This window comes from Triticum dicoccoides, chromosome 6A (assembly GCF_002162155.2).
Source record: "Triticum dicoccoides isolate Atlit2015 ecotype Zavitan chromosome 6A, WEW_v2.0, whole genome shotgun sequence".
Taxonomy (NCBI): Eukaryota; Viridiplantae; Streptophyta; class Magnoliopsida; order Poales; family Poaceae; genus Triticum; species Triticum dicoccoides.
In genome coordinates, this window is record NC_041390.1 from 212,216,700 (window position 1) to 212,288,788 (window position 72,089).

Sequence of the window (72,089 nt, forward strand, 5' to 3'; positions counted from 1 at the left end):
AAAAACAAATTTTTTGATGTGGAATGCTACTTGGCATATTTTCAATGTAATTCTTCTTAATTGTGGTATGAATATTCAGATCTGAAAGATTCAAGGCAAAAGTTTAATATTGACATAAAATAATAATACTTCAAGCATACTAACTAAGCAATTATGTCTTCTCAAAATAACATGGCCAAAGAAAGTTATCCCTAAAAATTCATATAGTCTGGCTATGCTCTATCTTCACCACACAAAGTATTTAAATCATGCACAACCCCGATGACAAGCCAAGCAATTGTTTCATACTTTTGACATTCTCAAAACTTTTTCAATCTTCACGCATTACATGAGCGTGAGCCATGGACATAGCACTTAGGTGGAATAGAGTGGTGGTTGTGGAGAAGACAAAAAGGGAGAAGATAGTCTTAGTCTCACATCAACTAGGTGTATCAACGGGCTATGGAGATGCTCATCAATAGATATCAATGTGAGTGAGTAGGGATTGCCATGCAACGGATGCACTAGAGCTATAAGTATATTAAAGCTCAGAAAGAAACTAAGTGGGTGTGCATCCAACTTGCTTGCTCACGAAGACCTAGGGCATTTTGAGGAAGCCCATCATTAGAATATGCAAGCCAAGTTCTATAATGAAAATTTCCCACTAGTATATGAAAGTGATAACATAGGAGACTCTCTATCATGAAGATCATGGCGCTACTTTGAAGCACAAGTGTGGTAAAAGGATAGTAGCATTGTCCCTTCTCTCTTTTTCTCTCATCATTTTTTTATTTGGGCCTTCTCTTTTTTATGGCCTCTTTTTTCGTCCGGAGTCTCACCCCGACTTGTGGGGGAATCATAGTCTCCATCATCCTTTCCTCACTTGGGATAATGCTATAATAATGATGATCATCACACTTTTATTTACTTACAACTCAAGAATTACAACTCGATACTTAGAACAAGATATGACTCTATATGATTGCCTCCTGCGGTGTAGCGGGATATGCAATGACTCGTGAGTGACACGTATGAAAGAATTGTGAACGGTGGCTTTGCCACAAATACAATGTCAACTACATGATCAGGCAAAGCAATATGACAATGATGGAGCGTGTCATAGTAAATGAAACGGTGGAAAGTTGCATGGCAATATATCTCGGAATGGCTATGGAAATGCCATGATAGGTAGGTATGGTGGCTGTTTTGAGGAAGGTATATGGTGGGTGTATGATACCGGCGAAAGGTGTGCGGTATTAGAGACGCTAGCAATGGTGGAAGGGTGAGAGTGTGTATAATCCATGGACTCAACATTAGTCATAAATAACTATTATACTTATTGCAAAAATCTACAAGTTATCAAAGCAAATTATTACACGCATGCTCCTAGGGGGATAGATTGGTAGGAAAATACCATCGCTCGTCCCCGACCGCCACTCATAAGGAAGACAATCAATAAATAAGTCATGCTCCGACTTCATCACATAACGGTTCACCATACGTGCATGCTACGGGAATCACAAACTTTAACACAAGTATTTCTCAAATTCACAACTACTAAACTAGCAAAACTTTAATATCACCATCTCCATATCTCAAAACAATTATCAAGTATCAAACTTCTCATAGTATTCAACACACTCATAAGGGAATTTTATTATTAATCTTGTATACCTAGCATATAGGATTATTTAAGAAATTTACCATGCTATTTAAGACTCTCAAAATAATCTAAGTGAAGCATGAGAGATCAATAGTTTCTATAAAAAAATCCACCACCGTGCTCTAAAAGATATAAGTGAAGCACTAGAGCAAAACTATATAACTCAAAAGATATAAGTGAAGCACATAGAGTATTCTAATAATTTCCGAATCATGTGTCTCTCTCTCAAAAGGTGTGTACAGCAAGGATGATTGTGGTAAACTAAAAAGTAAATACTCAAATCATACAAGATGCTCCAAGAAAAACACATGTCATGTGGTGAATAAAAATATAGCTCCAAGTAAAGTTACCAATAGAAGTAGACGAAAGAGGGGATGCCTTCCGGGGCATCCCCAAGCTTTGGCTTTTAGGTGTCCTTAGATTATCTTGGGGGTGCCATGGGCATCCCCAATCTTAGGCTCTTGCCACTCCTTGTTCCATAATTCATCAAATCTTTACCCAAAACTTGAAAACTTCACAACAGAAAACTTAAAGTAGAAAATCTCGTGAGCTCCGTTAGCGAAAGAAAACAAAAGACCACTTCAAGGTACTGTAATGAACTCATTCTTTATTTATATTGGTATTAAACCTACTGTATTCCAACTTCTCTATGGTTTATAAACTATTTTACTAGCCATAGATTCATCAAAATAGGCAAACAACACACGAAAACAGAATCTGTCAAAAACAGAACAGTCTGTAGTAATCTGTAGCTAGCGCAAGATCTGGAACCCAAAAATTCTAAAATAAATTCCTGGACGTGAGGAATTTATCTATTAATCATCTTAAAAAATAATTAACTAAATATCTCTTTCCAAATAAAAATTACAGCAGTTCTCGTGAGCGCTAAAGTTTCTGTTTTTTACAGCAGGATTAACAAGACTTTCCCCAAGTCTTCCCAACGGTTCTACTTGGCACATACTGTAATTAAACACAAAAAACACAACAAAAACAGAGGCTAGATAAATTATTTATCACTAAACAGGAGCAAAAATCAAGGAATAAAAATAAAATTGGGTTGCCTCCCAACAAGCGCTATCGTTTAACGCCCCTAGCTAGGTATAAAAATCAAGGATAGATCTAGGTATTGCCATCTTTGGTAGGCAATCCATAAGTGGCGCTCATAATAGATTAATAAGGTACTTTAATTTTATTTCTAGGAAAGTGTTCCATGCCTTTCCTTGACATAAATTGGAATCTAATATTTCCTTTCTTCATATCAATAATTGCACCAATTGTTCTAAGGAAAGGTCTACCAAGAATAATAGGACATGAAGGATTGCAATCTATATCAAGAACGATAAAATCTATGAGCACATAATTCCTATTTTCAACAATAACAACATCATTAATTCTTCCCATAGGTTTCTTAATAGTGGAATCCGCAAGGTGCAAGTTTAGAGAGCAATCATCAAAATCACGGAAACCTAACAAATCACACAAAGTCTTTGGAATAGTGGAAACACTAGCACCCAAATCACATAAAGCATAGAATTCATGATATTTAATTTTAATTTTAATAGTTGGTTCCCACTCATCATAAATTTTTCTAGGGATAGAAACTTCCAACTCAAGTTTTTCTTCATAAGATTGCATCAAAGCATCAACGATATGTTTGGTAAAAGCTTTATTTTGGCTATAAGCATGAGGAGAATTTAGCACGGATTGAAACAAGGAAATACAATCTATCAAAGAGCAATTATCATAATTAAATTCCTTGAAATCCAAAATAGTAGGTTCATTAACATCTAGAGTTTTGATCTCTTCAATCCCACTTTTATCAAATTTAGCATCAAGATCTAAAAACTCCGAATTTTTGGAACGCCTTCTAGGTAAAGGAGGATCATATTCAGTCCCATCATTATCAAGATTCATATTCAAAACAAAGATATAATAGGGGACACATCAATAACTTTTAGATCTTCATCTTTATTATCATGGTAACTAGAAGAACACACTTTTACAAAGGAATCTTTCTTAGCACGCATCCTAGTGGTTCTTTCTTTGCACTCATCAATGGAAATTCTCATGGCTTTGAGAGACTCATTGATACCATGCTTAGGTGGAATTGATCTAAGTTTCAAAGAATCAACATCAAGAGAAATTCTATCAACGTTCCTAGCCAACTCATCAATCTTAAGCACTTTTTCTTCAATCAAAGCATTGAAATTCTTTTGCAAAGTAATAAATTATTTAATACTAGATTCCAAAATCAGAGGGAATCTTATTATAATTTCCATAAGAATTGTTGTAGGAATTACCATAATTATTAGAGGAATTACTAGGATAAGGCCTAGGATTAAAATTTCCTCTATACGCGTTGTTACCAAAATTGTTCCTATCAACAAAATTCACATCCATAGATTCGTTATTATTCTCAATCAAAGTAGACAAAGGCATATCATTAGGATCAGAAGAAACACTTTTATTAGCAAATAATTTCATAAGTTCATCCATCTTTCCACTCAAAACATTAATTTCTTCTATCGCATGCACTTTCTTATTAATAGATCTTTTAGTGTGCCATTGAGAATAATTAACCATAATATTATCTAGGAGTTTAGTAGCTTCTCCTAAAGTGATTTCCATAAAAGTGCCTCCCACGGCCGAATCTAAAAGATTTCTAGAAGCAAAATTCAATCCGGCATAAAAATTTTGTATAATCATCCACAAATTCAAACCATGAGTAGGGCAATTTCCTATCATTAATTTCATCCCAAGCTTGTGCAACATGTTCATGATCAAGTTGCTTAAAATTCATAATATCATTTATAAGAGAGATGATCTTAGAGGGAGGAAAATACTTAGAGATAAAAGCATCTTTGCACTTATTCCACGAATCAATACTATTTTTAGGCAAAGACGAAAACCAAGCTTTAGCACGATCTCTAAGCGAAAAAGGAAATAGCTTCAATTTAACGATGTCATTATCAACATCTTTCTTCTTTTGCATATCACACAAATCAATGGAGCTATTTAGATGGGTAGCGGCATCTTCACTAGGAAGGCCGGAAAACGGGTCTTTCATGACAAGATTCAGCAAGGCAGCATTAATTTCACAAGATTCAGCATCGGTAAGAGGAGCAATCGGATTGCTAATAAAATCATTGTTGTTGGTATTGGTAAAGTCACACAATTTAGTGTTATCTTGAGCCATCGTGACAAGCAAGCAATCCAACACACAAGCAAACAAGAAACAGGCAAAAAGAAGCAAATAGAGAAAGAGAGGGAGGATAGAGAGAGAGAGGGCGAATAAAACGGCAAGGGTGAAGTGGGGGAGATAAGGGTTTGTGATGGGTACTTGGTATGTTGACTTTTGCGTAGACCTCCCCGGCAACGGCGCCAGAAATCCTTCTTGCTACCTCTTGAGCAATTGCGTTGGTTTCCCCTTGAAGAGGAAAGGGTGGTGCAGCAAAGTAGCATAAGTATTTCCCTCAGTTTTTGAGAACCAAGGTATCAATCTAGTAGGAGGCTACGCGTGAGTCCCTCGCACCTACACAAAACAAATAAATCCTCGCAACCAACATGATAAGGGGTTGTAAATCCCTACACAGTCACTTAAGAGAGTGAGATCTCATAGATATAAGATAATATTTTTGGTATTTTTATGATCAAGATGCAAAGTAAAATAAAAGCAATGAAAATAACTAAGTATTGGAATATTAATATGACGAAGATAGACCCGGGGGCCATAGGTTTCACTAGTGGCTTCTCTCAAGAGCATAGGTATTTTACGGTGGGTGAACAAATTACTGTTGAGCAATCGACAAAATTGAGAATAGTTATGAGAATATCTAGGTATGATCATGTATATAGGCATCACGTCCAAGAAAAGTAGACCGACTCCTGCCTGCATCTACTACTATTACTCCACACATCGACCGCTATCCAGCATGCATCTAGAGTATTAAGTCCAAGAGAACAGAGTAACGCTTTAAGCAAGATGACATGATGTAGAGGGATAAATTCATGCAATATGATAAAAAACCCATCTTGTTATCCTCGATGGAAACAATACAATACGTGCCTTGCTGCCCCTACTGTCACTGGGAAAGGACACCGCAAGATTGAACCCAAAGCTAAGCACTTCTCCCATTGCAAGAAATATAAATCTAGTAGGCCAGACCAAACTGATAATTCGAAGAAACTTTCAAAGATAACCAGTCATACATAAAAGAATTCAGAGAAGATTCAAATATTGTTCATAGATAAACTTGATCATAACCCACAATTCATGGGTCTCAACAAACACACCGCAAAAAGAAGATTACATCGAATAGATCTCCACAAGAGATGGGGGGACTTTGTATTGAGATCCAAAAAGAGAGAAGAAGTCATCTAGATAATAACTATGGACCCGTAGGTCTGAGGTAAACTACTCACACTTCATCGGAGAGGCTATGGTGTTGATGTAGAAGCCCTCCATGATCGATGCCCCCTCCGGCGGAGCTCTGGAACAGGCCCCAAGATGGGATCTCGTGGATACAGAAAGTTACGGCGGTGGAATTAGGGTTTTGGCTCCGTATCTGATCGTTTGGGGGTACGTAGGTATATATAGGAGGAAGAAGTACGTCGGTGGAGCAACAGGGGGGCCACGAGGGTGGACGATGCGCCGGGGGGTAGGCACGCCCCCCTACCTCGTGGCCTCCCTGTTGGTTGCTTGATGTAGGGTCCAAGTCTCCTGGGTCTTGTTCGTTCCAAAAATCATGTTCCCGAAGGTTTCATTCCGTTTGGACTCCATTTGATATTCCTTTTCTTTGAAACCCTAAAATAGGCAAAAAAACAGCAATTCTGGGCTGGGCCTCCGGTTAGTAGGTTAGTCCCAAAAATAATATAGAAGTGTATAATAAAGACCAATAATGTCCAAAACAGTAGATAATATAGCATGGAGCAATCAAAAATTATAGATACGTTGGAGACGTATCACCCCTTCACCGTCTCCACGAAGGAGCCTTCGGGCCATGTGACATTGGGCATCTTGCCCACCATGGCGCCTCCGCACTCTACTTGTTGGCCTCTCATCATCTTCGGCTTTACATTGAAGGTCTTCAGCCATAGGCCTAAGTGGGGTGGGATACGGAGAAAGGCCTCGCAAATGACTATAAATGCCGAGATGTTGAGGATAAAGTTGGGGGCTAGATCATGGAAGTCCAGCTCGTAGTAAAACATCAGTCCACGACAAACGGGTGGAGAGGGAATACCAGCCCGAGGACAAAATGTGTGAGAAACACAACCCTCTCATGGGGCTCTAGGGTAGGGACGATCTGTCCCTTGGTCGGGAGACGGTGAACGATCTCCTTGGCCAGGTATCCGGCCTCTCGGAGCTCCTTGATGTCTTTCTTCTTAACAAAGGAGGCCATCCACTTGCCACCAGCTCCGGATCCAGACATGGTTGGCGTGCTTTCTCCGGCGGGGGAAGCTGGAGCTTGGGCGCTGGAGCTCGAGAATGGATGGGCAGAGGAAAGAGAAGTCAAGGGTGAGTGAGTACAAATCCTTATCCCCTTATAAAGGCCACGAATGTCAAACGCCTTCCTACTCACCTTAAAACTTGCATATTCCCAAGGGCTGTGTAAATGGCGCGGTTGGGTTACCCACACCCATATTGATGAGAATCCCGTAATAAGGGGACACGATCTCTGCTTTGACAAGACGTGCCAATGGCAACCGCGTCTCAAAACATGGAGCGGCAGATGAAAAATGGTTCGAAATTATGACCAGACAGATGTGATGTCATGTTACGGAAAGTTGTCAGCGGATTGGACTCGTGTAAAGTTATATTCTCTCTCTGGTTGTATGTGGTCTGTGTTATAGGTCCGGGCACGTTGATACGTAGGAAGACTATTTTGGATTCAGAAGGAGGAACCCATCTTGCAATGCCGAAGACAGGCCTACGCGCTGGATACCTTGGCATTGAAGCCAGGTTTAGGGGCTACTGAGGGAGTCCTGGACTAAGGGGTCCTCGGATGTCCGGCCTGTTAGCCATGGGGCCGGATTGATGGGCTGTGAAGATACGAAGATCGGAGACCGCACCCGTGTCCGGATGGGACTCTCCTTGGCATGGAAGGCAAGCTTGGTGACTAAATATGTAGATTCGTTTCTTTGTAACCGACCTTGTGTAACCCTAGATCCTACCGGTGTCTATATAAACCGGAGGACTTAGTACGGAGAGGGATATTCATTGTCATAACCACACAAGCTAGGCCTCTAGGGTTTAGCCATTACGATCTCGTGGTAGATCAACTCTTGTAATACTCATATTCATCAAGATCAATCAAGCAGGACGTAGGGTATTACCTCCATAGAGAGGGCCCGAACCTGGGTAAAACATTGTGTCCCCTGTCTCCTGTTACCATCAACCTTAGACGCACAGTTTGGGACCCCCTACCCGAGATACGCCGTTTTTGACACTGAAAGGAGGTACGTTTTCAAGCTTGATGTTAGCAACAATTATGACCCGGTACTATCAATATTTACAAACCAGCAATTCTAGCAATGATAAACCGGCAAGTTCTACATCTTTAAGCTGTCTGAAAATCAGATGAGTATTTCAAGACCAATATTTTTGTGAAGCTGTAACGCCCCGAGACCGATGTGCCAGGTGTCGTCCAGTTATTCGTGGTGGTTGCCTTGTCATTTGCTTGCATGTCATGCATTGCATATCATGTCATCATGTGCATTTCATTTGCATACTTGTTCGTCTCATGCATCCGAGCATTTTCCCCGTTGTCCGTTTTGCATTCCGGCGCTCCTATCTCCTCCGGTGGTCATTTCTTCCTTCTTTTCATGTGTGGGGGTTAAACATTTCCGGATTGGACCGAGACTTGCCAAGTGGCCTTGGTTTACTACCGGTAGACCGCCTGTCAAGTTTCGTACCATTTGGACTTCGTTTGATGCTCCAACGGTTAACCGAGGGACCGAGAAGGCCTCGTGTGTGTTGCAGCCCAACACCCTTCCATTTTGGCCCAAAACCCACCTAAACCTCCTCCATCATCTCGGTCGTTTGATCATGATCGCGTGGCCGAAAACCGCACCTCATTTGGACTCTCCTAGCTCCCTCTACCTATATATATGTGCATCTCCCCGAAATTCGCGGATGAACCCTAGCCTTCCCCTTCCTCGCGCCGCCGGACATGTACGTCCGCGCCGGACGCGTCCGCCGGCCACCTCACTCCGCCCAATGGCGTTGCGCCACGTCACCTCCTCCACCGCCCGAACGAACCGGCTCGCGCCACCTGGTCTCCTGCCTCATCCCTGCTGCCGCGGTTCACCCGCCGGCCCGCAAGGGCCCGCACGGGGCCCTCCGGGCCCGGTCGCCGCCGCCAGCCGCTCGGCCTCGCGCCCGCCCGAGCCGCCTCCTGCGCCGCTCTGGCCGCTGCCGTGCGCCGCCGCGGCCATGCGCCACCACGCCTCGCCTCCTTCCCGCCGGCGCCGCCCTTCGCTGGCGTGGCCCCATCGCCACCTTGGGTCGCCGGGTCCGCCCCCGGTGCAACTCCGGCGAGCCCCGCGTCCTCCTTCAACGCGCTCCGGCGAGGTCTCCTCCAAGTCCGGCCATCTCCATCATCTCCGGCGAGGTTCCGTGGATCGGGACCAGATCCACCACTTCCCCGATCCAAACGCCCCGTCCAGATCCAGATCCCTCCGTCCCGCACGTCTCTGTCCCGGGTTGACTTTCTCGGAGAGGTCCAATTTCTACCAAGTCCCCGAGATTATCATGTTTCATATGCCCATGTTCATCATGTCGTAACTTTGCATCTGTAGCTCCATTTTGCGCGTTTAGCATATCAAAATGTTTGCCTCAGAGAGCACATCATTTCATATCATTGCATCATTTTCATTTGAGCTCATCTTGATGCCCGAAATGCTGTTGGAAGAGTGCTATTTGAGTTAATTGTCAGATCTGCTGCTCCAATTAGATATTTGTCATTTTTGCCATGATTATTGTGTGCATGATATGCCCCTGAGCTCTATATGAGTTTTGTTATATGCTTTGTCATCTTTCCATAGGTGCAACCCATGTATTTTTGTGATGTGTGTGGTGACTAGCACAAGCTTGCAAAGTGGTGCATTCGTTAATGCTGATTTTAGGGACCTGTTTATTTCAATATGCTATATGTTCATGTTGGTTCCTAGTGACCCGTGCCTCGTTTGAGGATTATCAGTAAGGATGTTTTGTTAATCTTGTAGTTCTCTATCCATCCATGTCTTTGTTTGCAATTATGGATCACCCTAGCTTGAGTCAATCGAGCTCTACTTTTGCTATTCCGTGAATCTGGGCAGATTGTCTACTTGTTAGCGATTTTGCCGAGGATGTTGTAGTTGTTCCGTGCATGATATGTTGTTGTTCTTGCCATGTCTAGCTTGTATAATGTGTATTCTTGTTGTGTGTATGCTTAGATTGTCATGCCTTGCTCTGTAGTGAGTGCATCGAGCTCGTATACATGCCTACTTGATATCTGATTTGCATGCTCCAGTTTTCACTAAGTCTGTGATCTGATTATGTTTTTGCCATGTTCACATGCTTGCATTTGTATTTTCTGATCCCTTTTGGCTCAAGGTCACTAAGGGACTTTTGTTAAGCTCTTTGAGTAGCTCCATGCCATGCTTTACTTTGCCATGTTCAGGCCCTGTAGCATATAGTTTTCATGCTCGAAAGTGTGCTACCTGATCTGTTTACCAATTGCACTTTTGCCATGCTTGTTTGAACCTGTTAATGGATGAATTAGCCATAGCTCAGTGTTCATCTTTTGTTAAGCTTCATGCGTGGATCCCTGCCATGTATTGTGTTGCCATGTTTGGGTGCTGTAGCATGTTTAACTTGTTACATTTAGATGGCTACTTGCTGTTTATCGCAGATCGATGCCATATTTGATTTGCTTGCCATTTCCAAACCGTAACTCCGATTCCGGTGATCTTTATATCGTTTTCAAGCGATTTCATCTCAACTTTCCAGTGGCCATCACCAACGCAGAGTATGAACTCGAACGCCCCTCCAAGAGCTACCCAAAGCGCAGGTTGCTACCCCAATTAGAGGAGGAAGCACTTAAACCTACATCACCAACGCATGATGCGGCCGACAGGCCACCCCGTGGCCGCGACAGAGAGGCCTCTCGGCCCTCCACTCAAGCCGCACGACGGCGCCGCTCAAAAACCACCAAGGCATGGGAAAATGTGCCAGACCTGCGAGATATATTGGAGGACAAGGCAAGGCAAACAAGATTGATCTATGGATCACGTGGGCGCCCCACGGCACCAGACCGTACTCGTCTCGCCAGATACAGTAAATCCGGCCGGGCCGAACAAAGTAGACAAAGCTCGTTTGAGCTGCGTCTTGATGTAGCCCAATACAGAGGCGCCGCACACCCACTATGCTTCATAGATGAAGTAATGGATCATCAAATCCCCGAGGGTTTCAAACCCGTGAACATCGAATCATACGATGGCACAACAGATCATGCAGTATGGATCGAGGACTATCTCCTTCATATCCACATGGCCCGCGGTGATGACCTACACGCCATCAAATACCTCCCACTCAAGCTTAAAGGACCAGCCCGGCATTGGCTTAATAGCTTGCCAGCAGAATCAATTGGTTGTTGGGAGGACCTGGAAGCCGCATTCCTCGACAATTTCCAGGGCACTTATGTGCGACCACCAGACGCCGATGACCTAAGCCACATAATTCAGCATCCAGAGGAATCAGCCAGACAATTCTGGACACGGTTCATAACCAAGAAAAATCAAATCGTCGACTGTGCGGACACAGAGGCCCTAGCAGCCTTCAAGCATAACATTCGCGATGAGTGGCTTGCACGGCACCTAGGACAGGAAAAGCCGAAATCTATGGCAGCCCTCACGACACTTATGACCCGCTTTTGCACGGGAGAAGACAGCTGGCTAGCTCACAGCAATAACATGACCAAGAGCCCTGGTAATTCGGATACCAAGGACAACAGTGGCAGGTCATGTCGCAACAAGCAAAAGCGCCGCATTAACGGCGATAATGCTGAGGATACGGCAGTTAATGCCGGATTCAGAGGCTCTAAACCCGGTCAGCAGAAAAAGCCATTCAAAAGAAATACTCCGGGCCCGTCCAGTTTGGACCGAATACTCGATCGCTCATGCCAGATACATGGCACCCCCAAAAAACCAGCCAATCACACCAACAGGGATTGTTGGGTGTTCAAGCAGGCAGGCAAGTTAAATGCCGAAAGCAGAGACAAGGGGCTGCATAGCGATGACGAGGAGGAGCCCCGGCCGCCGAACAATAGTGGACAGAAAGGTTTTCCCCAACAAGTGCGGACGGTGAACATGATATACGCAACCCACATCCCCAAGAGGGAGCGGAAGCGTGCGCTAAGGGACGTATATGCGATGGAGCCAGTCGCCCCAAAGTTCAACCCATGGTCTTCCTGCCCGATCACTTTTGATCGAAGGGACCACCCCACTAGCATCCGTCATGGCGGATTCGTCGCATTGGTTCTAGACCCAATTATTGACGGATTTCACCTCACTAGAGTCCTTATGGACGGCGGCAGCAGCCTGAACCTGCTTTATCAGGATACAGTGCAGAAAATGGGCATCGATCCCTCGAGGATTAAACCCACCAGAACGACCTTTAAAGGCGTCATACCAGCTGTAGAAGCCAATTGTACAGGCTCAGTTACACTTGAAGTGGTCTTCGGATCTCCGGATAATTTCCGAAGCGAGGAGTTAATCTTCGACATAGTCCCGTTCCGCAGTGGCTATCACGCACTGCTCGGGCGAACCGCATTTGCCAAGTTCAATGCGATGCCGCACTACGCATACCTCAAGCTCAAGATGCCAGGCCCTCGAGGAGTAATCACGATCAATGGAAACACCGAACGCTCTCTCCGAACAGAGGAGCATACGGCGGCTATCGCAGCGGAAGTACAAAGCAGCCTCTCAAGGCAATTCTCCAGTCCGGCCATTAAATGTCCAGACACCGTCAAGCGCACCCGGAGTAACCTACAACAAGACCGCCTGGCACGTTCCGAGCAAGCGTAGCAATGCGGCCCCAACCCCAGCCCTCGCGAACTTGCGAAACCAGTGTTGCGCGTACATAACTACGCTCTAGAAATACCATGGGCACAGGGGGAGGGGCACCATCACGGCACGCCTGAAACGCGGCTTAAACCGCACTAGGGGCTGCCGATTTCTTAATTTTCTCTTATTTTTTGGACTCCATTCTTAGGAAGGCTTGTCCGGCAATACAATTGCTGCACAAACGATACAACCAGGGAAGCAGAAAGCTACGCTGCACTACGGAACTCTAAGGTTGTCTCTATAATGAGCAGTATACCTGTTTCGCATAACATTCCGCAGCTCGCCCCTGGAAAGGACATATTTGATAGTCCCATCTTTTGCTTATCACACTATTTTTATCGTTCTACTTTGATCGCAGCTTTTTTAAATAAACAATGCATAGCTTCCGTCTATTATTGCATTACCTCTTTTTTGCGAATATATGTTCATTAATGACATGTTGCACCCATACACTTTGGTACGGCCAATACGCCAGGGGCTTAAGTACCCCACAACATGGTGTGAGAAGTCCGAACACTTTCACAAGTGCGTCACCCCAAACTTATAGCATTATATGCATCAGCTCCGAATCATGTCTTGGGTCAATAGTTGGGTTTGCCCGGCTCCTATGTTTTGGTACCTTACGTTCCGCTATATCGGCTAAGGTAGCACTAGGAGAACTACTGCGATTGTGCCCCAGTTGAGCTGGGCTAAGCACCTCAGTAGAGAAAGCTAAAACTGACCGTCATGATAAGGAGAGAGCTGGTCGCTGTTCGAGAGGTTTTCGAGTCCCTAAAGACTTATGCCGCTTAGAGCGAGGAGTCGGCTTTGTCCGGCCTAGGCGTGGATAGCGCCCCGAACTCAGTCTTCCAAACACTAGGGGCTTCGCCGAAATTTAAAATTATAGAATTCTATGGCTAAGTGAGAGTGTTCAAGCATTATAGTCTGATTGCCTTGTTCATTGTGTTGAGCGCCTCCCTCGAAGGACCCAAGAATGGGAAAAAGGGCGCTCATGTTTATCCCGAACACCCCAGCACTCGTGGCATGGGGGCATAAGCCGACGACTCGCCATCTCTCAAATTTGATAAACGGCCACACAGAAGGTAATATTTTAAATTCAAAAGCATTGCTTAGCGCATATGAACAAGTTTTCAACGTACAGGATCACAAATGCGAGTTTACTCAAAAATTACATATTTGGAGCATAAATCCGCTATAAGGTGGGCACCCCTCAGGACGCCCTCATAATACGCTTCCGGGACGTGATGCTCCTTGCCCGGCGGCAGCCCGTCCCTCACCAGCTTCTCCGCATCCATCTTGCCCCAGTGCACTTTAGCACGGGCAAGCTCCCTACGGGCACCTTCGATGCAGACGGAGTGCTTGATCACTTCAAGTCATGGACATGCATCCACCAGCCGTCTCACCAGCCTGAAGTAGCTCCCAGGCAGAGCCTCTCGAGGCCACAGCCGAACTATGAGGCCCTTTATGGCCTGTTCGGCAACCTTGTGGAGCTCGACCAATTGCTTCAGCTGGTCGCTCAAAGGCACCAGGTGTCCGTCTTCAGCATACTGAGACCAGAACACCTTCTCCGTCGAGCTCCCCTCTTTGGCTCGGTAGTAGGCGGCGGATCCGACGCACTGCGGGGCAAATCTGTGAATGCTCCTGGAGAGCTCCAGACTCGGGTAAGTAACAAGTAATTCACTTTCATGTGCTTGCTTTGCATAATCAATGCCTTACCCGCTGCTATCTTCTTCATCGCTTCAATTTATTTGAGGGCTTTCTGGGCTTCGGCCTTGGCAGACTTCGTGCTTTTAAGGGCTGCCGCAAGCTCAGACGCTTGCGTCTTTGAGTTAAGCTCCAAACTCTCGTGTTTTTTCACGAGAGCCTGGAGCTCTTTCTGCACCTCCTCCACCCGCGCCTCCTGCTTCCCTCTCTCCGTGCGCTTTGCGCCCACTTTGTTTTCGGCCTCGGACAGCGCTTGCTTAAGGGTTGCCACCTCGGTCGTGGCCCCTATAATAGCACGTTGATCCTGTCATTTTTTGCAACCACATCTTCTCTATATACTTGCGCAAGGTATTACTTACCTTCCTTCTCCTCGAGTTGCCTCTTGGAATGACCGAGCTCGTTCTCGGACCATGCAAGGTTTTGCTTCAGCGTATCCACCTTCGCAGTCAGTGCGGCGGAGGCCAGCAGCGAAGCCTGCATACGCATATTGACTTGATTATGTTAGACTCCTGCGAATGTTATTAGATCCTCTATTCAACTTTTCTTTCCGAATGCCGAACAGAGCATCAGGGGCTACTGTCTATGCGGTAATATTTTTACATATTCTTTACTTACCTCAAAGCCTGTTAGAAGGCTGGCACGGGCTTCAGTCAGTCCGCTCTTGGCGGACTGAACCTTCTGGATCACCGCACTCATAATAGTGCGGTGCTCCTCGTCGATGGAGGCGCCGTTAAGCGTCTCCAGCAAATTGTTCGGTGCCTCCGGTTGGACGGAGGTCACCGGCTCGGTAGGCTCGCTCCTCTTGGAAGGAGGCTGCCTACTGGAGTCTGGAGCCATTGAAGGTTCCGATGCGGTGTCCGGCTCAAGGCCGGACTCGGAGCCCTTGGGGGTTTAATCCCCTTTGCGCCTGGAGTCCGGGAGGTCGCCTTGCGGCGCCTCCAGGACCACCTCCTCCTGGCTTGGAACCTGTTGGGACAGCACCTCGGCGTCGTTCGTAGGGAGGGGGGAGGTAGCTGTTGGAAGCGAATTCACATCCGATGAATCCAGGGAACCGCTCGACGACACGTCGAGCCGGTCTTTGGGTGGACTGCACAATCATGTTCGACGTAAGGAAAAACTGTGCAATGGGGGAATACTATGAATCACTCTGGTATCCGGATACTTACGATCTCGCCAGGGGCTTGGCCCTGTGTGGCCACTCCTCTTCGCCGTCGTTGGCGTTGGTGGAGTAGTCCGGAGGAGGGGTCTTCCCCCCCTTGGACCCTTCGGCCTCCACGGTTGGGGCGGCCTTCCTTTTCTTCCCTTCCCCCGCTGGAGGGGGAGAGTGTTGGGGAACATAGTAATTTCAAAAAAATTCCTACACACACGCAAGATCATGGTGATGCATAGCAATGAGAGGGGAGAGTCTTGTCTACGTACCCTCGTAGACCGGCAACGGAAGTGTTGACACAACGTAGAAGTAGTCGTACGTCTTCCCGATCCGTCCGATCCAAGTACCGAACGTACGGCACCTCCGAGTTCTGCACACATTCAACTCGGTGACGTCCCTTGAGTTCCGATCCAGCAAAACGTTGAGGGAGAGTTTCGTCAGCACGACGGCGTGATGACGGTGATGATGTTCTACCGACGCAGGGCTTCGCCTAAGCACCGCTACGATATGACCGAGGTGGAATATGGTGGAAGGGGCACCACACATGGCTAAGGAACAATCACGAGGATCAACTTGTGTGTCATGGGGTGCCCCCTTGCCTCAGTATATAAAGGAGGGAGAGGGGGAGGTGCGGCCGGCCCTATGGGTGCGCCTGGAGGAGTCCTACTCCAACCGGGAGTAGGACTGCCCCCTCTTGCCTTGTTGGAAAAGGAAGGAGGACGGGAGAATGAGGAAAGCCCCCCCCCCTTCCTTGTCCTATTCAGACTAGGGGGGAGGGGGCGCGCGGCCTGCCCTGGCCGGCCCTCCTCTTCTCCCTTATGGCCCATGTAAGCCCAATAACCCCCGGGGGGGTTCCGGTAACCCCCCGGTACTCCGATAAAATCCCGATTTCACCCGGAACGTTTCTGATATCCACATATAGGCTTCCAATATATCAATATTTATGTCTCGACCATTTCGAGACTCCTCGTCATGTCCGTGATCACATCCGGGACTCCGAACAACCTTCGGTACATCAAAACACAAAAACCCTAATTACGATTGTCACCGAACTTTAAGCGTGCGGACCCTACGGGTTCGAGAACTATGTAGACATGACCAAGACACGTCTCCGGTCAATAACCAATAGCGGAACCTGGATGCTCATATTGGCTCCTACATATTCTACGAACATCTTTATGGTCAGACCGCATAACAACATACGTTGTTCCCTTTGTCATTGGTATGTTACTTGCCCAAGATTCGATCGTCGGTATCTCAATACCTAGTTCAATCTCGTTACCGGCAAGTCTCTTTACTCGTTCCATAATACATCATCCTGCAACTAACTTATTAGTTGCAATGCTTGCAAGGCTTGAGTGATGTGCATTACCGAGAGGGCCCAGAGATACCTCTCCCACAATCGGAGTGACAAATCCTAATCTCAAAATACGCCAACCCAACAAGTACCTTCGGAGACACCTGTAGAGCACCTTTATAATCACCCAGTTACGCTGTGACGTTTGGTAGCACATAAAGTGTTCCTCCGGTAAACGGGAGTTGCATAATCTCATAGTCATAGGAACATGTATAAGTTACGAAGAAAGCAATAGCAACAAACTAAACGATCAAGTGCTAAGCTAACGGAATGGGTCAAGTCAATCACATCATTCTCCTAATGATGTGATCCCATTAATCAAATGACAACTCATGTCTATGGTTAGGAAACATAACCATCTTTGATTAACGAGCTAGTCAAGTAGCGGCATACTAGTGACTCTCTGTTTTTGTCTATGTATTCACACATGTATTATGTTTCTGGTTAATACAATTCTAGCATGAATAATAAACATTTATCATGATATAAGTAAATAAATAATAACTTTATTATTGCCTCTAGGGCATATTTCCTTCAGTCTCCCACTTGCACTAGAGTCAATAATCTAGATTACACAGTAATGATTCTAACACCCATGGAGCCTTGGTGCTGATCATGTTTTGCTCGTGGAAGAGGCTTAGTCAGCGGGTCAGCAACATTCAGATCCGTATGTATCTTGCAAATTTCTATGTCTCCCACTTGGACTAAATCCTGAATGGAATTGAAGCGTCTCTTGATGTGTTTGGTTCACTTGTGAAATCTGGATTCCTTCGCCAAGGCAATTGCACCAGTATTGTCACAAAAGATTTTCATTGGACCCGATGCACAAGGTATGACACCTAGATCGGATATGAACTCATTCATCCAGACTCCTTCATTTGCTGCTTCCGAAGCAGCTATGTACTCTGCTTCACATGTAGATCCCGCCACGACGCTTTGTTTAGAACTGCACCAATTGACATCTCCACCGTTCAGTAAAAACACGTATCCGGTTTGCGATTTAGAATCGTCCGGATCAGTGTCAAAGCTTGCATCAACGTAACCATTTACGATGAGCTCTTTGTCACATCCATATACGAGAAACATATCCTTAGTCCTTTTCAGGTATTACAGGATGTTCTTGACCGCTGTCCAGTGATCCACTCCTGGACCACTTTGGTACCTCCCTGCTAGACTTATAGCAAGGCACACATCAGGTCTGGTATACAGCATTGCATACATGATAGAGCCTATGGCTGAAGCATAGGGAACATCTTTCATTTTCTCTCTATCTTCTGCGGTGGTCAGACATTGAGTCTTACTCAACTCCACACCTTGTAACACAGGCAAGAACCCTTTCTTTGCTTGATCCATTTTGAACTTCTTCAAAACCTTGTCAAGGTATGTGCTTTGTGAAAGTCCAATTAAGCGTCTTGATCTATCTCTATACATCTTAATTCCCAATATGTAAGCAGCTTCACCGAGGTCTTTCATTGAAAAACTCTTATTCAAGTATCCCTTTATGCTATCCAGAATTTCTATATCATTTCCAATCAATAATATGTCATCCACATATAATATCAGAAATGCTACAGAGCTCCCACTCACTTTCTTGTAAATACAGGCTTCTCCAAAAGTCTGTACAAAACCAAATGCTTTGATCACACTATCAAAGCGTTTATTCCAACTCCGAGAGGCTTGCACCAGTCCATCAATGGATCACTGGAGCTTGCACACTTTGCTAGCTCCCTTTGGCTCGACAAAACCTTCTGGTTGCATCATATACAACTCTTCTTCCAGAAATCCATTCAGGAATGCAGTTTTGACATCCATTTGCCAAATTTCATAATCATAAAATGCGGCAATTGCTAACATGATTCGGACAGACTTAAGCATCGCTACGGGTGAGAAGGTCTCATCGTAGTCAATCCCTTGAACTTGTCGAAAACCTTTTGCAACAAGTCGAGCTTTGTAGACAGTAACATTACCGTCAGCGTCAGTCTTCTTCTTGAAGATCCATTTATTCTCAATTGCTTGCCGATCAACGGGCAAGTCAACCAAAGTCCACACTTTGTTCTCATACATGGATCCCATCTCAGATTTCATGGCTTCTAGCCATTTTGCGGAATCTGGGCTCACCATCGCTTCTTCATAGTTCGTAGGTTCATCATGATCTAGTAGCATGACTTCCAGAATAGGATTACCGTACCACTCTGGTGCGGATCTTACTCTGGTTGATCTACGAGGTTCGGTAGTAACTTGATCTGAAGTTTCATGATCATTATCATTAGCTTCATCACTAATTGGTGTAGGTGTCACAGAAACCGGTTTCTGTGATGTACTACTTTCCAATAAGGGAGCAGGTACAGTTACCTCATCAAGTTCTACTTTTCTCCCACTCACTTCTTTCGAGAGAAACTCCTTCTCTAGAAAAACTCCGAATTTAGCAACAAAAGTTTTGCCTTCGGATCTGTGATAGAAGGTGTACCCAACAGTCTCCTTTGGGTATCCTATGAAGACACATTTCTCCGATTTGGGTTCGAGCTTATCAGGTTGAAGCTTTTTCACATAAGCATCGCAGCCCCAAACTTTCAGAAATGACAACTTTGGTTTCTTGCCAAACCACAGTTCATAAGGCGTCGTCTCAATGGATTTCGATGGTGTCCTATTTAATGTGAATGCAGCCGTCTCTAAAGCATAACCCCAAAACGATAACGGTAAATCAGTAACAGACATCATAGATCGCACCATATCTAATAAAGTACGATTACGACATTCGGACACACCATTATGCTATGGTGTTCCGGGTGGCGTGAGTTGCGAAACTATTCCGCATTGTTTCAAATGTAGACCAAACTCGTAACTCAAATATTCTCCTCCACGATCAGATCGTAGAAACTTTATTTTCTTGTTACGGTGATTTTCAACTTCACTCTGAAATTCTTTGAACTTTTCAAATGTTTCAGACTTATGTTTCATTAAGTAGATATACCCATATTTGCTTAAATCATCTGTGAAGGTGAGAAAATAACGATATCCGCCACGAGCCTCAACATTCATTGGACCACATACATCTGTATGTATGATTTCCAACAAATCCGTTGCTCTCTCCATAGTACCGGAGAACGGCGTTTTAGTCATCTTACCCATGAGGCACGGTTCGCAAGTACCAAGTGATTCATAATCAAGTAGTTCCAAAAGTCCATCAGTATGGAGTTTCTTCATGCGCTTTACACCGATATGACCTAAACGGCAGTGCCACAAATAAGTTGCACTATCATTATCAACTCTGCATCTTTTGATTTCAACATTATGAATATGTGTATCACTACTATCGAGATTCATCAAAAATAGAACACTCTTCAAGGGTGCATGACCATAAAAGATATTACTCATATAAATAGAACAACCATTATTCTCTGATTTAAATGAATAACCGTCTCGCATCAAACAAGATCCAGATATAATATTCATGCTCAATGCTGGCACCAAATAACAATTATTTAGGTCTAATACTAATCCCGAAGGTAGATGTAGAGGTAGCGTGCCGACCGCGATCACATCGACTTTGGAACCATTTCCCACGCGCATCGTCACCTCGTCCTTAGCCAATCTTCGCTTAATCCGTAGCCCCTGTTTCGAGTTGCAAATGTTAGGAACAGAACCAGTATCAAATACCCAGGTGCTACTGCGAGCATTAGTAAGGTACACATCAATAACATGTATATCACATATACCTTTGTTCACTTTGCCATCCTTCTTATCCGCCAAATACTTGGGGCAGTTCCGCTTCCAGTGACCAGTCTGCTTGCAGTAGAAGCACTCAGTCTCAGGCTTAGGTCCAGACTTGGGTTTCTTCTCCTGAGCAGCAACTTGTTTGATGTTCTTCTTGAAGTTCCCTTTCTTCTTCCCTTTGCCCTTTTTCTTGAAACTGGTGGTCTTATTGACCATCAACAATTGATGCTCCTTCTTGATTTCTACCTCCGCGGCTTTTAGCATCGCGAAGAGCTCGGGAATAGTTTTATTTATCCCTTGCATATTATAGTTCATCACGAAGCTTTTGTAGCTTGGTGGCAGTGATTGAAGAACTCTGTCAATGACACTATCAATAGGAAGATTAAACCCCAGTTGAGTCAAGTGATTATGATACCCAGACATTTTGAGTATATGTTCACTGGCAAAACTATTCTCCTCCATCTTGCAGCTATAGAACTTATTGGAGACTTCATATCTCTCAATCCGGGCATTTGCTTGAAATATTAACTTCAACTCCTGGAACATCTCATATGCTCCATGACGTTCAAAACGTCGTTGAAGACCCGGTTCTAAGCCGTAAAGCATGGCACACTGATCTATCGAGTAGTCATCAGCTTTGCTCTGCCAGACGTTCATAACATCTGGTGTCGCTCCTGCAGCAGGCTTGGCACTTAGCGGTGCTTCCAGGACGTAATTCTTCTGTGCAGCAATGAGGATAATCCTCAAGTTACGGACCCAGTCCGTGTAATTTCTACCATCATCTTTCAACTTTGCTTTCTCAAGGAACGCATTAAAATTCAACGGAACAACATCACAAGCCATCTATCTACAATCAAACATAGACAAGCAAGATACTATCAGGTACTAAGTTCATGATAAATTTAAGTTCAATTAATCATATTACTTAAGAACTCCCACTTAGAAAGATATCCCTCTAATCCTCTAAGTGATCACGTGATCCAAATCAACTAAACCAAGTCCGATCATCACGTGAGATGGAGTAGTATCAATGGTGAAGATCAATATGTTGATCATGTCTACTATATGATTCACGCTCGACCTTTCGGTCTCCGTGTTCCGAGGCCATATCTGTTATATGCTAGGCTCGTCAAGTTAAACCTGAGTATTCCGCGTGTGCAACTGTTTTGCACCCATTGTATTTGAACGTAGAGCCTATCACACCCGATCATCACGTGGTGTCTCAGCACGAAGAACTTTCGCAACGGTGCATACTCAGGGAGAACACTTATACTTTGATAATTTAGTGGGGGATCATCTTATAATGCTACCGTCAATCAAAGCAAGATAAGATGCATAAAAGATAAACATCACATGCAATCTTGTGCTTGTGATCTCCATCTCCGAAGCACCTTCATGATCACCATCGTCACCAGCGCGACACCTTGATCACCATCGTAGCATCGTTGTCGTCTCGCCAATATTATGCTTCCACGACTATCGCTACCGCTTAGTGATAAAGTAAAGCATTACTGCGCAATTGCATTGCATACAATAAAGCGACAACCATATGGCTCCTGCCAGTTGCCGATAATTCGATTACAAAACATGATCATCTCATACAATAAAATTTAGCATCATGTCTTGACCATATCACATCACAACATGCCCTGCAAAAACAAGTTAGGCGTCCTCTACTTTGTTGTTGCAAGTTTTACATGGCTGCTATGGGCTTAGCAAGAACCGTTCTTACCTACGCATCAAAACCACAACGATAGTTTGTCAAGTTGGTGTTGTTTTAACCTTCGCAAGGACCGGGCATAGCCACACTTGGTTCAACTAAAGTTGGAGAAACTGACACCTGCCAGACACCTGTGTGCAAAGCATGTCGGTAGAACCAGTCTCGCGTAAGCGTACGCGTAATGTCGGTCTGGGCCGCTTCATCCAACAATACCGCTGAACCAAACTATGACATGCTGGTAAGCAAAGTATGACTTATATCGCCCACAACTCACTTGTGTTCTACTCGTGCACAACCTCAACGCATAAAACCTAGGCTCGGATGCCACTGTTGGGGAACGTAGTAATTTCAAAAAAATTCCTACGCACACACCAGATCATGGTGATGCATAGCAACGAGAGGGGAGAGTGTTGTCTACGTACCCTCGTAGACCAGCAACGGAAGTGTTGACACAACGTAGAAGAAGTAGTCGTACGTCTTCCCGATCCGTCCGATCCAAGTACCGAACGTACGGCACCTCCGAGTTCTGCACCCGTTCAACTCGGTGACGTCCCTCGAGTTCTGATCCAGAAAAACGTTGAGGGAGAGTTTCGTCAGCACGACGGCGTGATGACGGTGATGATGTTCTACCGACGTAGGGCTTCGCCTAAGCACCGCTACGATATGACCGAGGTGGAATATGGGGGAAGGGGGCACCGCACACGGCTAAGGAACGATCACGAGGATCAACTTGTGTGTCATGGGGTGCCCCCTTGCCTTAGTATATAAAGGAGGGAGAGGGGGAGGTGCGGCCGGCCCTATGGGTGCGCTTGGAGGAGTCCTACTCCAACAGGGAGTAGGACTCCCCCCTCTTGCCATGTTGGAAAAGGAAGGAGGAAGGGAGAAAGAGGAAAGGGGGGCGCCGCCCCCCCCCCTTCCTTGTCCTATTCGGACTAGGGGGGGAGGGGGCACGCGGCCTGTCCTGGCCGGCCCTCCTCTTCTCCCTTATGGCCCATGTAGGCCCAATAACCCCCGGGGGGGTTCCGATAACCCCCCGGTACTCCGGTAAAATCCCGATTTCACCCGGAACGTTTCCGATATCCAAATATAGGCTTCCAATATATCAATCTTTATGTCTCGACCATTTCGAGACTCCTCGTCATGTCCGTGATCACATCCGGGACTCCGAACAACCTTCGGTTCATCAAAACACAAAAACCCTAATTACGATCGTCACCGAACTTTAAGCGTGCGGACCTTACGGGTTCGAGAACTATGTAGACATGACCGAGACACGTCTCCGGTCAATAACCAATAGCGGAACCTGGATGCTCATATTGGCTCCTACATATTCTACGAACATCTTTATCAGTCAGACCGCATAACAACATACGTTGTTCCCTTTGTCATCAGTATGTTACTTGCCCGAGATTCGATCGTCGGTATCTCAATACCTAGTTCAATCTTGTTACCGGCAAGTCGCTTTACTCGTTCCGTAATACATCATCCTGCAACTAACTTATTAGTTGCAATGCTTGCAAGGCTTGAGTGATGTGCATTACCGAGAGGGCCGAGAGATACCTCTCCGACAATCGGAGTGACAAATCCTAATCTCGAAATACGCCAACCCAACAAGTACCTTCGGAGACACCTGTAGAGCACCTTTATAATCACCCAGTTACGTTGTGACGTTTGGTAGCACACAAAGTGTTCCTCCGGTAAAGGGGAGTTGCATAATCTCATAGTCATAGGAACATGTATAAGTTATGAAGAAAGAAATAGCAACAAACTAAACGATCAAGTGCTAAGCTAACAGAATGGGTCAAGTCAATCACATCATTCTCCTAATGATGTGATCCCATTAATCAAATGACAACTCATGTCTATGGTTAGGAAACATAACCATCTTTGATTAACGAGCTAGTCAAGTAGAGGCCACTAGTGACTCTCTGTTTTTGTCTATGTATTCACACATGTATTATGTTTCCGGTTAATACAATTCTAGCATGAATAATAAACATTTATCATGATATAAGGAAATAAATAATAACTTTATTATTGCCTCTAGGGCATATTTCCTTTAGAGAGGTCTCTTCTTCCTCCTCCTCGTCTTCATGGGAGGAGTGCGCCTTGGAGTCGTCGGATGATGAATCCGACACCTCCTGGCGCCGGGCACTCTTTCGAGTCCCCGTGGCCTTCTTCTTGGCCTTCTTCTCCAGCACCACATAGGGTGCCGGAACCAGCAGCTTCGCCAAGCGAGCGTCCGCTGGGCCTTCGGGCAAAGGAGCCGGACAGTTGATCTGTCCGGACGTCTCCTGCCAATCCTGTCAAAGGTAAGGGAGCTTAGATCCCGCATGGAGTCAAACTATTAAAAACTAATACCCTATAAAAGGTAAAAGCAGCTTACCGCACGAGCGTGAAGCTGCGTGCTGAATCCACGATCCTCGGTAGCGGATGCGGGGGCGTCGGCCCCCTTGAAAAGCACCTTCCAGGCATCTTCGTACGTCGTGTCGAAGAGCCTGCTCAGAGTTTGGTGCCGCGCCGGGTCGAACTCCCACAGGTTGAAAGCCCGTTGTTGACACGGGAGGATCCGACGGATGAGCATAACCTGGACTACGTTGACAAGTTTGAGCTTCCTATCCACCAGGGTTTGGACGCATGTTTGGAGTCCGGTCAGCTCTCCTTTTTTTCCCACGACAGGCACGTCTCTTTCCAGGAGGCGAGCCGCGTAGGGGGTCCGGATCGGAACTCGGGGGCTGCGACCCATTCAGGGTCGCACGGCTCGGTGATGTAAAACCACCCCGATTGCCACCCCTTTAGGGACTCCATGAAGGAGCCTCGAACCATAGGACGTTGGGCATCTTGCCCACCATGGCACCTCCGCACTCCACTTGGGTGTCGCGCACCACCTTCGGCTTGAAAGTCTTGAGCCATAGGCCAAAATGGGGGCAGATGCGGAAGAAAGACTTGCACACGACGATAAACGCCGAGATGTTGAGGACAAAGTTCGGGGCCAGATCGTGGAAATCCAGGCCATAGTAGAACATGAGCCCCCGGACAAATGGGTGGAGAGGGAAGCCCAGTCCGCGGAGGAAATGGGGGAGGAACACCACCCTCTCATGGGGCCTTGGGGTGGGGATGAGCTGCCCCTCTTCGTGAAGCCGCTGCGCAATGTCGTTAGACAAGTATCATGCCTTCCTCAGTCTTTTGATATGTCCTTCTATGACGGAGGAGACCATCCACTTGCCTCCCACTCCGTACATGGCTAGAAAAGGTTGAGGTGGGGTGTGCGGACTTGGGCACTGGAGCTCGAGTGCGCAGAAATGGATAGGCAAAGGAGGAAGAAGGCGTGGATCAAAAGGTGGATCCTTATCCCCTTATATGGGCGGACGCGACTATGCGCCCCCACCAGCTTGGTAAAATCGCTTATCTCCCAAGCGCCATAGTCAATGGCGCGGTTGGGTTACCCACACCCGTATTGATGAGAATCCCGGAATAAGGGGACACGGTCTCTGCTTTAATAAGACGTGCCAAGGAAACCGCCTCGCTAAACGCGCTGAGGTGGGACAGTAAAACGATTCAAATAAAGACTTGGCTGTGGTGTGATGTCACGCTACAGAATATGTCAGCATATTAGATTTGTGTAAATATTATTCTCTCTATGGCAATATGTGGAAATTTATTTTGCAGAGCCGAACACTACATTTGTGTTCAAAATCTTATATGAAGTACTTGGAGGAGGAACCCGCCTTGCAATGCCGAAGACATTCTGCGCGCCGGACTCGTCGTCATTGAAGCCTGGTTCAGGGGGCTACTGAGGGAGTCCTGGATTAGGGGGTGTCCGGATAGCCGGACTATACCTTCGGCCGGATTCCTGGACTATGAAGATACAAGATTGAAGACTTCGTCCCGTGTCCGGAAGGGACTTTCCTTGGCGTGGAAGGCAAGCTTGGCGATACGGATATGTAGATATCCTACCATTGTAACCGACTCTGTGTAACCCTAGACCTCTCCGGTGTCTATATAAACCGGAGAGTTTTAGTCCGTAGGACGAACAACAATCATACCGTAGGCTAGCTTCTAGGGTTTAGCCTCTCTGATCTCGTGGTAGATCTACTCTTGTACTACCCATATCATCAGTATTAATCATCAAGCAGGACGTAGGGTTTTACCTCCATCAAGAGGGCCCGAACCTGGGTAAAACATCGTGTCCCCTGCCTCCTGTTACCATCCGGCCTAGACGCACAGTTCGGGACCCCCTACCCGAGATGCGTCGGTTTTGACACCGACAGCCGCCCACTTGGCATGGCGGGGTTCGGTGATGTAGAACCACTCTTGCTGCCACACCTTGACAGTCTCAACAAAGGCCCCTTTTGACCAGACGGCATTGGGAGCTTACTTACCATGGCCCCGCCGCAGTCCGCATGTTGACTGTCGACCAGCTTCGGCTTCAGATTGAAGAGCTTGAGCCATAGGCCGAAGTGTGGGGGATGCGGAGAAGAGCCTCACACACGATGATAAATGCCAATATGTGGAGGAAGGAATTTGGGGCTAGGTCCTGGAAATCTAACCCATAGTAGAACATGAGACCTTGGACAAAGGGGTGGAGGGGAAACCCTAGCCCTCGAAGGAAGTGGGGGATGAATACGACCCTCTCACCGGGCTCTGGAGTGGGGATGACTTGATCTTTGGCAGGAAGCCTATGCGCGATATCCACGGACAGGTAGCCCGCAATTCGGAGCTCCTTGATGTCCTTCTGCATGACATAGGAGGCCTCCCACTTGCCCTTGGAGATGGATCTAGACATGGCTAGGGTGGTTGGTGGCGGTGGGAAAGATTGAAGTTTTCGGTGCTGGAGCTCAAAGGTGGGAAGGCGGGAGCTAGAAGAAGGCGTTGGGTAAAAGAAGGAATTTTTTATCCTCTTATAGGCGGTGAAATACCAAACGCCCCCCTCTCAAGCCTTAAAACTCGCCTATTCCCAAAGAGATCATGCGAATGGCACGGTTGGATTACCCAAAATCGTATTGATGGGAATCCTGCAATGAGCGAGCACGGTCCCTATTTTGACAAGACGTGTCAATGGAGGATATGCCTCAAAACGCGAAATAGGAGGCATGAAAACGGTTCGAAATGTTAAAGACCCAGACGTGACGCTTCACCAAAAAAGTTGTCAGTAAAAGACACTGTTTTATTTTGATATCTTGCCTTCGTGGCTAAGGGTTGTATTAGTTATACAGAGCCGGATACAGATCATTTGTGCAGGGAGTTATCTTGAAGTGTTTAAGAGAAGGAACCCGCCTTGCAATGCGAAGACAATCCACGTGTCAAACACATCGTCATCGAAGACTGGTTCAGGGGCTACTTGTAACACCCACAATGCGGCTATATCTCCCACGTGCCGGGGCACGACTTAGAGGCATAGCTGCATGGTAGGTTTGTCGCAAGATGGGTAATCTTCACACAATCCCATGTACTGAATAAGAAAGGGATAAAGAGTTGGATTACAATCGCCACTTCACACAAATACAAGTTAACCATACATCATACAGAATACAATCAAAGGTCCGACTACGGTACCAAAATAAAAGAAGACAAACAGACGTAGTCGAACGGAACCTCGCAACTCTAGAACGAAACTGAAGCTAGCGAGAGAAGCAACCCGAAAAGAAGCAAACAACATAGTAAACAACCATCACATAAACATGGCATGATGCACAACCAAGTATGATGCATGTCCGGTTTAAAGACGCATAGCATGGCAAAGTACACAAACAATACTACAAATTAAGTGGAGCTCAATATGCAATGAGTTGCACATTGCATATTGACGGAACACCACATGACTTATTTAGTTCTCTCCTGTTTATGTAATCAACAATATTAAATCTTGGTTAGCATGGCAAGAGGTGAAGCATATGAAAACTACCTATCTAGGCAAGTTTAAATGAGGCTGGAAATAACAGACAACAATTCCGGAAAATCCTCATATGCATATATTAGGTTTGGTACTGTTCTGCCCTAAACCATAATTTTGAGTTGTTAAACATGCAAAGTAAGTACAACATGTTAAACTAGGCATTTTTCACCCCATTTACATATAAAGTTTATTAAATTTGGAGCTACGGTTATTTAGTTATGAAATAAAGCATTCTAGCATGGCAATATAGCAAATTTAAACAAACAGCATTTTAAACATTTTAAACATTCATGAAATTGTCATATTATGAAACTAGATGAAATTCTAGTCATATTTCATATATAAGTTATTTACATATGATGCACGGTTGTGAAGTTATTATATGCATGTTGTCTAGGTGGCTTTCTACAAAACAGGCGCTCTCTGAAAAAAAAATACTAAAACGCAGAACTCGAAAAAAACACATGCAGGCTGAAACTGCTGGGCGCTGGGCTTTGGATGGCTCACCATGGGCTTAGGCCCAAGCGAAGAAGCAGGCTGGTTGGGAAGCTGGGCTTCGCGCGGTGCTGGGCCTTGTAAGCAGAGCAAAGCGGAGGCTGTGAGATCGGGCGTGGCCTGTCTGTTCGGCAGGAAGCAGACAGAGGGGCAAGACGTGGGCGACAGCAGACGATGCAGGGGCGACGGCCGCGGTCGGACTTGGCAACGGGGACGGCGGCCTCCGGCGATGGGCGACGAACGGGCGAAGGCCAAGGTGGTTTCCTGTGAGAGAGAAGCACGGGGAGGAAGGAAGACACGAAGGAGAGGAGCGGGACAAGGCCGGTCCTGGTCGTGGTCGCCGGCAGCAGGGTCACCAGAGGGCGTGGTCTGCGGGGTTGTGTTGGTGGCTCTCGTCGTTGATGAGGAGCTTGAGGAGGAGAGGGGCGGTCAAGGTGGCGACGAGGACGGGTTGCAGGTTCGCGGGAGGCTCGGGCAGAGGAGAAGCATGGCAAAGTCGAGACAGAGGCGGGGACGAGCAGAGGAGGCACCCATGGCGTTGGACTTGGCATCTTGCAGGTCCGGCAGGGATGGCGACCTTGACGCATGGGAGAGGTGGAGGCGTGGATTCGGCGAGGCGGCGGAGTTCCTTCGGCGGCCATGGCGCCTGGCGTGCCCCCTATTGAAGTGGTACAGAGAGAAAGAGAGCCGCGTGAGAGAGAGAGAAGTCGGGCGAGAGAGAGAAGAGAAGTGGGAACGGGCGTGCGCAGCTCACCGGGGTTCTCACCATGCACGCGAGTCATGATGGACGGAATGAATCCGGCGGCGCTCGAACGAGGAGCAGAAGCGGGGCAGTGCTCCAGTGGCTCAGGGACAGGAGCAGGGGCTGCATCCGGATGGCTGCGGCTGGATGCGGGGAGGAGGCGATGGAGAGGACAGGGAGGCGTTGGACCGAGCGAGGTGGAGGGCGAGGGGATCTGGAGGCGATAGGTGGCGAGCGATGGTTCGGGAGGGATGGATCCCGAGGTGGATTTGGTGAGTGGGTGGCGGCAGCTGATCCGAGGAGGGGGAAGGGTGTAGTTGGCGGCGGTAGGGGGAAAATGTCCTAGGATTTAGGGTTTGGGTCTAAAATGGATTAGGGGTCTACATATGTAAAAAGGGGAATGATTTGGATTCTCCGGTCGCGATCGGGCGGTCCAAAATAAAAGGGTTAGGGAGTCCAAAGGAGAAATGCAGATATTATACGGATGTTTGGGGATGATCCGGACCCAACGGTAGCGATAGTCCGGGTCGGGTTCGGGGAAGTTTCGGACACGGGCGAGGGGGTCGATGCACTGTGCAAATAGGTTTTAGGTGAACGGGGTCAAGTGTGTGGTTGGACTGAGAAGAGATAGAAGGAATGCAACCTGGCAACCGTTTCCGGAGACCGAAAACGTCTGATGATTTGACCGACTATATGCTGCTATAGATATCTGTTGGGGCATCAAACGAACTCAGAATGTGATGAAACTTGGCAGGTGACCTGCTGACATCATAACAACACCGCACGCCAATTTTCATCCCATTCCGAGAACATTTTCCGGCCACTTATAAATTAATATTTCAGAGGTGCCGCGGGCGCGTGCGAGTGTGTCTGGGCTCAGAACGGACAACAGAAAGAACTAGGAGACCCAGACGGATGCAAGTTTGAAGACATGATGATGCAATGCACATGATGACATGGCAAGATGCAACACGCAAGCAAAAGACAAGGCAACAACAGCGAATAACTGGAAGACACCTGGCGCAACGGTCTCGGGGCATCACAACACTCCACCACTACAAGAGGACCTCATCCCGGGATCTAGGATGGCACCGGAGGAAAGCAGAAAAGAAAGAGGAGAGGTAAAACTAAGTTGCTTCTTTGACAAGCGAGTGATACCAAAGAACCTTGCGAGGATGAACAAATTGAAATAAAGAATGCAACGAAGATGAACAAAGTTGAAAAACACTCCGTTAGAAAAGAGGAACAAGGAACCTTACTAGAACCTTGTAGGTTGAAAGACATAAGAAAATGGTTGCCATGGACAAGCAGTACAAGCAAGCACTCCGGTTGAAACGAGAAGTACAATGAACGATATAGATCAATTACGACAACACTCCGGTTAAAACAAGATAGAGAAGGAATAAGAATGATATAATTTGGACAGCACTCCGACTGAGAAGGGTGGCAAAACTTGATAAAATGAGAAGAACTTGAATGGAGGACACGACACTCCGGTTGAATGGATTAGCAAAGGAAAGAACATGATATTTATCAAAAATGGGATGATGGGTCGAAGAGTGAAACATCACAATGCCTTCGGAAGAAATAATAGAAGATAGATCATTGGAATAAAAGAATGGAGAAGAAAAAGATAACTCCTCCCACAAATGAATTTGAAAGAAACATCCTTACAAAGAAGGCTTGAACGGAGTTGTCGAAAAATCAACAACGAAAACAATAAGCTACTTGTGGGCTTATGAAAACATCTCAAAACTTGAGGTAAAATTCTGCCATAAATGGAAAAAAGATTGGATTTATGTGAACAAGGAGACAAGAAACTTATTTCACCAGGAAGATAAATGAAGAACTTGGGTCATTTATGAGCACCATAAATAGCAACAATCCTTAGGGAAAGCCTTAGGTGAAATATAACCCAATATAACTCCAATGAAGAGATTGATGGATTGAAAAGATGTCCTGAATGAACTGAAAATGATGGATTTAAGATATGTCACTCTTGAAAAACTTGTGAATCATGAAACTCGAAGGGAAATTATCAACAATGACATAACACTATCTCAAAAGATGATATATGAAAGAATTGCACTTCGGAATGCGAGAAGAAGAGTACTTGAACTCCTCAAAACAAGACATGTGTTGAACAACATGTTTATTTTAGAGTATAGCTTGGCGGATCTTAACTTCAAGAGAAATCTTGAGGACAAATGAAGAATGAAAGGAATCCTTGACGAACCACCATGTAGAGCCTCCATGAAGAACTCCGGTAATAAAAGGATGATAAGAAGGAAGAGAAGTTGAAAACACAAGGTGAAGCCTTGCAATGATTTAGATGGATCTTCATGATGATGAGAGCTTGGAACTCCGGGAAAAGAAAACATGATACAATTGAAACCGAGAATTTATTCCTCATGAAAAAACTCCGGAAGAATGAATCCATCATTTGGATAAAGAAAGAATAAGAATTATGTTATGCGTATCCTTCACCAATTTAAATTGACGACAAGCAACAGATTTGGATACTACTTATTCTCGTGGAAAGGATTAAGATAAATATAATGCAAACTTGAGAAAAGACTTCAACAAACCACCGTTAGGATTGGAAGGAACAAATGAATTGATATGATAACCAAGGGAGAGAACTCTTGAACAAACCACAGTAAGGATTGAAAATAAACATGGCAAAAGCACAATTCACTGGGAAGAATTAGAAAAACGAACGAAGATACTTGAGGGAATTTAGATACAAGTGAAACGAAGAGATCACGAGCTGATTAGAGAATACTTGAATGATGCACCGGTAAGATTTGGGGAACAATAGCCGAAAGCTGAGAATGAATAAATATTTTGAAATGATGGCCTTCGGAGAATCAAACTGAAAAGACTCCTGAATTGCTCTGGATGGTTGAAAAGAATTCTCACAATTGAAAACAATTATGAGAGGAAAGCATAACGCTAGAACCATGAGTCTTGAGAGAACGGGTAAGAATTTAAGAGGAGCTCTTCTTAGGTCTTCAAAATCCGAGAATGACGACGAGAAACACCACCATGATTTTTTGATGCACTCCGGAATGAAAATTAGAAAGGTTGAACAAATGATGAAAAGAATTTGAAAGATCTTGGAGAAGGACATTTGACTGATGATAATTCATTCTTACATCAAACTTTGAACTGAATTTGAGAATAACACCGGAAAAGAAGAGTCAGATAAGATCCTGGGAAAAGACATGTGGGTTAGGGCCCACTCAAAAGATACACTATTGAATGATTTAAAAGGGCGATTGAGCTGGTTGAATTAAGTGGCTTGAATAAGATGACAACCTCGAGATATCTTGAACAGATTAGGAAAGGAAAAGTGAATCTTCTGCATATCTTCAGCACTCCGGAACAAATGAATAGCTGGAGGTGAATAAATAAGAGAGTCTTTGATAATAACTTCCAACATGGAAAGCATGTGAACCAATGAAAAATATATGATCAACACCAAAAGCTTGAATTGAATCGACTAGAGAAGAAAAAGAATGAATAATGATGAACTTGAGGCTCCGTTAGTATCTTCTTGAGAATCACCGGATAAGAACATTGACAGAAAAGAATGGAGAGACTTCCCATCAATAAAATGATACTTGCTTTAGAAATCTGAGTCCTCGAAGAAAAACGGGTACGTGGGCGGGAAAACAAAGGCAACTTGGGGACAGATGAAACGAACAACGTTGGGAAAACCAAGAGGCGATCTTGCGGATGTTGAAATGATCGGATCCACTTGAAGAGAAACACGCCGGTTGAAAAGGATTTCCATGGCAATCTCGATTATCATGAAGGATTAGTATTCCCATAGAAATATGAGAACATCATTTAGAAAAGGTATGGAATCAACACTTGACATTGAAGCAACTCGAATACCACAATTGAAAACAAAACAAAGGATTTTGGCTTGTAGAATAAGCCGGAACAAACATATGATAGATCCCATATCGTATCATGTGTCTGTTGGAAAGATATTCTAGGAGCTACTTGAATTCCCACTTATAAACTCCCGAAACTTTCTGGCTATGCAATCAGGTGCTGGGGATACAGGGGAAGCATAATATCTCACCCAAACTAACAATTCCTACATCCAGCTGTATCCATCCTTCAACACATAACCAAGAAACCTTCGAAAAGCATCCGTTATACAAGTTATGGAAATACTCCCGAACTCCCACCCCAGTACTAGGTGGCGTCAAGGTTATCTCACCAACAACTGCATAAAAGAGAATTTCCAAGTCGGTGAACTCAGGTATTCCAGAAATGCAATGATAAAATTGTGATGACAACACCTCGGAGCTGAACTCCCTGGGACACTGCCACAACCCATAAATGTCAGGAGGCACCAAGAACAATGTTCTCGTCACAAGACTATCGGAATGATTCCAAGATACCAGCGTGATCCTAAAAAAAATTCCATGAAATTTGAGGAGAGGGAAGTCAAAACTTCTACGTCAGGAGGCCTCACCAGAGCGACGAAGGGACTGAGGAGTAAAAGGAATCCTATTCTCAGATATATATAATCCAAAGACTCAAAACATTTTGTTCTAGACTCAACAACGTCAGCGATTCGATCAAGCAGGGGGCTCCTAAGTCGGGGATGGCTCTGATTACCAACTTGTAACACCCACAATGCGACTATATCTCCCACGTGTCGGGGCACGACTTAGAGGCATAGCCGCATGGTAGGTTTGTCGCAAGAGGGGTAATCTTCACACAATCCCATGTACTGAATAAGAAAGGGATAAAGAGTTGGCTTACAATCGCCACTTCACACAAATACAAGTTAAACATACATCATCCAGAATACAATCAAAGGTCCGACTATGGAACCAAAATAAAAGAAGACAAACGGACATAGTCGAACGGAACCTCACAACTCCAGAACGTAACCAAAGCTAATGAGAGAAGCAACCGGAAAGAAGCAAACAACATAGTAAACAACCATCACATAAACATGGCATGATGCACAACCAAGTATGATGCATGTCCGGTTTAAAGAGGCATGGCATGGCAAAGTGCACAAAGAATACTACAAATTAAGTGGAGCTCAATATGCAACGAATTGCATATTGATGGAAGACCACATGACTTATTTAGTTATCTCCCGTTTATGTACTCAACAATATTAAATGTTGGTTAGCATGGAAAGAGGTGAAGCATATGAAAACTACCTATCTAGGCAAGTTTAAATGAGGCCAGAAATAGCAAACAACAATTCCAGAAAATCCTCATATGCATATATTAGGTTTGGTACTTGAGGGAGTCCTGGATTAGGGGGTGTCCGGATGGCCGGACTATACCTTTAGCCGGACTCCTGGACTATGAAGATACAAGATTGAAGACTTCGTCTCGTGTCTGGGAGGGACTTTCCTTGGCGTGGAAAGCAAGCTTGGCGATACGGATATGCAGATCTCCTACCATTGTAACTGACTCTATGTAACCCTAACCCTATCCGGTGTCTATATAAACCGGAGGGTTTTAGTCCATAGGACAACATACACAACAGCAATCATACCATAGGCTAGCTTCTAGGGTTTAGCCTCTCCGATCTCATGGTAGATCTACTCTTGTACTACCTATATCATCAATATTAATCAAGCATGACGTAGGGTTCTACCTCCATCGAGAGGGCCCAAACCTGGGTAAAACTTCGTGTCCCTTGCCTCCTGTTACCATCCGGCCTAGACGCACAGTTCGGGACCCCCTACCCGAGATCCGCCGGTTTTGACACTGACATTGGTGCTTTCATTGAGAGTTCCTCTGTGTCATCACCGTCAAGCTTGATGGCTCCCACGATCATCAATGGTGATGCAGTCCAGGGTAAGACCTTCCTCCCCGGACAGATCTTCGTCTTCGGCGGCTTCGCACTGCGGGCCAATTCACTTGGCCATCTGGAGCAGATCAAAAGCTATGCCCCTAGCCGTCAGGTCAGATTTGGAAGTTTAAACTACACGGCTGACATCCGCGGGGACTTGATCTTCGACGGATTCGAGCCACTGCCGAGCGCGCCGTACTGTCACGACGAGCATGATCTAGCTCTGCCGCCGAACAGTGCCCTGGAGGCCGCACTCGCATCGGCTTCGACCCTTAATTCGGAGCCAACTGCGCCGATCGAGGATGGGTGGTTGGACGCCGCCTCGGGGGCTGCGATCCCAATGGCGATCGAGCCGAACACCAGCCCCGCACTCTGTGAGACTCGTGACTCCAAGGAGTCGGACTCCTCTCCAGACTCCGAACCCTCCGCGCCCCTGCCGATCGAATCCGATTGGGCGCCGATTATGGAGTTTACTGCCGCGGACATCTTTCAGCACTCACCTTTCGGCGATATTCTGAAGACACTGAAGTCTCTCTCTTTATCAGAAAAGCCCTGGCCGGACTACGGTCAGCAAGGTTGGGGTTCGGACGATGAAGAAATTCAAAGCCCACCCACCACCCACTTTGTAGCCACTGTCGACGACTTAACCGACATGCTCGACTTTGACTCCGAAGATATCGACGGTATGGATGCTGATGAAGGAGACGATGAAGAACCAGCGCCTATCAGGCCCTGGAAAGCCACCTCGTCATATGACATATACATGGTGGACACCCCAAAAGATGGAGATGGCGATGGAACAGCGGAGGATGACCCCTCCAAGAAACAGCCTAAGCGCCGGCGTCAGCGGCGCCGCTCAAAATCCCGCCAAAACAAAAACGGTGATTCCATCACCGGAGATAATAATACTCCGGAAAGTGCCAAAGAAAACCCCCTCCAGCAAGATTTAGTACAGGAGGATGGAGAAGCCAGCCCTGATGAGAGAGCGGCAGACAGAGAGGTCGAGGACGATAATTATATACCTCCCTCCGAAGACGAGGCAAGCCTCGACGACGACGAATTCGTCGTGCCAGAGGATCCCGTCGAGCAAGAGCGTTTTCAACGCAGGCTTATGGCCACGGCAAGAAGCCTCAAGAAAAAACAGCAACAGCTCAGAGCTGATCAAGATTTGCTAGTCGATAGATGGACTGAAGTCCTTGCGGCCGAAGAGCATAAACTCGAACGCCCCTCCAAGAGCTACCCAAAGCGCAGGTTGCTACCCCGATTAGAGGAGGAAGCACTTGATGCGGCCGACCGGCCACCTCGTGGCCGCGACAGAGAGGCCTCTCGGACCTCCACTCAAGCCGCATCCCGTGCCAAGGCACGGGAATATGCGCTGGACTTACGAGATATGTTGGAGGACAAGGCAAGGCAAACAAGATCGATCTATGGATCGCGGGGGCGCCCCATGGCTCGAGACGGTAACCGTCACGCTGGCCACAAATTCGGCAGGGCCGAACACAGTAGACAAAGCTCATTGGAGCTACGTCATGATATAGCCCAGTACAGAGGCGCCGCACACCCACTATGCTTCACAGACGAAATAATGGATCATCAAATCCCCGAGGGTTTCAAACCCGTAAACATCGAATCATATGATGGCACAACAGATCCTCCGGAATGGATCGAGGATTATCTCCTTCATATCCACATGGCCTGCGGCGATGATTTCCACGCCATCAAATACCTCCCACTCAAGCTTAAAGGACCAGCTCGGCATTGGCTTAACAGCTTGCCAACAGGATCAATTAGTTGTTGGGAGGACCTGGAAGCCGCATTCTTCGACAATTTCTAGGGCACTTATGTGCGACCCCCAGACGCCGATGACCTAAGTCACGTAATTCAGCAGCCAGAGGAATCGTCCAGGCAATTCTGGACACGGTTCCTAACAAAGAAAATCAACTTGTCGACTGTCCGGACACTGAGGCCCTAGCAGCCTTCAAGCACAATATCCGTGACGAGTGGCTGGCCCGGCACCTTGGACAGGAAAAGCCGAAATCTATGGCAGCACTCACGACACTCATGACCCGCTTTTGCGCGGGAGAAGACAACTGGCTTGCTCGTAGCAACAATATGACCAAGAACCCTGGTAATTCGGACACCAGGGACTGTGGTGGCAGGTCATGTCGCAACAAGCTTAAGCGCCGCATTAATGGCGACAATGCTGAGGATACGGTAGTTAATGCCGGATTCAAAGGCTCTAAATCCGGTCGGCGGAAAAAGCCATTCAAAAGGAATCCTAGGGGCCCGTCCAGTTTGGACCAAATATTCGACCGCTTGTGCCAGATAGATGGCACCCCGAAAAGTCGGCCAATCACACCAACAGGGATTGTTGGGTGTTCAAGCAGGCAGGCAAGTTAAACGCCGAAAATGACGACAAGGGGCTGCATAGAGATGACGACGAGGAGCCCTAGCCGCTGAACAACAGTGGACAGAAGGGTTTTCCCCCACAAGTGCGGACGACGAACATGATATACGCAACCCACGTCCCCAAAAGGGAGCGGAAGCGCGCGTTAAGGGACGTATATGCGGTAGAGCCAGTCGCCCCAAAGTTCAACCCATGGTCCTCCTGCCCGATCACCTTTGATCGAAGGGACCATCCCACTAGCATCCGTCATGGCGGATTCGCCGCATTGGTTATAGACCCAATTATTGACGGATTTCATCTCACTAGAGTCCTTATGGACGGCGGCAGCAGCCTGAACTTGCTTTACCAGGATACAGTGCGGAAAATGGGCATAGATCCCTCGAGGATTAAGCCCACCAAAACGACCTTTAAAGGCGTAATACCAGGTGTAGAGGCCAACTGTACAGGCTCAGTCACACTTGAAGTGGTCTTCGGATCTCCGGATAATTTCCGAAGCGAGGAGTTAATCTTCGACATAGTCCCGTTCCGCAGTGGTTATGATGCACTGCTCGGGCGAACCGCATTCGCCAAGTTCAATGCGGTACCGCAGTACGCATACCGTAAGCTCAAGATGCCAGGCCCTCGAGGAGTAATTACGGTCAATGGAAACACCGAACGCTCCCTCCGAACAGAGGAGCACACGGTGGCCCTTGCAGCGGAAGTACAAAGCAGCCTCTCCAGGCAGTTCTCCAGTCTGGCCACTAAACAACCGGACACCGTCAAGCACGCCCGGAGTAACCAACAACAAGACCGCCTGGCACGATCTGAGCAGGCGTAGCAATGCGGCCCCAACCCCAACCCTCGCAAAAAGGCGACGCCAGTACTTCGCGTACATAACTACGCTCTAGAGATACCATGGGTACAGGGGGAGGGGCACCATCACGGCACGCCCGAAACATGGCTTAAACCGTACCAGGGGCTGCCGATTTTTTAATTTTCTCTTACTTTCAGGACTCCATCCTTCGGAAGGCCTGTTCGGCAGTTCAATTGCCGCACAAACGATGGAAGAGCCAGGGAAGCAGACAAGCCACGCCGCATTACGGAACTCCCAGGTGGTCTCTATCACGAGCAGTATACCTGTTCCGCATACTATTCCGCAGCTTGCCCCTGGAGGGGACATGTTCACTAGTCCAACCTTTCACTTATCGCATTAATTGTATCGTTCTGCTTTGATCGCAGCCCTTTTTAATAAACAATGCATAGCTTTTGTCTATTTTTGCATTACTCTTATATATATATATATATATATGTTCCTTAACGACATGTTGCACCCGTACACTTTGGTACGGCCAAAATACACCAGGGGCTTTAGTACCCCTCAATATGGTGTGAGAAGTCCGAACACTTTAACAAGTGCGGCACCCCGAACTTAAAGCATTATATGCATCGGCTCTGAATCATGTCTTGGGTCAATAGTTGGGTTTGCCCGGCTCCTATGTTTTGGTGCCTTAAGTTCCGCTTTATCGGCTAAGGTAGCACTAGGAGAACCACTGCGATTGTGCCCCAGTTGAGCTGGGTCGAGCACCTCAGTGGAGAAAGCTAAAACTGATTGTCATGATGAAGTGAGAGCTGGTCGCTGTTCGAGAGGTTTTTCGAGTCCCTAAAGACTTATGCCACTTAGGGCGAGGAGCCGGCTCTGTCCGGCTAAGGCGTGGATAGCGCCCCGAACTTGGTCTTCCGAATACCAGGGGCTTCGCCGAAATTTAAAATTATAGAATTCTATGGCTAAGTGAGAGTGTTCATGCATTATAGTCCGATTGCCTTGTTCATTGGGTTGAGCGCCTCCCTCGAAGGACCCAAACATGGGAAAAAGAGCACTCAGGTTTATCCCCGAACACCCCAGCACTAGCGGCACGGGGGCACAAGCTGACGACTCGCCATCTCTCAGAATTGATAAAAAGCCGCACAGAAGGTAATATTTTAAATTCCAACAGCATTGCTTAGTGCATATGAACAAGTTTTCAGCGCACGGGACAGAACGAGCAAGTTTCACTCAAAAATTACATCCCTAGAACATTCATCCGCCATAAGGCAGGCACCCTTCAGAACATCCTTATAATAATTCTCGGGCTTGCGATGCTCTTTCCCCGGCGGTGGCCCGTCCTTCACAAGCTTCTCAGCATCCAGCTTGCCCTAGTGCACCTTAGCACGGGCAAGGGCCCTACAGGCACCTTCAATGCAGACGGAGCGCTTGATGACTTCGAGCCTTGGATAGGCCTCCACCAGCCGCCGCACCAGCCTGAAATAGCTCCCAGGCAGAGCCCCTCCAGGCCAGAGCCGAACAATGAGGCCCTTCATGGCCTGTTCGGCCGCCTTATGGAGCTCGACCAGTTGGGCACGGGGTGTCCGGCCTCAGCATACTGAGACCAGAACACATTCTCTGTCAAGCTGCCCTCCTCGGCCCGATAGAATGTGGCGGCATCGGACACACTCCGGGGAAGATCTGCGAACGCCCCTAGAGATCTCCGGATTCGGGTAAGTAACAAGTAACTCACGTTTATGTGTTTGCTTTGCATAAAGAATGCCTTACCCGCCGCTATCTTCTTCACCTCATCCAACTCCTGGAGGGTCTTCTGGGATTCGGCCTTGGCAGACTTGGCATTTTCAATAGCCACCGCGAGCTCGGACGCTTGTATCTTTGAGTTAAGCTCCAAACTCTCATGGTTTTCCATGAGAGCCTGGATCTCTTGCCGTACCTTGCCAACCTCGGCCTCATACTTCTCCCACTCGGTGCGCTCCGAGGCCGCCCTCTTCTCGGCCTCGACCAGCGCTTGCTTAAGGGTCACCACCTCAGACGTGGCCCCTAAAATAGCCACGATAATCCTGTCATTCTTTGCAATTGCACCTTTTATATATAATTAAAAACAAGGTATTTCTTACCTTCATTGTCCTCGAGCTGCTTCTTGGCACTCCCGAGCTCTTGCTCGGACCGCTCGAGGTTCTGCTTTAGCGCGTCCACTTCCGCAGTCAGTGCGGCGGACACAAGCAGAGAAGCCTGCATACGCATATGGACTCATTTTTGTTAGACTCCTACGAATTTTATTTGATCCTCTATTCGGCTTTTCTTCTCGAACGCCAAACAGAGCATCAGGGGCTACTGTCTATGCGGTAATATTATTTAAACATTCTTTACTTACCTCAAAGCATGTTAAAAGGCTAGTACAAGCTTCAGTCAGTCCGCTCTGGGCGGACTAAACTTTCTGGATCACCGCACTCATAATGGTGCAGTGCCCCTCGTCGATGGAGGCGCCTTGGAGCGCCTCCAACAGATTGTCCGGCGCCTCCGATTGGACGGGGGTCACCGGCATGGTGGGCTCGCTCCCCTTGGAAGGAGGTCCCCCGCCGGACTCTGGAAACTTTGAAGGTTCCGGAGCGGTGTCCGGCCTAGAGCCGGACTTGGAGCCCTGGGGGGTTTCATCCCCTTTACTCCTGGAGTCTGGGAGGTCGCCTTGCGGCGCCTCCAGGACCACCTCCTCCCGGCTTGGAACCTGTTGGGACAACACTTCGGTGTCGTCCGTAGGGTGGAGGGGAAGCCGTCGGAAGCGAGTTCACATCCGACGAGTCTAGTGAGCCGCTCGCCGACGCGTCGAGCCGGTCTTTGGGTGGGCTGCATAAACATATTCGACATAAGGGAAAGTTGTGCAATAAACGAATACTATGAATTACTCTGGTATCCGGATACTAACGATTTTGCCAGGGGCTTGGCCCTGGGCAGCCACTCCTCTCCGCCGTTGTCGGCGTCGGTGGAGTAGTCCGGAGGAAGGGTTTTCCCCTTCTTGGACCCTCCGGCCTCCCCAAAGAGGGTGGCCTTCCTTTTCTTCTCTCCTCCCGCTGGAGGGGGAGAGGTCTCTTCTTCTTCCTCCTCGTCTTCACGGGAGGAATGCGCCTCGGAACCGTCGGATGACGGATCCGACACCTCCTGGCGCCGGGCACTCTTTCGAGTCCCCGTGGCCTTTTTCGCGGCCTTCTTCTCCGGCACAACATAGGGTGCCGGAACCAGCAGCTTCGCCAAGCGAGCGTCCGCTGGGCCTTCGGGCAAAGGAGCCGGACAGTTGATCTGTCCGGACGTCACCTGCCAATCCTGTCAAAGGTAAGGGAGCTTAGATCCCGCATGGAGTCAAACTATGAAAAACTGATACCCTGTAAAAAGAAAAAACATCTTACCGCGAGAGCGTGACGCTGCGCACTGAATCCGCGATCCTTGTAGCGGATGCGGGAGCCTCGGCGCCCTTGAAAAGCACCTTCCAGGCACCTTTGTATGTCGTGTCGAAGAGCCTGCTCAGAGTTTGGTGTCACACCGGGTCGAACTCCCACAGGTTGAAAGCCCGTTGTTGACACGGGAGGATCAAGCGGATGAGCATAACCTGGTCTACGTTGACAAGTTTGAGCTTCTTGTCCACCAGGGTTTGGACGCATGTTTGGAGTCCAGTCATCTCTCCCTTTTTACCCCACGACAGGCCCGTCTCCTTCCAAGAGGTGAGCCACGTATGGGGGTTCGGATCGAAACTCGGGGGGTGCGACCCATTCGGCGTCGCGCGGCTCGGTGATGTAAAACCACCCCGATTGCCACCCCTTCAGGGTCTCCACAAAGGAGCCCTCGAGCCATAGCACGTTGGCCATCTTTCCCACCATGGTGCCTCCGCACTCCGCCTGGTTGCCGTGCACCACCTTCGGCTTGACATTGAAAGTCTTGAGCCATAGGCCGAAATGGGGGCAGATGCGGAGGAAAGCCTCGCACACGACGATAAACGCCGAGATGTTGAGGACAAAGTTCGGGGCCAAATCGTGGAAATCCAGGCCGTAGTAGAACATGAGCCCCCGGACAAATGGGTGGAGAGGGAAGCCAAGTCCGTGGAGGAAATGGGGGAGGAACACCACCCTCTCATGGGGCCTAGGGGTGGGGATGAGCTGCCCCTTTTCGGGAAGCCGGTATGCGATGTCGTTAGACAGGTATCCGGCCTTCCTCAGCTTTTTGATGTGTCCCTCCGTGACGGAGGAGACCATCCACTTGCCTCCCGCTCCGGACATGGCTGGAGAAGGTTGAGGTGGGGAGTGCGGACTTGGCCACTGGAGCTCGAGTACGCAAGAATGGACAGGCGAAGGAGGAAGAAGGCGTAGGTGAAAAGGTGGATCCTTATCTCCTTATATGGGTGGACGCAACTACATGTCCCCACCAGCCTGGTAAAACTCGCTTATCTCCAAGCGCCGTAATCAATGGTGCAGTTGGGTTACCCACGCCCGTATTGATGAGAATCCCGGAATAAGGGGACACGATCTATGCTTTAACAAGACGTGCCAAGGAAACCGCCTCGCATGACGCGCTGAGGTGGGATAATGAAACGACTCGGATAAAGGCTTGGCCGTGGTGTGTCACATTACGGAATACGTCAGCAGATTAGATTTGTGTAAATATTATTCTCTCTACGGCAATATGTGGAAACTTATTTTGCAGAGCCGGACACTATCTTTGTGTTCAAAATCTTCTATGAAGTACGTGGAGGAGGAACCCGCCTTGCAATGCCGAAGACAATCTGTGCGCCGGACTCGTCGTCATTGAAGCTTGGTTCAGGGGCTACTGAGGGAGTCCTGGATTAGGGGGTGTCCAGATGGCCAGACTATACCTTCAGCCGGACTCCTGGACTATGAAGATACAAGATTGAAGACTTCGTCCCGTGTCCGGGAGGGACTTTCCTTGGCGTGGAAGGCAAGCTTGGCGATACGGATATGCTGATCTCCAACCATTGTAACCGACTCTATGTAACCCTCAACCTATCCGGTGTCTATATAAACCGGAGGGTTTTAGTCCGTAGGACAACATACAACATAACAATCATACCGTAGGCTAGCTTCTAGGGTTTAGCCTCTCCGATCTCGTGGTAGATCTACTCTTGTACTACCTGTATCATCAATATTAATCAAGCAGGACATAGGGTTTTACCTCCATCGAGAGGGCCCGAACCTGGGTAAAACTTCGTTTTCCTTGCCTCCTGTTACCATCAGGCCTAGACGCATAGTTCGGGACCCCTACCCGAGATCCGCCGGTTTTGACACCGACAGTACTGCTCTTCCCTAAACCATATTTTTGAGTTGTTAAACATGCAAAGTAAGTACATCATGTTAAACTAGGCATTTTTCCACCCCTTTTACATATAAATTTTATTAAATTTGGAGCTACGGTTATTTAGTTATGAAATAAAGCATTCTAGCATGGCAATATAGCAAATTTAAACAAACAGCATTTTAAACATTTTAAACATTCATTAAAGTGGCATATTATGAAACTAGATGAAATTCTAGTCATATTTCATATATAAGTTATTTACATATGATGCACGGTTGTGAAGTTATTATATGCATGTTGTGTAGGTTTTTTTTTGCAAAACAAGCGCTCTTTGGAAAAAAATACTAAAACGCGGAACTAGAAAAAAAACACATGCAGGCTAAAAGTGCTGGGCATTGGGCTTTGGGTGGCTCACCATGGGCTTAGGCCCAAGCGAAGAAGCAGGCCGGCTGGGAAGCTGGGCTTCGCGCGGCGCTGGGCCTCGTAGGCAAAGCAAAGCGGAGTAGCACGATTGGCGCGGCCTCTCTGTTCGACGGGAAGCGGACAGATGGGCGAGACTCAGGCGACAGCAGATGATGCAGGGGCGACGGCTGCGGTCGGACTTGGCGACGGGGACGGCGGCCTCCACCGATGGGCAACGAACGGGCGGCAGCCAAGGTGGTTTCCTGTGAGAGAGAGATGTGAGAGAGAAGCATGGGGAGGAAGGGAGACAGGAAGGAGAGAAGCGGGACAATGCCGGTCCTGATCGTGGTCACCGGCAGTAGGGTCGCCGGAGGGCGCGGCTTGCAGGGTCGTGCTGGTGGCTCTCGTCGCCGATGAGGAGCTCGAGGAGGAGAGGGGCGGTCGAGGTGGCGACAAGGACGGGTTGCAGGTTCATGGGAGGCTCGGGCAGAGGAGGAGCATGGCAAAGTCGAGACAGAGGCGGGGACGAGCAGAGGAGGCGCCCATGGCGTTGGACTTGGCGTCTTGCAGGTCCGGTAGGGATGGCGACCTTGACGCAGGGGAGAGGTGGAGGCGTGGATTCGGCGAGGCAGCGGAGTTCCTTCAGCGGCCATGGCGCCTGGCGTGCCCCCTGTTGCAGCGGTAGAGAGAGAAAGAGAGCCGTGAGAGAGAGAGAGAGAAGTCGGGAGAGAGAGAGGAGAAGAGGTGAACGAGCGTGCGCAGCTCACCGGGGTTCAAACCATGCACGCGAGGCATGACGGATGGAGCGACTTCGGCGGTGCTTGAACGAGGAGGCAGAAGCGGGGCGGTGCTCTAGTGGCTCAGGGATAAGAGCAGTGGCTGCATCCGGATGGCTCAGTGGCTGGACACGGGGAGGATGCGATGGAGAGGACAGGGAGGCGCCGGATCGAGCGAGGTGGAGGGCGAGGGGATCTGGAGGCGATAGGTGGCGAGCGATGGTTGGGGAGGGATGGATCCCGAGGGGGATTTGGTGAGTGGGTGGCGGCGGCTGATCCGAGGAGGGGGAAGGGTGTAGTTGGTGGCGGTAGGGGGGACAAATGTCCTAGGATTTAGGGTTTGGGTCTAAAATGGATTAGGGGTCTACATATGTACAAAAGGGGAATGATTTGGATCCTCCGATCGCGATCGGGCGGTCCGGAATAAAAGGGTTAGGGAGTCCAAAGGAGAAACGCAGATATTATACGGATGTTTGGGGATGATCCGGACCCAACGGTAGCGATAGTTCGGGTTGGGTTCGGGGAAGTTTCGGACACGGGCGAGGGGTCGATGCACTATGCAAAGAGGGGTTAGGCAAACGAGGTCAAGTGTGTGGTTGGACTGAGAAGAGAGAGGAGGAATGCAACCCGGCAACCGTTTCCGGAGACCGAAAATGTCCGACGATTTGACCGACTATATGCCGCTATAGATATCTGTTGGGCATCAAACCAACCCCGAATGCGATGAAACTTGGTAGGCGACCTACTGACAACATAAAAACACCGCACTCGAATTTTCATCCCATTCCGAGAACATTTTCCGGCCACTTATAAAATAATATTTCGGAGGTGCCGCGGGCGCGTGCGAGTGTGTCTGGGCTCAGAACGGACAACTGAAAGAACTGGGAGACCCAGACGGATGCAAGTTTGAAAACATGATGATGCAATGCACATGATGACATTGCAAGATGCAACATGCAAGCAAAAGACAAGGTAACAATAGTGAATAACTGGAAGACACCTGGCGCAACGGTCTTGGGGCGTCACACTACTGAGGGAGTCTTGGATTAGGGGGTCCTCAGGTGTCTGGACTATTCGATATGGGCCGGACTGATGGGCCCTGAAGATAAAAGCACAAGACTTTCCTCCGTATCTGGGTAGGACTCCTATATGCGTGGATGGCAAGATTGGTGTCCGGATATGTTATTTCATTCCCGTACAACCCGACTCTGCATAACCCTAGACCCCTCCGGTGTGTATATAAACTAGAGGGTTTAGTCTGTAGAGGCTATCAGAATTCCCATAGGCTAGACCGCTAGGGTTTAGCCATTACGATCTCAAGGTAGATCAACTCTTGTAACCCCTATACTCATTGAATACAATCAAGATGGACATAGGGTTTTACCTCCTTTAAGAGGGCCCAAACCTGGGTAAACATCATGTCCCCATCATCCCTTGTTACTATCGATCCTCAGACACACAGTTCGAGACCCCCTACTCGAGATCTGCCGGTTTTGACACTGACAGCGGGCGCGTCCGAGTGTCCACATATTCACCCCAGATGTGGACCGGGAATGGGGAGTGCTGGTCAGCCCAAACATTTGGGCTGAGTTTGCCCGATCCGATTCGATGGCAATTTTCTGTCGGGTCAGTGACCAGATAGGTCGCTCGGAAGTTTGGGATGGGTATGGGCGCTCCGGTTGTAGATGCTCTTATGACTCCTCACATGGGACAACCACCGCGTTGGATGTTCCACTCGCCGTCGGACCCTTCTCACAGCCCCCCTTCGCCATCAATCTGGCGCCCCTCCCTCATGGCTACACTCCATGGGGGCACTGCGGTTGCCGGCCAGGACCACGGGCAGCCATGGCCTCAGGAGCAACCCACTCGTCGTCAAGGTTGAAGCTGTCCGTAGGGGCGCTGTAGTAGATATATCATTTTTGGGGACTAACTAATAACCTAGTGCCCAGTGCTAGTGATGAGGGCACGACCTCGGACATGCCGCTGATTTGTCCCGATCTTTTGCGGCGATTCTTGATGAGCGGTTTGTCCCTGTGTTCCTCCATGCAGCCTCCAAAATCAACATCTACCCATGTACGCAAATACACTAACAAAGATAATGATCCCCTTGGATCAGCACGTAGGCTTCGATGTGATAATCAACCCTCCGTCGCCAATATATTTTCTGGATGGAAAATTACATAAAATACTCATGATCTGGACACCCCAAACATGGGCGTTTCTGACCTTTTTCATGCATAGCTCACGAATAAATTTAAACTAAAGGAAATATCCCTAGAGGCAATAATAAAGTTATTATTTATTTCCATATATCATGATAAATTTTTATTATTCATGCTAAAATTGTATTAACCAGAAACTTAGTACATGTGTGAATACATAGACAAACAGAGTGTCCCTAGTATGCCTCTACTTGACTAGCTCGTTAATCAAAGATGGTTAAGTTTCCTAGCCATGGACATGTGTTGTCATTTGATGAACGGGATCACATCATTAGAGAATGATGTGATGGACTAGACCCATCCGTTAGCTTAGCACTATGATTGTTTAGTTTATTGCTATTGCTTTCTTCATGACTTATACATGTTCCTGTGACTATGAGATTATGCAACTCTCGAATGCCGGAGGAACACTTAGTGTGCTATCAAACATCACAATGTAACCAGGTGATTATAAAGATGCTCTAAAGGTGTCTCCGATGGTGTTTGTTGAGTTGGCATAGATCGAGATTAGGATTTGTCACTCCGATTGTCAGAGAGATATCTTTGGGCCCTCTTGGTAATGCACATCACTATAAGCCTTGCAAGCAATGTGACTAATGAGTTAGTTGTGGGATGATGCATTACTGAACGAGTAAAGAGACTTGCTGGTAACGAGATTGAACTAGGTATGAGGATACCGACGATTGAATCTCGGGCAAGTAACATACAGATGACAAAGGGAACAACATATGTTGTTATCCGGTTTGACCGATAAAGATCTTCGTAGAATATGTAGGAGCCAATATGAGCATCCAGGTTCCGCTATTGATTATTGACCGGAGATGTGTCTCGGTCATGTCTACATAGTTCTCGAACCCGTAGGGTCCGCACGCTTAACGTTCGATGACGATTTGTATTATGAGGAATGTGATATGATGTACCAAAGATTGTTCGGAGTCCCGGATGAGATGACGGACATGACGAGGAGTCTCAAAATGGTCGAGACGTAAATATTGATATATTGGAAGGCTATATTAGGACATCAGAAAGGTTCCGAGTGATTCGGGTATTTTTCGGAGTACCGGAGAGTTACGGGAATTTGCCGGAGGAAGTGGTGGGCCTTAATGGACCATATGGGAAAGGAGAGAAGGGCCTCGAGGGGTGGCCGCGCCCCCCCCCCCATGGGCTGGTCCGAATTGGACTAGGGAGGGGGCGGCGCCCCCCCCCCCCTCTTTCCTTCTCTCTCTCCTCTCCTTCCTTCTTCTCCTACATGGACTAGGAAAGGGGGAAACCTACTCCTACTAGGAGTAGGGATTCCCCCTTTGGGCGCGCCCCTGGAGGCCGGCCCTCCTCCTCCTCCTCCCCTCCTTTATATACGGGAGAGGGGGCACCCCATAGACACACAAGTTGATTTCTTAGCCGTGTGCGGTGCTCCCCTCCATAGTTTTCCACCTCGGTCATATTGTCGTAGTGCTTAGGCGAAGCCCTGCGTCAGTAACTTCATCATCACCGTCACTACGCCGTCGTGCTGACGAAAATCTCCCTCGACCTTAGCTGGATCTAGAGTTCGAGGGACGTCACGGAGCTGAATGTGTGCAGGTCGTGGAGCTGTCATGCGTTCGGTACTTGATCGGTTGGATCGCGAAGACGTTCGACTACATCAACTGCGTTACTCAACGCTTCCGCTTTAGGTCTAGAGGTTATGTAGACACACTCTCCCCTCTCTTGCTATGCATCCCTAGATAGATCTTGCGTGATCGTAGGAAATTTTTTGAAATACTGCGTTCCCCAACAGTGGCATCCGAGCCAGGGCTATGCGTAGATGTTATATGCATGAGTAGAACACAAAGGAGTTGTGGGCGTGGGTATATACATATTGCTTGCCGTCACTAGTTGATTCTTGATTTAGCGTTATTGTTGGATGAAGCCGCTCAGACCGAAATTACGCGTACGCTTACGCGAGACTAGTTCTACCGACGTGCTTCGCACATAGGTGGCTGGTGGGTGTCTGTTTCTCCAACTTTAGTTGAATCGGATACAATGAACAGGTTTCTTTCTGAAGATCAAGATGCAATCACTATACCGTGTTGTGGTTTTTGATGCATAGGTAAGAACGGTTCTTTCTAAGCCCGTAGCAGCCACGTAAAACTTGCAACAACAAAGTAGAGGACGTCTAACTTGTTTTTGTAGGGCATGTTGTGATGTGATATGGTCAAGACATGATGCTAAATTTTATTGTATGAGATGATCATGTTTTGTAATAGAGTTATCGGCAACAGGCAGGAGCCATATGGTTGCCGCTTTATTGTATGAAATGCAACCGCCATGTAATTGCTTTACTTTATCACTAAGAGGTAGCGATAGTCATAGAAGCAATAGTTGGTGAGACGACAACGATGATTCGATGGAGCTCAAGGTGTCAAGCCGGTGATGATGGTGATCATGACGGTGCTTTGGAGATGGAGATCAAAGGCACAAGATGTTGATGGCCATATCATATCACTTATATTGATTCCATGTGATGTTTATCCTTTATGCATCTTATTTTGCTTAGTTCGACAATAGCATTATAAGATGATCTCTCACTAAATTTGAAGGTATAAGTGTTCTCCCTGAGTATGCATTGTTGCTACAGTTCGTCGTGCCGAGACACCACGTGATGATCTAGTGTGATAAGCTCTATGTTCACATACAACAGGTGCAAGCAAGTTTTGCACATGCAGAATACTTGGGTTAAACTTGAAGATCCTAGCATATGCAGATATGGCCTCGGAACACTGAGAACGAAAGGTTGAGCGTGAATCATATAGTAGATATGATCAACATAGTGATGTTCACCATTGAAAACTACAACATCTCACATGATGATCGGACATGGTTTAGTCGATATGGATCACGTGATCACTTAGATGATTAGAGGGATGTCTATCTAAGTGGGAGTTCTTAAGTAATATGATTAATTGAACTTTAATTTATCATGAACTTAGTACCTGATAGTATTTTGCATATCTATGTTGTAGATCAATAGCTCGCGTATAGCTCCCTGTTTTATTTTTGATATGTTCCTAGAGAAAAATAAGTTGAAATATGATAGTAGCAATGATGCGGACTAGGTCCGTGATCTGAGGATTATCCTCATTGCTGCACAGAAAAATTATGTCCTTGATGCACTGCTATGTGAGGGACCTATTACAGGAGTAGATGCAAACGTTATGAACGTTTGGCAAAGCTTGGTATGATGACTACTTGATAGTTTAGTGCACCATGCTTTACAGCTTAGAACCGGGACTATAAAAACATTTTCAATGCCACGGAACATAAAAGATGTTCCAAGAGCTGAAATTTGTATTTCAGACTCATGCCCGGGTCAAGAGGTATGAGACCTCTGACAAATACTTTGCCTACAAGATGGAGGAGAATAGCTCAACCAGTGAGCATGTGCTCAGAATGTCTGAGCACTACAATCGCTTGAATCAAGTGGGAGTTAATCTTCGAGATAAGATAGTGATTGACAGAGTTCTCTAGTCACTATCACCAAGTTATTGGAACTTCATGATGAACTATAATATGCAAGGGATGACGAAAACTATTCCCCGAGCTCTTCGCGATGCTGAAATCGGTGAAGGTAGAAATCAAGAAAAGCATCAAGTGTTGATGGTTGACAAGACCACTAGTTTCAAGTAAAAGGGCAAGGGAAAGAAAAGGAACTTCAAGAATAATGGAAAGCAAGTTGCCACTCCCGTGAAGAAGCCCAAAGCTAGACCTAAGCCTGAAACTGAGTGCTTCTACTGCAAAGGGAATGGTCACTGGAAGCGGAACTACCCCAAATACTTGGCGGATAAGAAGGATGGCAAGGTGAACAAAAGTGTATTTGATATACATGTTATTGATGTGTACTTTACTAGTGTTCAAAGTAACCCCAGGGTATTTGATACCGGTTCAGTTGCTAAGATTAGTAACTCGAAACAGGAGTTGCAAAATGAACAAAGACTATTAAAGGGCAAGGTGACGATATGTGTTGGAAATGATTCCAAGGTTGATAAGATCACCGTAGCACACTCCTTTTACCTTCGGGATTAGTGTTGAACCTAAAATAAATGTTATTTTGTGTTTGCGTTGAGCAAGAATATGATTGGATCATGTTTATTGCAATACGGTTATTCATTTGAGTCAAAGAATAATTGTTGTTCTGTTTACATGAATAAAACCTTCTATGGTCATACACCTAACATAAATGGTTTATTGAATCTCGATCATAGTGATACACATATTCATAATATTGATGCCAAAAGATGCAAAGTTGATAATGATAGTGCAACATACTTGTGGCACTGCCGTTTAGGTCATATTGGTGTAAAGTGCATGAAGAAACTCCATGTGGATGGACTTTTGGAATCACTTGATTATGAATCATTTGATGCTTGTGAACCATGCCTCATGGGCAAGATGACTAAGACTCAGTTCTCCGGAACAATGGAGCAAGCCACTGACTTATTGGAAATAATACATACCGATGTATGCGGTCCGATGAGTGTTGAGGCTCGCGGCGGGTATCGTTATTTTCTGACCTTCACAGATGATTTGAGAAGATATGAGTATATCTACTTAATGTAACACAAGTCCGTAACGTTTGAAAAGTTCAAAGAATTTCAGAGTGAAGTGGAGAATCATCGTAACAAGAAAAATAAAGTTTCTACGATCTGATTGCGGAGACAAAATATTTGAATTACGAGTTTGGCATTCAATTGAAACAATGTCGAATAGTTTCGCAACTCATGCCACCTGGAACACCATAGCATAATGGTGTGTCTGAACGTCATAATCGTACTTTGTTAGATATGGTGCGGTCTATGATGTTTCTTGCCGATTTACCACCATCATTTTGGGGTTATGCATTAGAGACAGCTGCATTCACATTAAATAGGGCACCGTCTAAAAATCCGTTGAGATGACACCGTATGAACTGTGGTTTGGCAAGAAACCTAAGCTGTCATTTCTTAAAGTTTGGGGTTGTGATGCTTATGTGAAAAAGTTTTAGCCTGATAAGCTCAAACCCAAATCAAAGAAGTGTGTCTTCATACGATACCCAAAAGAAACTGTTGGGTACACCTTCTATCACAGACCCGAAGGCAAGATCTTTGTTGCTTAAAATGGATCCTTTCTAGAGAAGGAGTTTCTCTCGAAAGAAGTGAGTGGGAGGAAAGTAGAACTTGATGAGGTAATTGCACCTTCTCCTGAATTGGAAAGTAGTTCATCACAGAAATCAGTTCCAGTGATGCCTGCACCAATTAGTGAGGAAGTTAATGATGATGATCATGAAACTTCGGATCAAGTTACTACCGAACCTCATAGGTCAACCAGAGTACATTCTGCACCAGAGTGGTACAGTAATCCTGTTCTGGAGGTCATGTTACTTGACCATGACAAACCTACGAACTATGAGGAAGCGATGATGAGCCCAGATTCTGCAAAATGGCTTGAGGACATGAAATCTGAGATGGGATCCATGTATAAAGAACAAAGTATGGACTTTGATTGACTTGCCCAATGATCGGCGAGCCATTGAGAATAAATGGATCTTCAAGAGAAAGACGAACACTGATAGTAGTGTTACTATCTACAAAGCTCGAATGGTCGGAAAAGGTTTTTGACAAGTTCAAGGTGTTGACTACAATGAGATTTTCTCACTCGTATCGATGCTTAAAAGTCTGTCCGAATCAAGTTAGCAGTTTTCGCATTTTATGAAATCTAGCAAATGTATATCAAAACTACATTCCTCAATGGATTTAATAAAAAGGAGTTGTATATGATGCAACCACAAGGTTTTGTCAATCCTAAAGATGCTAACAAAGTGTGCAAGCTCCAGCGATCCATCTATGGACTGGTGCAAGCATCTCGGAGTTGGAATATGTGCTTTGATGAGTTGATCAAAGCATATAGTTTTATACAGACTTTTGGAGAAGCCTGTATTTACAAGAAAGTGAGTGGGAGCTTTGTAGCATTTGTGATATTATATGTGGATGACATATTGTTTATCGGAAATGATACTGAATTTCTGGATAGCATAAAAGGATACTTGAATAAGAATTCTTCAATGAAAGACCTCGGTAAAGCTGCTTACATATTGGGCATCAAGATCTATAGAGATAGATCAAGACACTTGATAATTTTTCAATGAGTACATACCTTGAAATTTTTTAGAAATAGTTCAAAATGGAACAGTCAAAGAAGGAGTTCTTGACTGTGTTGCAAGGTGTGAAGTTGAGTAAAGACTCAAAACCTGACCACGGTAGAAAATAGAAAGAGAATGAAAAAGCCATTCCCTATGCCTAAGTCATAGGGTCTATAAAGTATGATATGTTGTGTACCAGACTTATTATATACCTTAGCCTAATTTTGGCAAGGGAGTACAATAGTGATCTAGGAGTAGATGACTAGACAGTGGTCAAAATTATCCTTAGAGGACTAAGGAAATATTTCTCGGTTATGGAGGTGATAAAAGAGTTCGTCATAAAGAGTTACATCGATGCAAGCTTTTGACACCGATCTAGATGGCTCTAAGTCTCGATCTAGATACATATTAAAAGTGGGAGAAATTAGCTAGAGTAGCTCCGTGCAGAGTATTGTAGACATAGAAATTTGCAAAATACATACAGATCTGAATGTTGCAGACCCGTAGACTAAACTTCTCTCACAAGCAAAACATGATCACTCTTTGGGTGTTAATCATATAGCGACGTGAACTAGATTATTGACTCTAGTAAACCCTTTGGGTATTCGTCACAAGGAGATGTGAACTAATCACATAAAGATGTGAACTATTGGTGTTAAATCACATGACGATGTGGACTAGATTATTGACTCTAGTGCAAGTGGGAGACTGAAGGAAATATGCCCTAGAGGCAATAATAAAGTTATTATTTATTTCCTTATATCATGATAATGTTTATTATTCATGCTAGAATTGTATTAACCGAAAACTTAGTACATGTGTGAATACATAGACAAACAGAGTGTCCCTAGTATGCCTCTACTTGACTAGCTCGTTAATCAAAGATGGTTAAGTTTCCTAGCCATGGACATCTGTTGTCATTTGATGAACGGGATCACATCATTAGAGAATGATGTGATGGACTAGACCCATCCGTTAGCTTAGCACTATGATTGTTTAGTTTATTGTTATTGCTTTCTCCATGACTTATACATGTTCCTATGACTATGAGATTATGCAACTCCCAAATACCGGAGGAACACTTACTGTTCTATCAAATGCCACAATGTAACTGGGTGATTATAAAGATGCTCTACAGGTGTCTCCAATGGTGTTTGTTGAGTTGGCATAGATCGAGATTAGGATTTGTCACTCCGATTGTCTGGGCCCTCTCTGTAATGCACATCACTATAAGCCTTGCAAGCAATGTGACTAATGAGTTAGTTGCGGGAAGATGCATTACGGAACGAGTAAAGAGACTTGCTGGTAACGAGATTGAACTAGGTATGAGGATACCGACGATCGAATCTCGGGAAAGTAACATACCGATGACAAAGGGAACAACGTATGTTGTTATCCGGTTTGACCGATAAAGATTTTCGTAGAATATGTAGGAGCCGATATGAGCATCCAGGTTCCGCTATTGGTTATTGACCGGAGATGTGTCTCGGTCATGTCTACATAGTTCTCGAACCTGTAGGATCCGCACGCTTAACGTTCGATGACGATTTGTATTATGAGTTATGTGATTTGATGTACCGAAGGTTGTTCGGATTCCCCGATGAGATGACGTACATGACGAGGAGTCTCGAAATGGTTGAGACGTAAAGATTGATATATTGGAAGGCTATATTCGGACATCGGAAAGGTTCCGAGTGATTCGGGTATTTTTCAAAGTACCGAAGAGTTACGGGAATTTGCCGAAGGAAGTAGTGGGCCTTAATGGGCCATACGGGAAAGGAGAGAAGGGCCTCAAGGGGTGGCCACGCCCCCCCCATGGGCTAGTCTGAATTGGACTAGGGAGGGGGGCGGTGCCCCCCCTCTTTCCTTCTCCCTCTCCTCTCCTTCCTTCTTCTCCTACATGGACTAGGAAAGGGGGAAACCTACTCCTACTAGGAGTAGGAATTCCCCCTTTGGGCGCGCCCCTTGAGGCCGTCGCTCCTCCTCCTCCCCTCCTTCATATACGGGGGATGGGGGCACCTCATAGACACACAAGTTGATTTCTTAGCCGTGTGCGGTGCCCCCCTCCGCAGTTTTCCACCTCGGTCATATTGTCGTAGTGCTTAGGAGAAGCCCTACGTCGGTAACTTCATCATCACCATAACTACGCCGTCGTTCTGACGAAACTCTCCCTCGGCCTCAGCTGGATCTAGAGTTTGAGGGACGTCACCGAGTTGAACGTGTGCAAATCGTGGAGGTGTCGTGCGTTCGGTACTTGATCAGTTGGATCGCGAAGACGTTCGACTACATCAACCGCGTTACTAAACGCTTCCGCTTTTGGTCTACGAGGGTATGTAGACACATTCTCCCCTCTCTTGCTATGCATCCCTAGATAGATCTTGCGTGATCGTAGGAATTTTGTTGAAATACTGTGTTCCCCAACATAAACCTGATCTCTATCACTTTCCGTTTGAATAAGAGGTAGACTGATGCCCACGGGAAGCAATAGGACTTGTTCCTAACAAAATGAAACAACCATTCACATAATTCTCTAGCTTGGTAGCTTCTAGTTAATGTTTGGCTAGGCCCACTTGCATGTGTACCTAATTTAGCCCTATATTCCAAGGTGCTAGTCTGCCTCTGGTCATTCTCTTTGAACCAAATATACCGAGTCCCATGAACAACAATATATATTGGTTGCGCCACATCATTCTCCCCATCTTCAGGCGAAATTGTCCTTGGTTTCGAATCATGTTTTGCAGCAACATCTTCATCAACGGGTACATCGACAACACGGACGTCAACAACTTGACCTGCACAGAAAATAGGAGCAACACAAACTACAACAGTGTCATCTTTCATGTGAACTGGCGTAGACAGAAGTATTGCAACGTCGGCTTCCTTCTTTTTCGCCTCTTAGTGCTCTTTCATCTTTGCTTTATCCTCATCTTTCTTCTATTGAAGCCTGTCATCTCTCCAAATTTTGAACAGAGCCATATCCATAGACAGCAAATTATACTCAACCCGACCACAACGAACAACATATTTATAATACCAATTTGTGTGATCGAGGTAGGTGATACGTCTCCGTCATATCTATAATTTTTTATTGTTCCATGCCAATATTCTACAACTTTCATATACTTTTGGCAACTTTTTAAACTATTTTTGGGACTAACATATTGATCCAGTGCCCAGTGCCAGTTCCTGTTTGTTGCATGTATTTTGTTTCGCAGAAAATCCATATCAAACGGAGTCCAAACGGGATAAAAATGGATGGAGATTTTTTTTGAAATATATGTGATTTTTGGAAAGTGAAATCAACGTGAGACGATGCTCGAGGGGCCCACGAGGCAGGGGGCGTGCCCCTGACCCTCGTGGCCACCCTGTAAGGCGGTTGTAGCCCTTCTTTCGCCGCATGAAAGCTAATTTCCGGATAGAGATCGTGTCAAAATTTTAGCCCAATCGGAGTTACGGATCTCCGGGAATATAAGAAACGGTGAAAGGGTAGAATCTGAGAACGCAGAAACAGAGAGAGACAGAGAGACAGATCCAATCTCGGAGGGGCTCTTGCCCCTCCCACGCCATGGAGGCCAAGGACCAGAGGGGAAACCCTTCTCCCATCTAGGGAGGAGGTCAAGGAACAAGAAGAAGAAGGAGGGGGCTCTCTCCCCCTCGCTTCCGGTGGCACCGGAGTGCCACCAGAGGCCATCATCATCACCGCAATCTTCACCAACAACTTCACCGCCATCATCACCAACTCTTCCCCCCTCTATGCAGCTGTGTAACCCCTCTTTTACCCACTATAATCTCTACTTAAACATGGTGCTCAACGCTATATATTATTTCCCAATGATGTATGGCTATCCTATGATGTTTGAGTAGATCTGTTTTGTCCTATGGGCTATTTGATAATCAAGATTGGTTTGAGTTGCATATTTTATTATTGGTGCTGTCCTATGGTGCTCTCCGCATCGCGCAAGCGTGAGGGATCCCCGCTATTGGGTGTTGCAATATGTTTATGATTCGCTTATAGTGGGTTGCGTGAGTGACTGAAACACAAACCCGGGTAAGGGGGTTGTTGCGTATGGGATAAAGAGGACTTGATGCTTTAATGCTATGGTTGGGTTTTACCTTAATGATCTTTAGTAGTTGCGGATTCTTGCTAGAGTTCACATCATAAGTGCATATGATCAAAGTAGAGAAAGTATGTTAGCTTATGCCTCTACCTCATATAAAATTGCAATAATGATTACCGGTCTAGTTATCGATTGCCTATGGACAAATAACTTTCTCATAACAAAAAGCTCTTTACTAAAATTAACTTAGTTATTTCTTTACCTAAACAGCCCCTACTTTTTATTTATGTTCTCTTTATTATCTTGCAAACCTATCCTATCACACCTACAAAGTACTTCTAGTTTCATACTTGTTCTAGGTAAAGCGAACGTCAAACGTGCGTAGAGTTGTATCGGTGGTCGATATAACTTGAGGGAATATTTGTTCTACCTTTAGCTCCTCGTTGGGTTCGACACTCTTACTTATCGAAAATTGTTGCGATCCCCTATACTTGTGGGTTATCAAGACCTTTTTTGGCGCCGTTGCTGGGGATCAATAGCGTGGGGTGAATATTCTCGTGTGTGCTTGTTTGCTTTATCACTAAGTAATTTCTATTTGTTGTTCTTAGTTGTTCTTTATCTTTAGTTATGGATATGGAACACGAAATACCAAAAAAATTAGGTGTACTTCCTGCTCATGGAGATGGGGAACCTCCTAAAATCCTCGATGCTGGTTATGTGAAAAATATTATGTACTACTTTAATAATCCTGAGAAAACCCCATTCAATTATGTAATGGGAGTAACGTTGGATCAACGTGAATACTTTAGGGATTACCGCTTGACACAAAAAGGGAAACTATTATGGGATCAAATTCATATATTGAAGTGGTACGCTAGGCAACTATGCTTGAGATATGATTATACTTGTTGCTCTAGGATGAAGGCTCCACACCTTCCCTTTTCATGCGAATTTAATGATAATAAAACCTTAGCTTCTTATGCTAATGGTATACATGATTACTATGATGTGGAACAAATAGAAGAATTTGTTGCTTTTATGGGTGCTTATGAAATTGAATCTATGCTTAAAGAGTTTGAAGACTTTGATGATTCGGTTTACAGACCTGAAAATTTAGCTATCCTTAAATATTGTTATGAGAATTATGAATACAATTACGAAATTAATGCACTTATTGAGAAAGTCTCCGCTGTCCAAGAAGAGACTAATATTTTGCAGGAATCTATGGAAGAAGAAGTTGATGAAACTGTGAGCTCATTGGATGAAAAAGATGAGGAGGAGAGCGAAGAACAAAAGGAGGAAGAGCGGATTGATCACCCGTGCCCATCTTCTAAAGAGAGTAACTCTTCAACTCATACATTGTTTAATTCCCCTTCATGCTTACCGAAGGATGAATGCTATGATAATTGCTATGATCCCGTTGATTCTTTTGAAATATCCCTTTTTGATGATGCTTGCTATGCTTGTGGCCAAGATGCCAATATGAATTATGCTTATGGATATGAACTTGATATAGTTTCTTATGTTAAACATGAAATTGTTGCTATTGCACCCACACATGGTAGTCCTATTATCTTTTTGAATTCTCCCGACTACACTATATCAGAGAAGTTTGCACTTATTAAGGATTATATTGATGGGTTGTGTCTTACTATTACACATGATGATTTTGATGAATATAATATGCATGTGTTTGGTGCTCCTACTTGCAATTATTATGCAAGAGGAACTATATCTCCACCTCTCTATGTTTCCAATACGATAAAATTGCAAGAAACTGTTTATACTATGCATTGGCCTTTACTAGGTGTGCATGAATTGTTCTTTTATGACATGCCGATGCATAGGAAGAGAGTTAGACTTCGTCATTGCTTGATATATGATACTTTGTGCTCACTACTAAATGCTAAATTATTGTTAATTAAAATTGGCTTTGATATACCTTGGGATCCGGGTGGATTCATTACTTGAGCACTATATGCCTAGCTTAATGGCTCTAAAGAAAGCGCTGCCAGGGAGACAACCCGGAAGTTTTAGAGAGTCATTTATTTCTGTTGAGTTCTTTCATATAGTTTAAAAACAACAAAAATAAAGAGGGGAACCCAAAACTTTTTCAAAAAGGAAAGCGAAAGTGAGAAAGACAAGCATTGTTGAAGTGGGAGAGCTCCTTGAACTTTGTTCATGCTCATGGCAACTTTGTGAATCTTGATCACAGAAACTTTTTAACAAAAATAGTTATCCCATTGTACAGTTCCATTGTATTATAAAAATAATGTGCCAAGGTTTGCTTTTAGGATGTTTGCATTTGCTTGATGGTCCGTACGGTGTAGGAGAAACTTTGGCTGTAGTGCGCAATTTTAATTTTTTATCTGGAAAGTAAAATGGTTCTGAAACTTTTTGCACTGTATTACTATACAAATTGTTTATTTTTCATAATTTTGGCAGAATTTTTCAAGTATTATAAGTATGGTGAATGTTCAGATTGTTACAGACTGTTCTGTTTTAGAAAGATTCTGTTTTTGATGCATAGTTTGCTTGTTTTGATGAAACTAACGATTTATATCAGTGGATTAAGCCATGGAAAAGTTATATTACAGTAGAAACAATTCAAAAACAAAATATGAATTGATTTGCAACAGTACTTAGAGTAGTGATTTGCTTTATTATACTAACGGATCTTACCGAGTTTTCTGTTGAAGTTTTGTGTGGATGAAGTGTTCGATGATCGAGAAGGTCTTGATGTGAGAAGAAAGAAGAGAGGCAAGAGCTCAAGCTTGGGGATGCCCGAGGCACCCCAAGTAAATATTCAAGGAGACTCAAGCGTCTAAGCTTGGGGATGCCCCGGAAGGCATCCCCTCTTTCTTCAACAAGAATCGGTATGTTTTCGGATTCGTTTCGTTCATGCGATATGTGCAATCTTGGACCGTCTTTTGCATTAGTTTTAATTTTTATTTTATGCACCATGCTGGTATGAGGTAGTCATTGGTTGATTTATAGAATGCTCTATGCACTTCACTTATATCTTTTGAGTATGGCTTTATAGAATGCTCTATGCACTTCACTTATATCTTTTGAGTATGGCTTTATAGAATGCTTCATGTGCTTCACTTATATCATTTGAAGTTTGGATTGCATGTTTCTCTTTACATAGAAAACCGCCATTTGTAGAATGCTCTTTTGATTCACTTATATTTGTTAGAGCGTGGGCATATCTTTTGTAGAAAGAATTAAACTCTCTTGCTTCACTTATATGTATTTAGAGAGATGACAGGAATTGGTCATTCACATGGTTAGTCATAAAACCCTACATAAAACTTGTAGATCACTGAATATGATGTGTTTGATTCCTTGCAATAGTTTTGCGATATAAAGATGGTGATATTAGAGTCATGCTAGTGGCTAGTTGTGGATTAGTAGAAATACTTGTGTTGAGGTTTGTGATTCCCGTAGCATGCACTTATGGTGAACCGTTATGTAACGAAGTTGGAGCATGAGGTATTTATTGATTGTCTTCCTTATGAGTGGCGGTCAAGGACGAGCGGTGATCTTTTCATACCAATCTATCCCCCTAGGAGCATGCACGTAGTACTTTGTTTCGATGACTAATAGACTTTTGCAATAAGTATGTGAGTTCTTTATGATTAATGTTGAGTCCATGGATTATACGCACTCTCACCCTTCCATCATTGCTAGCCTCTTCGGTACCGTGCATTGCCCTTTCTCACCTCGAGAGTTGGTGAAAGCTTCATCGGTGCATCCAAACCCCGTGATTCGATACACTCTATCACACATAAACCTCCTTATATCTTCCTCAAAACAGCCACCATACCTACCTATCATGGCATTTCCATAGACATTCCGAGATTTATTGCCATGCAACTTCCATCATCATCATATACATGACTTGAGCATTCATTATCATATTGCTTTGCATGATCGTAAGATAGCTAGCATGATGTTTTCATGGCTTGTTCGTTTTTTATGTCATTGCGACGCTAGATCATTGCACATCCCGGTACACCGCCGGAGGCATTCCTATAGAGTCATATCTTTGTTCTAGATATCGAGTTGTAATATTGAGTTGTAAGTAAATAAAAGTGTGATGATCATCATTATTAGAGCATTGCCCCAGTGAGAAAAGGATGATGGAGACCATGATTCCCCCACAATTCAGGATGAGACTCCGGACGAAAAAAAAGAGAAAGGCCAAAAAAAAGAGAAGGCCCAAAAAAGGAAAGAAAAAAACAAAAAAAATGAGAGAAAAAGAGAGAAGGGGCAATGTTACTATCCTTTTTCCACACTTGTGCTTCAGAGTAGCACCATGTTCTTCATATAGAGAGTCGCTTGAGTTATCACTTTCATATACTAGTGGGAATTTTCATTATCGAACTTGGCTTGTATATTCCAACGATGGGCTTCCTCAAATGCCCTAGGTCTTCATGAGCAAGCAAGTTGGATGCACACCCACTTAGTTTCAGTCTGAGCTTTCATATACTTATAGGTCTAGTGCATCCGTTGCATGGCAATCCCTACTCCTCACATTGGCATCAATTGATGGGCATCTCCATAGCCCATTGATTAGCCGCGTCGATGTGAGACTTTCTCCTTTTTTGTCTTCTCCACAGAACCTCCACCATCATATTCTATTCCACCTATAGTGCTATGTCCATGGCTCACGCTCATGTATTGAGTGAAAGTTGAAAAGGTTTGAGAACGTCAAAAGTATGAAACAATTGCTTGGCTTGTCATCGGGGTTGTGCATGATGTGAATATTTCGTGTGAAGAAGATGGAGCATAGCCAGGCTATATGAATTTGTAGGGATAACTTTCTTTGGCCATGTTATTTTGAAAAGACATGATTACTTTATTAGTAGGCTTGAAGTATTATTGTTTTTATGTCAAATGATAGCCTATTGCTTTGAATCACTCGTATCTTAATATTCATGCCATGATTAGATATGTGATCAAGATTATGCTAGGTAGCATTCCACATGAAAAATTATCTTTTTTATCATTTACCTCCTCGAGGACGAGCAGGAATTAAGCTTGGGGATGCTGATACGTCTCCGTTATCTCTATAATTTTTGATTGTTCCATGCCAATATTCTACAACTTTCATATACTTTTGGCAATTTTTATACTATTTTTGGGACTAACATATTGATCCAGTGCCCATTGCCAGTTCCTGTTTGTTGCATGTTTTTTGTTTCGCGGAAAATCCATATCAAACGGAGTCCAAACAGGATAAAAACGGATAGAGATTTTTTTTGGAATATATGTGATTTTTGGGAAGTGAAATCAATGCGAGACGATGTTCGAGGGGCCCACGAGGCAGGGGGCGCGCCCCTGACCCTCGTGGCCACCTTGTAAGGCGGTTTTAGCCCTTCTTTCGCCGCAAGAAATCTAATTTCCGGATAGAGATCGTGTCAAAATTTCAGCCCAATCGGAGTTACGGATCTCCGGGAATATAAGAAACGGTGAAAGAGTAGAATCTGAGAACGCAGAAACAGAGAGAGACAGAGAGACAGATCCAATCTCGAAGGGGCTCTCGCCCCTCCCATGCCATGGAGGCCAAGGACCAGAGGGGAAACCCTTCTCCCATCTAGGGAGGAGGTAAAGGAAGAAGAAGAAGGAGGGGGCTCTCTCCCCCTCGCTTCCGGTGGCGCCGGAGTGCCACCGGGGGCCATCATCATCACCGCAATCTTCACCAACAACTTCACCGCCATCATCACCAACTCTTCCCCCCTCTATGCAGCTATGTAACCCCTCTTTTACCCACTGTAATATCTACTTAAACATGGTGCTCAACGCTATATATTATTTCCCAATGATGTATGGCTATCCTATGATGTTTGAGTAGATCCGTTTTGTCCTATGGGCTATTTGATGATCAAGATTGGTTTGAGTTGCATGTTTTATTATTGGTGCTGTCCTATGGTGCTCTTCATGTCGTGCAAGCGTGAGGTATCCCCGCTGTAGGGTGTCGCAATACGTTCATGATTCACTTATAGTGGGTTGCGTGAGTGACTGAAACACAAACCCAAGTAAGGAGGTTGTTGCGTATGAGATAAGGAGGACTTGATGATGTAATGCTATGGTTGGGTTTTACCTTAATGATCTTTAGTAGTTGCGGATGCTTGCTAGAGTTCCAATCATAAGTGCATATGATCCAAGTAGAGAAAGTATGTTAGCTTATGCCTCTCCCTCTTATAAAATTACAATAATGATTACCGGTATAGTTATCGATTGTCTAGGGACAAATAACTTTCTCGTAACAAAAAGCTCTTTACTAAAATTAACTTAGTTATTTCTTTACCTAAACAGCCCCTACTTTTTATTTATGTGCTCTTTATTATCTTGCAAACCTATCCTATCACACCTACAAAGTACTTCTAGTTTCATACTTGTTCTAGGTAAAGCGAACGTCAAACATGCGTAGAGTTGTATCGGTGGTCGATAGAACTTGAGGGAATATTTGTTCTACCTTTAGCTCCTTGTTGGGTTCGACGCTCTTACTTATCAAAAACTGTTGCGATCCCCTATACTTGTGGGTTATCAAGAGTAGGGAACTACTCCATGTATGTTGTACCATGGTTTACCGAGAAGCAAATGACACGACACCGTGCACAGTGGAATAATATCACAATAAACCTCTTCAAAAAAATCCCATGCAAAATTGTACCTTGGTCTATTCGGTGACAGTGAACTAGTTGGAACCCCAACACAAAAAATATGGTTGTGGATGTAGCGTCCTTGGCAATCCTAATTTCTCCACCATCTTGGTGCTAGCGGCGTTGATTGAACTCCAATGGTCGATCGTCAAAGACGCGCTCTGTCCCGCACAATCGCCTTTGTGTGAATTTTTTTTATCATGGAGGCCTCTCTCTTCGAGCCGAAAACCTGCTGACATAACAGCCATATCATCCATAGTAGTCGGCAAAGACCAGTAGCTACGGTAGAACATTGCTCTTTCCTTAGTTTATTTTTCCAGCCAAAGACCCAAATCTAATCAGAAGTAGTACCTACACGGAATGACCTCCAATACGATGCAGGCCTAGCTAGCTATCCACGTTAATTGTAAACCATGTCTCAATGAAACCAATCTGTACGATCTTCTCAGACTCCAAGACGGAATCCAACAGGACTCACACGAGCTATGGAACAACCTGTCTACCCAATCCCAGCAGAAAAACAAATATAGCGATCTGACACAACTTCACGTACCAGCAGATCGACGTTAGATAAAAACAATTGCACCATAACAAACCCAGTAATCTGATACCAATTGATAAGGGCACTACCTCGGACACGCGGTTGATTTCTCCCGATCTTTTACGGTGATGTCTTGATGAGCAGTTTGTCCCCCGTGTTCCTCCTTGCAGCCTCCAAAATCAATTTCTACCTGTGTACACCAATACATGAACAAAGATAATGATTTCCTTGGATTAGCACATAGCCTTTGATGTGATAATAAACCTCCGTCGCCAATATATTATCTTGATGGAAAATCACATAAAATATTCACAATCTGGACACCCTAAACATGGGTGTTTCCTGACTTTTTCATACATGGCTCACAAATAAACTTAAACCTGATCTTGATCACTTTCCGTTTGAATAAGAGGTAGACATGTCCATGGGAAGCAATCGGACGTGTTCCAAACAAAACGAAACAACCAATCATGTAGCTTCTGGTTAATATTTGGCTAGGCCCACTTGCATGTGTAGCTAATTTAACCTTGTATTCCAAGGTGCTAGTCTGCCTCTGGTCATTCTCTTTGAACCAAAAATACACAGTCCCGTGAACAACATTATATATTGGTTGCGCGACATCAGTCGGTTGCTATTTTTTGCTCGTTTTTGGCTTTCCAGAAAATCATTATCAAACAAAGTTCAAATGGAAAAAAACTTTGGATTAATTTTTCTGGACCAGAAAAGACCCACGAAGCTTCGACAGGAGACCAGACGATATATGAGAGATCCACAAGCTCGAGTGGGGCACCCCCTAAGCTTGTGGGCTCCACACAGCTCCATTTGACCTAACTCCGCTTCTATAAATTCCCAAATATTCCCAAAACAATAGAGAGCCCCCCAAAACACTTTTTCCGCCGCCGCAAACTTCTGTTCTTTCGCAATCCCATCTGGATGCCTTTTTTGGTACTCTGCTGGAGGGGGAATGTAACACCCACGATGCGGCTATATCTCCCACGTGTCGAGGCACAACTTAGAGGCATAACCGCATGGTGGTTTTGTCGCAAGAGGGGTAATATTCACACAATCACATGTACTGAATAAGAAAGGCACTACTAGGAAAAACGCTACCAGTAGCATAGGTTTTTTGCATACCAGTAGCATGGGGTACCGCGCTAGTGCTATGACGCTACAGCTATGTTTTAGCGGTAGCGCGTTTTTTACCCCGCGCTACAGCTAAAAAGTTAGTAGTAGCGCGTGAAACCCACGCTACTATTATTCTACACCTACGCTACTACTATCTAATTACTAGTAGCACACCATTTTGCCCCATCGCTACTGCTAATTAATTAGAAAATAAAAAATAAAAATTAGACGCAATATTCATGGATGGAAATCAAGACACGTCTAGTCCAAAGGTCACATAACCATCTTAGCAGTTGCAACGTTCATGGATGTAACATTGAACATCTCAACTCAAAGAGATCATGAGATCCCATTTAACATCAGACGCGAATAACCAGACCACTTCTCTAGATGTATCTACCACAGCCTCGGAGTTCAAACTCCGATGGACCTGAACCCTCCCTCCCCCTGGAGGGTGGCGTTGGCATCGAGGTCCTCCACCTCGGCGACCTCCGGCGTCGCAATCACCTGGACGATCATCTGCGCGACGCAGTCTCCGGGCTTCACGACAAAGTCCGCCTCTGAGGGGTTGAAGTGCACGGCACCCACCGGGATGTGGTAGTGCTGCGTTATCTCTCCGTCTTGAAGAGCGTTTCCGGTGGCGTGGAGGTAGTCTTGTGTTACCTCTCCTGCTTGGTCACCATACCTACAAAAAGGAGAAGAAATATTAACGATCCAATCAACCAGCGGCATCAAACGATCATGACCGCGCAAAAGATTTTGGTTATGACTAGTTGTTGTTGAACCAAAAACATTTGATGTTTTGAAAGCATGGGTGCAATGCAGTGTATGTACATTACATGTGCATTACAACCGAAGTTGTGACAACTAATGATGTTTGCATCACGTTCTTGCCCGATACCTCAACAGCATCCCATACTTTACATGAACCATTGAGAAAGTAAGGGACAACTAATAATAATATGTGATGCAACAACGGTTACGCATATCAAATCTCTTGAACTAATACAAATATAGTTCTGATCACACATTAGCTCTTAGAACTGTTTGACTTTTATTTAAATTCAGGCATCCTAACCCAGTGTACTCTATAATAGTAGTATGCTAAATACTTGGGATTTGCTTGGGGAGGCCCAGTAAAACATAAAATCCAAATCACAGTATGATTTCATCTTATCTGGTTGTTTGGTAATGCGACTATTAATCTGATCCATCTTTGGATCAATAAATTCCATTTTTTCGGAACAGAATCACGAACTACCTAGACCAACTCAAAAGTTCGGAAATTATTGGCAGATCTAAGAACTGTTTGACTTAAGTTAAGGCAACTTAACCCAGTGCACTCTATAATAGTACACTTAATACCTGGGATTTGCTTGGTAAGGCCCAATTCTGAATGTAAAAAAATGTTTGGTTTTGTTCCTCAAACATGAACAAGCAAACAAAAATGTTTGGCTAAAACAGAGTAATCACGGAGTTTGATCAGAAGTATATGAACAGTAGCACTAGTTTGTGGTGTTCACAAATGATTCATTCTGAAAATTTGTTCTCATTAGAGAAGCAAAACTTTCCCGTATACAAGAACATAAAACCATACTGAAGTGATTACTTTTTAGTGAGCATCCATATGTAGCAACTAGTCAATAAGCATTTAAGTTGCTGAAAAAGCAAGCAACCATTGGATAAAAAGAAACAGTTTAACATGAGCAAACTTAGCAACCACTAACTTCACATTTTCCTCAAATACTGCATTTGTTGGAAGAGATCCTGAACTCCACACCAGTCCAACTTATGGCAATTTATATCCTACACAAGCATTTTATTTCATGATATCTCCAAAGTGGCCAGGCCAGCTACTACCAGTTTCAGATAGTCCATTGGTCATTTCTAATTGTGTTTTGGGGATTCAATATGCCACCGCCATCACCAGCTTGAAAGCAGTAACCGCGGCAGAGGTAGGATAGGAATCATCCTGGTTACGTGTTATCGAACCACGCTATGTACTTTGTGGCAGGCAACACAGTGTGCTTAACATTTCTGAATCACATCTAAAGAGTAGGGAGTCTGACAGTAAATTAATTAAACATTCTAATGACCCCCCCCCCTCATACTAGTATAGTACAGGAGCTAAACTAGGCATAAAACAATCAAATGCCTAATTGCAGGTGGTCACTAGTATAGTACAGGATCATCTTTGCACCAGCGATTTTATAGATATCATCTCCACATACATGTGAGCTGAAGACCAGCAGTTGGTACCAATCAGAGAGGGAGGGTAAGTGTCTAGGGAGGAGGGGACCTAGACGACATCCTCGACGCGGTCGTTGCAGTGGTGCGCCTTCGGCTGCCGCTTGTCCCCCTCCGGCAAACCCCACGGGCTCTTCCACCTCAACACCGGCCTCTACTCGCTCTCGCTCTCGCTCATCCTCCTCCTCCCCTACCAACACCACCACCGCTCTTCCCTGTCCACTCCAAGAAAAGGACCAAAATGGCGGCGGCTCAAATCCAATCCACACATGAATCCTACTCGGCACCATCGACGGAGAGATCAGAGTAGGCCGACTCACCTCGCAACCACCGCCACTACAAAAAAAGACACATCCGTGACATTTTGGGCCAAACGAAAAAAATTATGTCATAGATATGACACTTCTATGACGATAATTGTGACAAAACCCGGTATCCTCATAGATGTGGTGGGCTCCTACTTCTATGACAAAAAATCATGACATAAAATGGGCTTTTCGTCCTGGGCGGGCCGGAGACACAGCTGCATGACATTCTTTGGCCCGTCCATGACGGAAAAAAACCGTGGTAGAAGCGAGGGGGGAATTTCGGGGAGTTCCCGGTTATGGTGGGAGGTCGGGGGCCGAGCGATGCGCGTTTCTCTCGTACACGTACGCGCATGTGTGCGAGGCGTTGGCTCTAACTGAACCCGAGCGATTGCACTGTAGGCTAAGCGTTACTGAACCCGAGCCATTGATCGATAGATGTTAACTGAACCCGATCGAGCGATTCCTTCGCTACTGCTGCTAACTGAAGCCGATCGATGCTGCCTCTGGGATGAACAGTGAGTGTTGCGGGGGGTTTGGATGAACAGTGAGCGGTGGTGTTTCCTCTGGATGAACAGGACCCCGTGGTGTGGTGGAGGGCTGGATGAACAGTAGATGGTGGAGGGGTGCCCGTGGAGGGGTGGTTGAATAGGACCCCGCGGTGTGGAGGGCTGGATGAACAGTAGACGGTGGAGGGGTGCCCATGGAGGGGTGGTTGAATAGTAGCCAGTGGAGTAGCACGTGGTGGAGGTTGGATGAACAGGAGCCCGTGGAGGCTAGAGGAGGTCGACGGTAGCCCATGGATCCTAGAGGAGGTCGACGGTGGAGATGAACAGTATCTCGTGGAGTCCCGTTTTGCAGCACGCCACACCCCTCCCGATGAACAGGACCCCCGTTTCGACCATAGCGCTCCAACACAAGTCCGTTTCATCCGTTTTGCGGTATGCCACACCCCTCCCGATCAACAGGACCCCCGTTTCGACCGTAGGAGGTCCGTTTTCTCCGTTTTGCGGTACGACAGACCCCTCCCGATGAACAGGATCCCGTTTCGAACGTGGCCGTCCGAACACAAGGCCGCTTCCTCCGTTTTGCGGTACACCAGGCCTCGTTTCCATCACCTGTTCCGTCCAAGCCCTCCCAATGAACACGACCATGCATTCCGTTCCAACCCAGCCGGTTGGCTCCCACGCGTTCCATTGCCTCCCGATGAACACGACGCATTCCGTTGCCTCCCCATGAACACGACGCATTCTGTTGCCTCCCCATGAACACGACGATGACGATGTTTCTTCGTTCTGACCCAGCCATGCACACGAGCCCTGGCCGTACGTATGCGCGAGTAGGCATTCGAGACCCCGCCCGTATGTACACATACATGGCCGTATTTTTCTTTCTTGCACCCTAGCCGTTGTACGTACGTGTACATGCTACGTGCGCGCCTCTACTATGACACGTACGCGCCTCTACTACGACACGTGCACGCCTCTACATCCACCAGTATATATGTACGTACACGTTCGTGACCAGAATGACAACGCTACGTACGCTTCGACCAAGTGGGTCCCGACTGTCAGGCACTTCCTTGCCTGCAAAGATGTAGCTAGTGGGTCCTAGCAGTCAAGGGCGAATAGTTTTTTTTGCCCGGACGCACTTCCTTGCGTGCGAAGATGTAGCTGGTGGGTCCCAGCAGTCAGGGGGAAACGTTTTTTTCACGAAATACAGTGGCCCGTCCGGTGGGTCCCAGCTATCAGGTGGAGGAATCATTATTTTCCACGTAATAAGGAGGCACTTCCTTGCTGCGGCCGTGGACCCAGCTGTCAGCCTCTCCACGTACAGTCCATGTCCGATGGAAGTCGTTCCTTGACCACGTTGACCACGCCGCGCCGAGAGCACCAGGGCGGTGGACGATGGCGAGGCCTAGGAAGGGGACGACGGGGAGCCAGGGAAGACGCGGCAGTGGAAGCCCGCACGGAGAGGAGTGCGAGGGTCCACTGGTTCGGCTGCGGTGTGAGGCTGCCGTCACTGCAGGGCCTGGCCAGCGGTGGGAATAGTAGGGGCGGTGAGGCCTCCGTGGTAGCACAGCCGGCCACGGGAGGCAGGAGCATGCGGCACGACCGGCGCTTCTTTGGGCGGCTGGAGCAAGAAGACCAGAGGTTGAAGAAGCACTACGACCGTTGGATGGACATCATACGGTCACTGGAGCTAGAATCGTTTATATTGACTAAGTTGACAATGCCCTCCGTCCCCGTCAACTTAGTAGGCCCACAAGTCATCCTCCCACCAAGGTGGGTCCCAGCTAGCAGGGGGTATTCATTTTTTGTGCATAATAAGGAGGCATTTCCGGTGGGTCCGAGCTGACAGCAGGGGGAATGTTTTTTCGTGAAATACGGTGGCCCTCGGGTGGGTCCCAGCAGTCAGGGGCAAACATTTTTTTGTGAAATACTGGTGGGCGTCCGGTGGGTCCTTGCTGTCAGGTGGAGGAATAATTATTTTCTGCGTAATAAGGAGGCACTTCCTTGCGGCTGCCATGGACCCAGCTGTCAGCCTCTCCACGTACAGTATTCTTCCGATGGAATTCGGTCGTTGACCACATTGACCACGCCGCACCGAGAGCACCACGGCGGTGGACGACGGCGAGGCCTAGGAAGGGGACAACGCAGAGCCGAGAAAGACGCGGCAGTGGATGCCCACGCAGAGAGGAGTACGAGGGTTCACTGGTTCGGCTGTGCTGCAGTCGCCATAGAATAACAGGGGGTGTGGGTAAGTGGAGTGAAGGGATGGCCTGGCCAGCGGTGGGAGTAGTATGGGGGCGGTGAGGCCTCCACGGTAGCACGGCCGGCCACGGGAGGCAGGAGCAGGCGGCACGACCGACGCTGCTTTGGGCGGCTGGAGCAAGAAGACCAGAGGTTGAAGAAGCACTACGACCGTTGGATGGACATTGTACGGTCAGTCGAGCTAGAATCATGCATATTGACTAAGTTGACAAAGCCCTTCGTCCCCGTCAACTTAGTAGGCCCACTATACTGGGTCCCAGCTAGCAGGGGGAGTATTCATTTTTTTGTGAGTAATAAGGAGGCACTTCCTTGCGTGCGAATATATAGCTGGTGGGTCCGAGCTGTCAGTGGCGGTAACGTTTTTTTGTGAAATACAGAGGCCCTTTCGGTGGGTCCCAGATGTTAGGTGGAGGAATCATTATTTTGCGCGTAATAAGGAGGCATTTCCTTGCGTGCGGCCGTGCACCCAGCTGTCAGCCTCTCCACGTACAGTCCACTTCAGATGCATGTCGGTCGTTGACCACATTGACCACGCCACACCGAGAGCACCAGGGCGGTGGACGACGGCGAGGCCTAGGAAAGGAACGGCACGGAGGCAGGGAAGACTCAGCAGTTGTTTTTGTTTCCCACGCGGAAGGGAGTACGACTGTACGAGGGTTTACTGGTTCGTCTGCCATCGCCGAAGAATAACAGCAGGTGTGGGTGAGTAGAGGTGTCACATCCCTAGTCTGGTATGACCTAGACTAGCTAGTCATTTGTGCATCATGTTTATATTCCATTTAAATTTGAAATGAGGATTGGTGGAACCCTCAGAATCATTTTTGAAAATGACCCAAATAAAAATTGTTCCAAAAAGGTCCAAGGAAATGTTCATGTTGCCCTCTGAAAATATTGGACAGAGATAAAAATCAAACCAATATTTTTAGGAGCTCATAGGTATTT